Source organism: Pristiophorus japonicus, chromosome 21 (assembly GCF_044704955.1).
Source record: "Pristiophorus japonicus isolate sPriJap1 chromosome 21, sPriJap1.hap1, whole genome shotgun sequence".
In the NCBI taxonomy this organism is placed as follows: domain Eukaryota; kingdom Metazoa; phylum Chordata; class Chondrichthyes; family Pristiophoridae; genus Pristiophorus; species Pristiophorus japonicus.
Window position 1 is genome coordinate 14,974,375 of NC_091997.1, and position 72,089 is coordinate 15,046,463.

General features: G+C 45.7%; 1 protein-coding gene across 1 annotated transcript; it reads right to left on the reverse strand.

Moving 5' to 3' along the window:
* Nucleotides 1-4,930: 4,930 nt before the first annotated feature.
* Nucleotides 4,931-57,795, reverse strand: LOC139234103 (beta-1,4 N-acetylgalactosaminyltransferase 2-like). Its single transcript, XM_070865041.1, has 11 exons — nt 57,782-57,795; nt 53,900-54,085; nt 52,593-52,721; nt 38,381-38,487; nt 38,254-38,291; nt 36,380-36,560; nt 34,923-35,009; nt 34,631-34,818; nt 33,524-33,664; nt 25,883-26,108; nt 4,931-5,142 (listed from the first exon to the last, which is right to left on the reverse strand). The coding sequence occupies exons 1-11, from the start codon at nt 57,793-57,795 to the stop codon at nt 4,931-4,933; spliced, it is 1,509 nt and encodes a 502-aa protein (XP_070721142.1).
* Nucleotides 57,796-72,089: the final 14,294 nt, after the last annotated feature.

The window sequence follows — 72,089 nt, forward strand, 5'->3', positions numbered from 1 at the left end:
TGATGCGAAGAGGTCCAGAGGAGATGAGCTCAGTGATGGTCTTGGAAATAATGGCTGGGTGTTCGGTGATAGGGTTGTGGAGGCAGGAGGAGGTGTAGGAGAGTTGGTGTTCGGCCTCTGCAGGGTAGCGGTCTGTTTGCCAAACAACAGCAGTGCCAACCTTGTCAGCAGGTTTAATGACAATGTCAGAGTTGGATCCGAGAGAACGAAGTGCTGCAAGTTCAGAGAGAGGTCGGTTAGAATGAGTGAGGAGAGAGGTGAAATTGATGGTCGATGTCACGTGGGCACTTCCCAATGAAAAGATCTAGAGGTGGTAAGAGACCAGCGGTAAGGGTCCAGATGGAATGAGAATTCTGACGTTGGGAGAAAGGGTTTGCTGTCCGGGGGGGAAGTTTCCTGTCCAAAAAAGTAGGTGTGGTGGCGATGGCAACGGAAGAAGAACTCAGCAGCGTGCGGAGCTCGAAATTAAGGGGATGAAGCTTGTTCTATATGCACGCCTGTTTACTGTGTGATGTCTGTAACACTGTTATGCAACACTGAATGTATCCTTACACTGTACACACCTTACTGTACCCCAGAGGGTGCTGCTGTAGAGACCCAAGGGTTACCTGCACACTGCAGGTAACCCAGTATAAAAAGGAACTCACAGCTTGTTGTCCTCACTCAGGAGCTGCAAATAAAGGACTACAGGTCTACACAGTTTAAGTATCATACCCTGCCTCATGGAGTCATTATTAAAGGTGCCTTCATACACTACAACTGGTGACGGGAATACGAGGTCACGAACCTCACACTCAGCATGTCGAATCTCAGCATCTTTCAGCAATTTACCGATGGGGAAGATTGGGATGCTTTTGTAGAAAGATTGGAACACTTAAGGAGACTGGCTGCACCGTGCGACTTTGGCAACCACCTAAATGAAGCACTAAGGGACTCTAAACTGACGAGAGCAGTGCACCGCATTGATACTTCTAAGGGCAGAAACGCTGCCCCGAGTCCCGCAACCCTAAGTCCGCCACATGCGGCAAACTGGCTAGCCCCGTGCTGGTGCTGTGGAGGAAACCACAGGGCCCACCAGTTCCGCTACAAAGACTATGCCTGCAAAGAGAAAAGGCACCTTCAAAGGATGTGCAGAGAAAGCTTTACTCACCGTGTCTCTGCTGAGTTGGCTGATCACCGGGGCTCCAACACAGAGGAAGGTAAAGTTGCTCAACCCCTGGAAAAAGAGTATGGAACTCATACCTGCTCCACTGAAAGTTCTCCGTGGGCGATAAAAGTAGACGTCGACGCGGTCCCAGTTTCTATGGAGATCGACACAGGGATGAGCCAGTCTGCGATGAGCCAAGCGACCTTTGAAGAACTGTGGATGAATTCCGCCAGTCGACCACAACGACATCCTGTCCAAGCGAAGCTGCTCCCAGGCCTCTGGGCTCCGGCAATCGACCTCGAACATGGATACATCGCTGCATCCGGAGGTTCCACTGTCCAGCTCGATGGCGCGGCGACGATTCCACAGCACCACGGTGAAATCTCCAGGACCGAAGATCCAAACTCCACTTTCCGGGCCGAGGCAGGACTCCAAGAGGTGAACATTGATGAAAGAAATGGATTCCCAACATCCAGGATTGAACCTGTGGAAGAAAAGACCACCTTAACCTACCTGTAGCAGGGCCAAAAAATGGCTGCCGCATCACAAGCATCAGAACCTAATATCAAAATGGCCACGACCATACCACGAGGAGCATTGCAGGAGCATCACGTGACACCGAGCGGCCAATCGAATTTGAAGGCTCCCTTAAAGGAGACCGGTAACCAAAAAAATTTAAAGGGGAAGTTCCAACTATTTGAGTACACAGACTTTAAAGCTAAAGATGCAATTAAAGGGTGCAAGTACGAAAATGTATGCAATGTAACCATGAATTGTGATGCTGGTTTAACTAATGTGACTAATGAGATGAATGCAGGTGTCAGTATGGTTAAGAACAAGTTTATGATGCTTAACAATAATGATAGAGAATGTGAAATGCCTAATGTAACCATGTCTGTTGAAACCAGCACACCCAAAAGTGATGCAAATGCTAGAATGTATAATGCAGGCTCGACTATGTGTGATCAGAGCCAAGGTGTCATATATACTGGTAGGACATTGCCAAAGGACATTGGGTCCTACAGGGACCCATGCTGATGCCAATAGAATCCCCCTGTGGGAGACCCCCAGGTCCAGCAGGCTACCTGACCATGTAGCCTGGACCTTTGGAACGAATGTGATGCGCTTGCAGGACACATACACAGCCAGTGGGAGCAGACCCATTACAGGGACAGTGGTCAATGGGCAGCCCAGCCACCACCAATGGCAACCTGCACCAGACCAACTCTACAGCCCCTGGCCACCAGGGCCAACACCAGGAGCATGAGGCCAATACCCTCCAGCTTCCCTGGCAAACCGTGGGTATCTGAATGTTGTTGACTCTTGCAGTCCCTGACACCTGAAAGGAAGAAAATAAATTTGGTTTAACGCCGGATGAGGTGACGGTTGAAATGGAACTGCAGACCAGGTCAATTCTGACCGAAAGTGCGTCACTGCTCCTGAAGAGAAGAAAGAAACATAAGAAATGAAGCAGAAAGCAATGAAAGTGAACAAGGTGAAAGAGACAAATGGAAATCCTGTCCGAGAGAACTTCTTCAAGGTGGGCATTCCTGGAAGGTAAAATACCGTGGATGCTGGAAATCTGAGGTTTAAACAGAAAATAAAAATACTCAGCAGGGCAGGCAATATTTGTGCAGAGGGGAACAGAGTTAACGTTTCAGGTCAGTGACTGAGTGTTACATGGTATGTGTGTGGATTATATTTGATTTTGCCATCAAATCTCCATCTCCCCATCCCCAATGGCCAGGGACGCCAAGATGCCACTGATCTCCAGTGCTTCCTTCCCGTCAGTTGTGAGTTATAAGATTTGTGGAGGACCATCTCTGGTTCTCTCCCTTTCCCTAGTTTTCTCTTTTCTCCTGCAGCTGCTGAAAGAATGGACCTATGAATGTCTGTAATGGCATATGTTCATCCAATGGGTGCAGTGCTTTTGGTGTGGGTGACTATCAGGGAGAAGCAAGAACTTGCTCAGAGATGAAGGTGAGTGGGACTGGTGGATGGATAAATGGGGATGTGAGGAAGTGCATAGAGAGTAAAGGATGGGTAAGTGGGTGTGAAGAGTGATGTGATGGAGTAGGCTTAACAAGGCAGAGTGAGGGGGCGCAGTGATGTGACCAGCAGGATGTAGGTGAATGTGCAACTACATTCCCCTTTCCAGACCTAGTTAGGACATTAAAGCACTTCGTGCACTGAATCAATGAGCATGGCACGACGCTGCTGCTGCTCACCTCCTGATCCATCTCCAGCCACATCTTATTGGTTTCACCAGCTGGTTTCCTCCTTCCATTTCTGGGGAAGGGTATCTCTCGGCGGATCCTCAAAGCCCCAAGCAGCACATCAAGGGAGGCATCATTGCAATATGACACATGCTTTGCCTGTCTCAAATCTTTCATTGAACATCCTCTGCTCTTCTTCCTGCCTCCAACTCCTCCAAATTGCATCTTCAGATTGACCCTTTAAATACTGACGTTGAGATCGTGTCATGTGGGTCATCATCACACCCGCTGCCGCGCATTAGGCGCCAAACCTATAAGTAAAATCCTAATAGGCTGTCTCAGTTAAAAAGCCACTAGCAGACACCCTGAATTTACTTCTGGGTTTCTCGCACAATATCGGACTCCCTCCACCCACTGCTCTCAACGAATAAATATCAGGGCCAATATGTTGAAGATATTTTTTATTAATTTTAGAATTTAATGTACAAAAAATAAACTAAGTACATTCAAATTTTTAGCAGTAGCTCATCATTCTCTTTAAGATTAAAATGTTCAATCCATGTAATTTTAAATCTACAAAAACATAAAGTACATTCAAGTGTCACCAAATGCAAAGACAATCCAATACAACAGCAATTTGCATTTGTATAATGGCTTTAGCAGAGTGAAACATCCCTAAGGAGCTTCGCAGGAGTGTGATAAAACAAATATTGACACCATGCCAAAGTACGAGACATTTGGACAGATGACAAAAAGATTGTTCAAAGAGGTGGCTTTTAAGGAGTGAAAGAGAGAGATTTAGGGAGAGAATTTCAGAGCTCATGGCCTAGATAACTGAAGGCTCGGCTGCTGGTGAACGCCAAAGGATGTGGGGAATGCGCAAGAGGACAGAGTTGGAGAAATCCAGAGTCCAAGGAGGGTTGTGGAGCTGGTGGAGATTACAGAGGTAGGGAGAGGTGAGGTCATGGGGGGATTTGAAAAGGATCAGAATTTTTAAAATGAGGCATTGGTATACTGGGAGCCAATGTAGAGTAGCAAGCACAAGGGTGATGGGTAAACAGGACTTGGTGCAAGTTAGGATAGCAGAGTTTTGAATAAGCTTAGATTTATAAAGGGTGGAAGATGGGAAGCCGGCTAGGTGAGCATTGGAATAGGTGAACTGGCGGTAAAAAAGGCATGGATAAGGGTTTCAGCAGCAGACGGGCCAAGGCAGAGGTGGAGGTGGAAGTAGGTGACCTTGATGATGGAAAGGATACGTGGTCGGAAGCTAAGCTCATGGTTAAGTATGTCACCAAGGTTGCGAACAGTTTGGTAGAGCCTGAGACAGTGGCCGGGGAGGGAAAAGAACTGGTCACTAGGGGATGGAATTTGTGGCAGGGGCCAAAGACAATTGTTTCAGTCTTCCCAATGTTTAATTGGAGGAAATTTCAGTTCATTCAGGATTGGATGTCAGATAAGCAGTCCGACAATACAGAGGCAGTGAAGAGGTTGAGCGAGGTTGTGGTGAGATAGAGCTTTGTGCTTTCAGTGTACATGGAGAATCTGAGATTGTGTTCAACCATAGCCACTAAATTTTGGTATAACATTTTAAGTTGTTTTTGAAATAATGTAGAGCAAGTTTGTTATCCCATCCAGCTTTATTAGGCTGTCTAAATGGTGCATATTTTTTTTCAACTGCTTTCAGTGAATCGTCTCTTGGGTTACCACTCCTCTGATGACTAATGGTGACATCATTGCATGATCCCACAAGCAGTCTGCCAAGACCATCAATGAAAAACTCTAGGAATGATGCAAATTCAATATTGTTGGTGAAATTATTATTGTTATAGAAAAACTAAACTTAGTAATAAAATAACACAGAATGAAAAAGGCCATTCAGTCCGTCAAGCCCACTTCTTCCACACACCATATACAATCTACATTATCATAAAATCTACTCCATCCATTTAATGTCCTGTGGGAAAGCTGTGTTTAATACTACCCCATTCTCCAAAATTAAATCAAGCCAAGTTCATCCATCTTTGCAAATTTCAATCATATCCCCAACTAAAGATTTATTATTACAAAAGCAAAATATTGTGGTTGCTGGAAATCTTTTTCCAGTTATGACAAAAGGTCATCGGCCTGAAATGTTAACTTTCTCTCCACAGATGCAGCCTGACCTGCTGAGTATTTCCAGCATTTTCTGTTTGTATATGAAAGATTTATTATTCCTGTTTTGAAGGAGTTATTCAACACAGTGTCAAATAATTTTGCCAGCAACAATTTTCTTCTTCAATGAATGTGACAGGAAACCTATTTTCTGAGTTGGGCCTCATTTGGCATGTGGGCTGGGCTCCCGGCAGGATCCAGGCTACCACGAGGGAGCCTGGTGCTGTGAGAGAGCAAAGAGTCGGCAATGCTACAGCACCTGAAGGAAGGGAGGCACAATTAAAGGGGCAAAAAAACTCTGAAGATTTTTTTTCTTCATTTAAAGGTGTCTTCAGGAGCAGATAAGTACGCTAAAGAAAGGAAGAGATGCCCACTACTAGGCCCTCTCCCTCCAATAGTGGCAAAAGAGGGCTATGCACCACTGCCCCAGGGCTACCATCGGCCTCTCCTGTTGATCCCTGGGTCAACTACAGTAGAAGCCGGAAACTCAGCGAAGTTCCTTGGCCTTGCCCCTTGCCTTCATTTAAATGTAGTGAGGTGGGCAAGGGTTGAGAGGCAGAGATCCCTGTGGCATGGGAAGGAGGCAAATGAATTGTGGCACTGGTGTGGGTGGAGATGTCTGCACACCCAATTTCCCTTCATTTGCTGCCACTGCCCCACCTAGTTACGGGTGGTAAAGCAGAAGATCATCCAACTCATTGTCTGCTTACATCTGCAACATCTCTGCCTTTCTGCACTTCATAAACCGAATCATGGCAGGCCTCAAACTTTTTCCCTGGGATGAAAACAAATTCACACCAGCAAACATAGAAACATAGAAACATAGAAAATAGGTGCAGGAGTAGGCCATTCAGCCCTTCTAGCCTGCACCGCCATTCAATGAGTTCATGGCTGAACATTCAACTTCAGTACCCCATTCCTGCTTTCTCGCCATACCCCTTGATCCCCCTAGTAGTAAGGACCTCATCTAACATCTCGCCATAACTTGCAGAACCAAGTCCTGGAGTCACCTTTATTACTTTTCTCCAATGAATAAGTGTCCTTTTGAAAATGCAAAAAAATAGCAGAAGATATTCCAAATATTGTCCAATCAGTACATGGTTAAAATAACAGGCTTTGACTAATATTCAAATAACCTGGTGATGAGTTCTTTCATTTGATGAGCATTATAAAAATAAAAAAGAGACTTGGATTCACAACCATCGGACGTCTCAAAGTGCTTTACAGCCAATGAAGTACTTTTAGAGTGTTGTCAATGTTGTAATATAGGAAACGCGGCAGCCAATTTGGGCACAAACAAACTCCCACAAACCGCAATGTGATAATGACCAGATAATCTTTTTATGTTGATTGAGAGATAATATAGGCCAGGACACTGGGGATAACTCCCTTACTCTTCTTCGAAATAGTGTCATGAGATCTTTTACATCCTCTTGAGAGACCAGACGGGGCCTCGGTTTAACATCTCATCCGAAAGAAGGCACCTCCGACAGTGCAGTGCTTCCTCAGTACTGGACTGGAGTGTTAGCCTTGACTTTTTTTGTGCCCAATACCCGGAGTGGGACTTGAATCCACAAACTTCTGACTCAGGCGAGAGTGCTACACACTGAGCCACAGCTGACACTAAGGGAGAAACTAGAAGAACATTTAGAAACCAGAAATATAATGAATAGTCAGCATGGGTTTCAAAAGGGAAAGTCTTGCTTGACCAACCTCACTGAATTCTTTGAAGAGGTAACAGAAAGAGTAGACAAGGGTAATGTTGTAGACATAATTTATCTAGATTTGCAAAAGACCTTAAATAAGATACCACATAATAGACTAATGAACAAGGTCAGAGAATGTGGAGTCAGGGGACAATTTGCAGAATGGATAGCTAGCTGGCTTCAAGACAGAAAGCAGAGAGTAGGGGTAAAGGGCAGCTATTCACAGTGACAGATGGTGGAAAGTGGGATCCCATAACAATCAGTGCTGGGACCAATGTTGTTCCCAATTTATATTAACGATTTAGACTTTGGAATCAAAAATACAATTGCTAAATTTGTGGATGACACCAAATGGGGGGATAGTTAATACCAATGTTCCCTCCAATAAGTGCAGATGCATGTACCCGAGTTCGCGCGCAGTTGATTTGAAATGCTGCACAGAGAACTGGACATTGGCTATTAGTTTACAATTGTAGTAAAACTGATCGGTAGTCTGTCTGGTTTGGTTTCTCTTTTGTATATGTGCATCGCATTTGCCTGTTTCTATTCTACTGTTGCCTCCCCATTGTTTAAACTCCATGATTATTGTCAATGCCTCTCAAATCTTTTTCCTATAAATTGTCAGACTGCTTGTCTGACATCCAGTACTGGATGAGCAGAAATTTTCGCCAATTAAATATTGGCAAGATCAAAGCCTTTGTCTTCGGTCCCTGTCACAAACTCCGTTCCCTAGCCACTGACTCCATCCCTCTCCCTAGCATCTGTCTGAGGCTGAATCATATTGTTCGCAACTTTGGTGCCATAGTTGACCCTTGAATGAGCTTCCGACCACATATCCACGGCACAACTAAGACCACCTATTTCCACCTCCGTAACATCGTCCATCTCTGCCCTTGCCTCAGCTCATCTGCTGCTGAAACCCTCATCCATGCCTTTGTTACCTCTACACTTGACTACTCCAACACACTCCTGGCTGGCCTCCCACATTCTACCCTACGTAAACTTGTGGTCTTCCAAAACTCGGCTGCCTGTGCCCTACCTCGCATCAAAGAACCAGAGGTGACATGAGGAAAACTTTTTTATGCAACGAGTGGTTAAGATTTTGAATGCACTGAACTGATTCAATCGTGGCTTTCAAAGGGAATTGGATTAATACTTGAAGGAGAAAAAAATGCAGGGATAAGAGGAAAGAGCGGAGAAGTGGTACTAACTGGATAGCTCTTCGAAAAGTCTGGCGCAATTGATGGGCCAAATGGCCTCCTTCTGTGCTGTACAATTCTATGATTCTATGAGAGAGAGAGACTGGGAGAGGGAGAGAGAGACTGGGAGAGGGAGAGAGAGAGAAACTGGGGAGAGAGACAAACTGGAGAGGGTGAGAGAGACTGGGGAGAGAGAGAGATTGGGGAGGGAGGGAGAGAGAGAGGCAGACAGATGGACTGATGGAGAGAGAGAGAGAGAGAGGGGGACAGGGACGGATGGAGAGAGCCCAGCCGCCTGTAGTCCGTTCCTGGGGACTGAGCGGCGGCCGCACTATGGAATAACACAGGTGGAGGCACAGCACATGTACAATGGCCGCTGGAAGGAGGCTAATGCAAACATGTTTTAGGCCCTGGTGAAACAAAAATGAGAATTTTAAAGAAATTCAGAAAGTTGTTCAAAGCTGGAATAAAATATGGGAAAGTGATGTTGAATGTCCCACGGTAAGTTCCAGTTAAATTTGGCCAGGTGTTGTCCCCTATCAGGGCCCAGAGGCAGCACAGGCCAGCCCACACTGCGATATGTGTGTGCGCGCTAGGTCTGTGCAGCAGAGCAGGTCTTCAGTCGTCTTGGTTAATCCTTGTCACTGGACCAAGACCTAGCTCTGTCAATTCTGTGTGGTGACTGGTGTGCAACGGTCACCACACGTTAAAAAAAATCCACGCACAGACATCTTACACCCCCTCAATTGGAGTTCAGGACTGGAACATCGGGTCCTTCATCGAAACACCTGTGAACTCATGGAAGCAAGTCAACCTCGTTCGAGGGACCGCCTATGAGATGTATGAGATTTAAATCATGTTATGAGAGAGGGGGGGAAGTTTGTGCTCCTGTTTGTTCCTCAGAGTCTGTGAGAGACGAAGGGAACGGCAGCAGAAAAAGAGGAAACAGCTTCTTCAAAACTAATCCCAACTTATATCCAAGGCTGGAGATAGATAACCTCACTGTCTTCTTTGGAAGTTTAACCACTTTATTCACTTTCTTTTTTGAGCTCCATTTGGAATTAAAGTTTATTTTATTTTTTGTTGCATGTTGGTAATAGCATTGAAGAGGGAGAGAGAAACTTTGAGCAACTTCTTCTGTCGGCACGGACACGGTGATTCTATGATTCTCTTAAAGCTGTAATGAGACTTGAAAGAATTTGAAGATTTTTAATGAACTTTTCACAAAAAATGAGTGTTAAAAACAGTTTATTCCCCCCAAAGTTTTGAATGTGATTTTGGAAGAAACAGAAACAAAAATCAATTTTCCCCTCATCTAAACAAGTTTCAACCAGATCTTGAAGTCTAAATGCTTTTAAAGAGGGACTGAAATGCTTAAAGCATTTTAAAATAGAAATTTCTCAATATTTGATTTTGAACGATCAACTGAAGTGAGTAGCATTACACAAACATGCAACCATGCTGTTGAGGAGATGGGGGGTGGGAGGGGGGGGGGGGCGGGGGGGTGGTGGGGAGGATTTGTAGGAGTTACATATTAAAATGGACTGAAAATTGCGGACTTGCTGGGTGCGTATGATGGTCGCACGAAGGACATCCGCAGGGCAGAGATTGGGCTATTTGCCCAACTCTTGCCCAGCAAATATCCTTAAAACTCTTATGCCTGGTAAAAGTAGACGCATAAGAGTTTTAAAATATAGAAAAATTAAATGTAATCACTCATTTTTATATTAAAAATCCTGTCAATTAAAGTAAGTTTATTTTTAACTCTATTAAAACACCTTGGGCTAGAATTTCCAGTGCTTCACCGGCCGGTTTCTCGGCGGTATTGGCCGTTTTGGACGTGATCCGGGTCAGCGAAAACTTCCCCAGATGAGTTCTGCCGGCGGTTTCGAAGTACCGCTGGGGAGCGGACCGCCTGCGTGCACCGTCCACAGATCGCCATGGTGTGATTTTTTGGCTCAGCGGTGACCCGTCGGTAAGTTGAAAAAAAAACACCCACGCGAATCAACGGAGCTGGGCGGTAGGTGAGTAGCCCTGCAAGAAAAAGTTAAGTAATTGTTTTTTTACTAATTATTTTTAAATTCTCTTGTAGTGATTTAAGTGAAAAGGGTCCTGAGAATGATTTTATGATTTTTTTTAATTTTATGTTTTCTGAAATAATATTTTTTTTGTGTTTTTCTCCTCCTAGGCCCAACCCGCAGCCTCAGTGTAGATTTTTAGTAAATTTATTAATTATCGCCCATTTTCTTTAAGAACTGCCCAATCGACCCAAGATTCCATTTTTTCACCGAGAATCGGGTGCAACAGCCATTTTTTTCACTGGACAGATTTTTTTTCTTTTTGGGGGGGGAATTTTTCACCGGCGATAATTTTGGGGATCTTAGCAGTCTTTTGGTGGCAATCGGATGCTGGAGGATTGTTTGGAAATTCTAACCCCTTTAAAAAAAATTCTAAATGTTTTTTTTCTAAAACATTTAAGTACATTCAATTTCAATTCATCTGAAATATGTGAGGTGTTTTTCAAATTTATTGTTTTGTGTTTCTTGTTTTGGGGGGTATTCTCATTGATAGTAATGGGAGCTCGTACAAACGGAGTTCCCATTATTATCAATGAGAATTCTAAATGTTCATTGGTGGTCCAGGCCCATGTGACCCCAGGATCCGAATAGGCACCTGGAAGACATGTTCCTGTACACTGGACTGTGAATGAAGGCCTCCGACCTTCGGGACCTCCGGAACTACCCCAGGTATTTTTATTAAAAAATTTCCGGTCGGAGGCCGGTGAACGCAATTTTCCCCCCATTACTTTTTATTGACTGAAAAAAATATATCATTGAGATGTTTAGGAAGAGAACCAAAAAAGGGGAAAAACACAAACCATTTTATTTTGTTCTATAGACTTAATTACTCCCAGGAGTACTGTAATTATAGATTTCCTCTTAAACATTTAGTGGAGTGTTAATAGAAACACGAGTTATGTAATGATGTATAAACATTGCAGGAAGCTACTTTAGAAGAAACTGCTATTTGTTTATAGAGAAAGACACAGAAAATATTTTGACTAAACTGATAATGTACAATTTTGATTTGGTATAAATGTTTGAAATAGGAGATTATAAGTTGACAGTACAATCAAGTTTGTTTCCCACTATTTAATTGGGAAATACCTAAAATAATTCAGCACTTTCCGTGATAAAAACAGGGTTTAATATTGTGGAGAATGTTTGAGAGAAATACATTAGAAGCAAAATTCTTATATTAATATCTTTATGTCAACATATTCGTAAACATTTCCAAGTCTGTCTGATTGGATCTCCTGTCCAGGAAGAAAGATGAATGTTTATTTCTGTTAAATCGTAGCTTTTCCTGCTTTTTGTTTTTAATTCAGTGATGCAAATTGTGTTTTTCTGCACTTATGAATAAGTGCTGTATTTCTGATGTGTTACATAGGGAGTGTGCTGGTTCAAGAAGACAACGTTTATTAATGGAAGTGATTGAAGTTGAAAATACGGCTAAACATTTTTGTTCAATTCTTTTTAAAACTGTGAACTAAAGAACTACAGCACTTTATATTTGTTGGTTGTCTGGTTACATTGTGATTACTATTTGAATTACTTATGTGGACGAACAGCACGTCAGTGGCATAGGAAAGCCGTAGGAAAGCCATTGGTCCTGCTCCTTTTGCAGCCATTGCTATAGTGACATGAGGGATGGGTAAAATTAATATAAATTGCACAAATAGATATGTCTCTTTAGCTCACCTTGGGCGTAAGGCCTGCTTTTATCAGCGGAAGACTTCTAAAGGACAGAAAAATTAATTTTTTTCAATAATTTAAAGATTAAAAACCTGTGAAATAAGGTAAGTTTATTCTTAGACCTCAGGCCAGGCCTCGCCTCACCGCCCCTCGCCTCACCGCCACCGCTGCCCTTACCTCAGGGTCTCATCGCCGGCCCGCCCGAACACCTCCTCCACGACGGGGCCACCCGACCAGCTGCTCTTCGGCGGTGTCCCACCTGAACACTCCCTCAGTGCCGGGGCCCCACTCGATCAGCTCCTCGGCGGTGGGGCCCCACCCGAACACTCCCTCAGCGCCGGGGCCCCACTCGATCAGCTCCTCGGCGGTGGGGCCCCACTCGATCAGCTCCTCGGCGGTGGGGCCCCACTCGATCAGCTCCTCGGCGGTGGGGCCCCACCCGAACACTCCCTCAGTGCCGGGGCCCCACTCGATCAGCTCCTCGGCGGTGGGGCCCCACCCGAACACTCCCTCAGTGCCGGGGCCCCACTCGATCAGCTCCTCGGCGGTGTCCCACCCGAACACTCCCTCAGCGCCGGGGCCCCACTCGATCAGCTCCTCGGCGGTGGGGCCCCACTCGATCAGCTCCTCAGCGCCGGGGCCCCACTCGATCAGCTCCTCAGCGCCGGGGCCCCACTCGATCAGCTCCTCGGCGGTGGGGCCCCACTCGATCAGCTCCTCAGCGCCGGGGCCCCACTCGATCAGCTCCTCGGCGGTGGGGCCCCACTCGATCAGCTCCTCGGCGGTGGGGCCCCACCCGATCAGCTCCTCGGCGGTGGGGCCCCACCCGAACACTCCCTCAGTGCCGGGGCCCCACCCGAACACTCCCTCAGTGCCGGGGCCCCACCCGAACACTCCCTCAGTGCCGGGGCCCCACTCGATCAGCTCCTCGGCGGTGGGGCCCCACTCGATCAGCTCCTCAATGTTTGAATCCCTTCAATCTGGCTTTCGCCCCTGCCACAGTACTGAAACTGCTCTCATCAAAGTCATAAATGACATACTTTGTGATTGTGACAAATGTAAACTATCCCTCCTCATCCTTCTGGACCTGTCTGCAACCTTTGACCCAGTTGACCACTCCATCCTCCTCCAACGCCTCTCCACCAATGTCCAGCTAGATGGGACTGCACTCGCCTGGTTCCACTCTTATCTATCTAATCGTAGCCAGAAAATCTCCAGCAATGGCTTCTCTTCCCACTCCCGCATCGTTACCTCTGGTGTCCCCCAAGGATCTGTTTTTGGTTCCCTCTTATTTCTCATCTATATGCTGCCCCTTGACGATATCATCCGAAAACACAGAGTCAGTTTCCACATGTATGCAGACGACACCCAGCTCTACCTCTCCACCGCTTCTGTTGACCCCTGCTTGGTATCTAAATTGTCAGATTGCTTGTCCGACATCCAGTACTGGATGAGCAGAAATTTTCTCCAATTAAATATTGGGAAGACCGAAGCCATTATCTTTGGTCACCACCACAAACTGCGTTCCCTAACCACTGACTCCACCCGTCTCTGTAGCATCAATCTGAGTGTGAACAAGACTGTTTGCAACCTAGGTGTCATATTTGACCCTGAAATAAGTTTCCAACCACATATCCGTGACATAACTAAAACCGCCTTTTTCCACCTCTGTAACATTGCCCGCCTCCGCCACTGTCTCAAACATTCTGCTGCTGAAACCCTCATTCGTGCCTTTGTTACCTCTAGATTTGACTGCTCCAACTCACTCCTGGCCAGCCTTCCACATTCCACACTACAGGAACTTAAAGTCATCCAAAACTCAGCAGCCCGTGTTCTAACTCGCACCAAGTCACGATCACCCATCACCCCTATGCTTTCTGACCTACATTGGCTCCCAGTTAAACAATGCCTTGATTTCAAAATTCTCATCCTTGTTTACAAATCACTCCATGGACTATAATTCATGTTCCAATATACTTTGTCTAACATTTATCTACATTGAAGTGTATCTGCTGCTTTTTACCCATATGCATAAGAACCATTACAACTTTATTATTCCGGTGTCCGACAAAGGTTACCACCATAATTTGAATAAATAAAATCACCCCAAGCTTTGCACAACGGCCACTTGATCTCTGAAAAATAAATGATAGGATCTTTCTGAAAGTATCTTTCAGGTCACATCACTAAGCTGAGGCGAATTGGGGCAAAGTAGATTTAACATATAAACATCTGGGCAAATCTTGTGCTGATAAAGGTGAGAGACATTAGTACATTAGTGCTGGTGAATGAAATATTTTGTTAGGATTTTGCATTCAGTGTCTGTATCAAACGCTGCACCCTCCAATTATTATAAGGCAGATAATTGTGAGGTAACGTATGATCAATGAGTATCATCAATTAGATTTTCAAACATTTATATTCTATGAGGGAATGTCCATTAGAAAAGTTAAAAAGGGCGAAGGAATTGAATAGTCTGAATGATTATCATATAGAATCATAGAATGGTTACAGCATAGTAGGAGCCATTCAGCTATCTTGCCCATGCTGGCTCTCTGCAAATGCAGTTTAGCTAGTCCCACTCCCCAGCCCTTTCCCCGTAGCCCTGCAAATTTGTTTCCTTCAGGTACTTATCTAATTCCCTTTTTAAAGCCATGATTGAATCTGCCTCCTCCACCCTTTCAGGCTGTGCATTCCAGATTATAACCACTTGCTGCGTAAAAAATGTTTTCCCTCATGTTGCCTTTGGATCTTCTGCCAATTACCTTAAATCTGTGTCCTCTAGTTCTCAACCCTTCCATCAGTGGGAACAGTTCCTCTCTATCTACTCTGTGTAGACCCCTCATGATTTTGAACACGTCTATCAAATCTCCTCTCAATCTTCTCTGCTCGAAAGAGAACAACCCCAGCTTCTCCAGTCTATTCATGTAACTGAAGTCCCTCATCCCTGGAATCATTCTTGTAAATCTTTTCTGCACTTCTCTAAAGCCTTCATATCCTTCCTAAAGTGCGGTGCCCAAAATTGGACACAATACTTCAGTTGTGCCTGAACCAGTGTTATATAAAAGTTCATCATAACTTGCATTTGTACTCTATACCTCTATCTGTAAAGTCCAGGATCCTGTTTGTTTTATTACCCACTTTCTCAACCTGCCCTGCTACCTTCAACGATTTGTGCATATATACTCCCAGGTCTCTCTGTTCCTGCACTCGAATTGTACACTTTAGTTTATATTGCCTCTCCTTGTTCTTCCTACCAAAATGTATCACTTCGCACTTCTCTGCATAATTTCATCTGCCATAGAATCTTATTCCCACTCCCTTGCTCTTTCCCCATAATCCTTTTCAAGTATATATCCAGTTCCCTTTTGAAAGTTACTACTGAATCTGCTTCCACCACCCTTTAATTCCAGATCATAACAACTCACTGTATAAAAAATAATTTTCTCATTTCCCCCATGGTTATTTTGCCAATTATCTTAAATCTGTGTCTTCTGCCTATCGACCCTCTTGCCAGTGGAAACAATTTCTCTGTATGAAATCACTTTAACATTTTGAACACCTATATTAAATCTCCCTTTAACCTTTTTTACTAAGGAGAACAATCCCAGCTGCTCTAAGGACCCTCATCTCTGGTACCATTCTAGTAAATCTCCTCTGCCTTCTGTCCTTAAATCTGTCCCCTTGGGTTACCAACCCTTCTACCACTAGATACCGTTTCTCCTTATTTACTCTATCAAAACCAATCATGGTTTTGAACAACTCTATCAAATCACTTCTTAAGCATCTCTGCTCTAAGGAAAACAACCCCAGCTTCTCCAGTCTCGCCACATAACTGAAATCTCTCAGCCCTGGTACCATTCTAGTAAATCTCTTCTGTACCTTCTCTAAAGCCTTGACATTCTATCTGAAGTGCAGAGCTCAGAATTGGACACAATACTCCAGCTGAGGCCTAACCAGTGATTTATAAAGGTTATGAGGTCGAATTTGGTGGTCGCCCATTTCTTGGCGGCCCCCGGGCGGCGCCTATCTTTTTGCCGCTCGCTGCCGCTGGGTCCCGTCGGGAGCCACTTTCAGCTCTGTTGTGTGGATGACAGCGGCAGTCACCGGGTGGGAGCGGGAGTGAGCGGCTGGCGACATCGGTGTGTGGCAGTTGGAGGCCTCTCCGCTCGGGGATTTTTGGAGGGCCTCCAATGCGCATGTGCGGGTCTTCACGATTTTTTTTGTCGTTTTTGTATTCTGACCTGTCATCATTTTGGGACCGTTTGAGGCTGATTGCTGTACTGCGCATGTGCATAAAGGCACACCACGTTATTCCACCTGTGAGTGTGAGAGGGGAGAGGAGAGAATTGGCATTTTAAAGGAGAAAGTTGGAGGTTGGAGAGAGTTGGAGGCTGGAGTGAGTTGGAGATTGGAGAGGAGAGAGTTGGAGATTGTAGAGGGGGTAGTCGGAGAAATTGAGATACACAAACTGTTGAGCACCCATTCATTTCATCATTGATGATGAGTGGCCAGAAATCAGCAATGGAGACTGGCAAAACCAGGCCCAGAGCTCCATGGTTTAATGAGGAGGAATTGGAGGAGCTGGTAATGGAGGTGGAGCCAGGTACAAAGACCTCACCCGGGATGGTCGTGGCAAGCCTCCACCACCCCAATACCGACGCAGTTGGAGGGAGATTACTGATATCGTATCTGCAATGGGCAACGTTGAGCGGGATGGGGGCCAATGCCGGAAACATTGGAACGATTTGGTGCGGCAACAAGAGTGAGTAAAAATTTATTCGGCTCCTCCTGTCCAACATCAAAAGGTATGTGCGCCAGATGTGTGTGTGTGGGGGGAGTGTGTGTGGGGGGCATCAGCAAAGGGGCTAAAGGCTGCAACATTTCTTTGTGCAGAAGAAAATGCATCCAAGGCAGCAAGCCTGCCTGGGGCGGGAGGGGGACCAGCAGAGGTGGTCAAATTGAGCAGGCTGGAGGAGCGTGCGTTGGTATTGGTGGGTGACTGCCGCCGTGCAACCACAAAGGTTGATGCAGATCTGGTGCTCCAGCATGGTAAGATTATACTAATGTATGGTCTGAGCCATGCTCATGGCATGAAAGGTCATGCAATATTAAGGTACTCGTGGTTTACCACACACTTTGTTGCCCAGTATTGATGTGCCCATGTAGAGATGCAATTCCTTGCTGGCAGAATGTGAGATGGCATGGCTCACATCGCAGCTTGACCAACACCAACCTCCCCCTGCCCCACCCCCTTCAGACTGAAATGTCATCCTCTACTTGCAGATAATCACTCGGACAGCACGGATCAAGGCACAACATCGACCTCTGGCCTTCAGAGAAGCCTCAATGTCTTCCACGCCGATGTCGCCCCCAGCCTAAGACAGTGGATCCCTCCTCCACCCACACCCCCCCGAGATCACTCATTCCCACCGCTCCCACCTCCGCCACCCTGAGCCATGAAGAAGAGGAGAGAGAGAGGATGGAGAAGGGCCCATCTTTGAGCCCCTTAAGTTCCAGGAGCAGGAACAGGATGACAGCAACCGCCTGCCATGTGAGCCAGGTGTCAGCAGAACCTCAGCGTCGGCTTCCGAGTTCCTGGGGTTTGGAATGGACTCCACACTGGCAAGCTCAACCAAGCACAGAGGCCATGGCACCACTTCGAATAAGCATCCATCACGTCTAAAAACATCTTGCCCAGGAAGGGACCTGCAAAATCTACATGGATCCTCAACCAAGGTTTGGATGACCATGACCACAGACTCAGCGGCGATTCCACTGGTGCTTTGCTGAGCTGCATGCAGGTGTTGCACTGATGCACGCATGCTTCCAGCTCAGAATCAATTCCTGGCCACCATATGTGGGACCTGGCGATGGCCTTCATCATCACTATACCAGGATGTGTGTTGTGTAACTCACGCACAAACTTCTCTCTCCCTTTCTTAGGCATTACAACTCGATTGCCCCACAATATGCAATGAGCTTGAATAGACAGTTCGTCCTTGTGACAAATGTACGGTTTGGCCTCCTCGCACATTTGCTTAGGTATGGCAGACCAATCCCCTTTGAGGATGTAACCCTTTACCACCGATATTATCAGGTCCTGGCTGGTCCAAGTCTTAACTTGTTGAGCCGTGACAGGGGTACCTTCACTCTCAAAAGCATCCTTGATTAGCATTAAATCTGCTGGTTATGGCGTTTCCACCTCCTGTGTGGGCAACAGCAACTGGCTCAAAGCATCGGCACAATTCTCTGTGCCAGGTCTGTGGCGAATGACATAATCATAGGCAGATAATGTCAGCGCCCACCTTTGGATGCGGGATGAAGCGTTGGTATTAATACCTTTGCTCTCGGAAAACAACAAAAGAAGTGGCTTGTGATCGGTCTCTAATTCAAACCTCCGACCGAATAGGTATTGATGCATCTTTTTAACACTGTACACACACGCTAAAGCTTCTTTTTCTACCATACTGTCGGCTTTTTCTGCTTTAGACAAACTTTTGAATGCATACGTGACAGGTTGAAGTTTCCCCGACTCATTGGCTTGTTGTAGCACGCAACCAATTCCATATGACTATGCGTCACAGGAAAAAAAATAACGTTTATATGGGTCACAATGTACCAGCAGCTTGTTCGAGGAAAGCAGATTGGTGGCTTTCTTGAAAGCTCTGTATTGCAATGCGCCCCACACCCAGTTGTTGCCTTTTCTCAATAGCATGTGTAGTGGTTCAAGTAAGGTGCTCAATTTAGGTAGGAAGTTACCAAAATAGTTGAGTAGACCCAGGAACGAATGAGCTCAGTCACCTTCTGTGGCTTGGGTGCATTCTTGATGGCTTTGGTTTTCACGTCTGTAGGTCTGATGCCATCAGTGGCGATTTTCCTCCCGAGGAATTCGACCTCCGGTGCCATAAAAACGCACTTCGAGCGTTTAAATCTGAGTCCCACTCTGTCCAAATGCAGTAGAACCTCTTCCAGGTTGTTCAGATGTTCCTTGGAGTCACAACTGGTGATCAGGATGTCATCTTGGAACACGGCGGTTCTGGGAATGGACTTCAGTAGACTTTCCATATTCCTCTGGAATATTACTGCAGCCGAGCGAATTCCAAACGGGCACCTGTGCGTGTTAATGCACGTAAGTCTCTTCGAAGCCTCGACCAACTCCTGCTTCATATAGGCCAACTTCCCTCCGGCTAGCGTCGCAAACAAGTCATCAGCCTTCGGTAACAGGTACTGATATTGTTTCGAAACCCTGTTAATCATAGTTGTTATGTATGGAGAAAGAGTCAGACTGAACACTGAGCTCAAAGTAAAGTGTGACCTTAGTCTTTCATTGCAGGGACTCCAGGGGATGAGCCCTCTGGTGGCTGTACAGAGTAAATACAAGTTTACATATATAACAACACTCCCCCGCCCCCCGCCCCCAAAGTCAATAGTGTAACTATTTACAATGTGAGTCGATCTGGGACCCTTCTTGCCTTGGTTGATTGTCTCGGTGTGAAAGCTGATATTGTTGGATTGTTTGTTGGGCCCTCGCCGGGCTGCAGTGCAGCTGGCCTTGCTGGGCTGCCTGGTGTGTTAGGTCCTGCTGGGCTGCTGTGGATGATGGTTCTGCTTCGTGGTCAACCGTGGTGCCGGTTGCCACTGGTGTGTATGTTGGGGGATCAAAAAAGGTAAGGTCCAAGGTGGGTTGCTCAGGATAGTCCGTGAATCTGAGTTTGATTTGGTCCAAGTGTTTCCGGTGAATGAGTCCATTTGAAAGTTTGACCCGAAACACCCTGCTCCCATCTTTCGCCACGACAGTGCCGGGAAGCCACTTGGGACCTTGTCCATAATGCAATACAAATACAGGATCATTGATTTCAATCTCGTGTGACACATTTGCGCTATCATGGTATGTACTTTGTTGAAGCCGCCTGCTCTCTATCTGTTCATGTAGATCAGGGTGAACTAACGAGAGCTTTGTCTCAAGTGCTCTTTTCATGAGCAGTTCAGCAGGTGGAATCCCAATGAGTGAGTGGGGTCTCGTGCGATGGCTAAGCAGGACTCTGGATAGGCGAGTCTGCAGTGAGCCTTCAGTTACCGTCTTCAAGCCTTGCTTGATGGTTTGCACTGCTCTCTCTGCCTGACCATTGGACGTTGGTTTAAACGGGGCAGATGTGACATGTTTGATCCCATTATGGGTCATGTATTCTTTGAACTCAGCACTAGTAAAACATCGCCCGTTGTCGCTCACCAGGACATCGGGTAGGCCGCGTGTGGCAAACATGGCCTGCAGGCTCTCAGTAGTGGCAGCCGACGTGCTGGCCGACATTCAATCCACTTGGAATACGAGTCTACAACCATAAGGAACATTTTACCCAAGAACGGGCCTGCATAGTCGACGTGTACCCTAAACCACGGTTTGGAGGGCCAAGACCATAAACTTAGTGGTGCCTCCCTGGGTACATTGCTTAACTGCGAGCATGTATTACATCTGTGAATGCAGGACTCTAAGTCTGCATCGATACCAGGCCACCACACGTGGGATCTGGCTATCGCTTTCATCATTACGATGCCTGGGTGGGTACTGTGGAGGTCATTGATAAAGGTGTCTCTGCCCTTCTTGGGGACCACTACTCGATTGCCCCACAGAAGGCAGTCTGCCTGTATAGACATTTCATCTTTGCGCCACTGGAACGACTTTATCTCTTCCTGCATTTCCACTGGGACACTGGACCAGCTCCCGTGAAGCACACAGCTTTTGACTAGGGATAATAAGGAGTCCTGGCTTGTCCAGGTTTTGATCTGCCGGGCAGTGACAGGTGATTGCTCACTCTCAAATGCTTCCATAACCATGGCTAGATCTGCGGGCTGCACCATTTCCACCCCCGTGGTGGGCAATGGCAGCCTACTGAGAGCAACGGCGCAGTGTTCTGTGCCTGGCCTGTGGCAGATGGCGTAGTTGTATGCGGACAACATGAGCGCCCATCTCTGGATGCGGGCCGATGCATTGGTATTTATCCCTTTACTCTCGGAAAACAGGAATATAAGTGGCTTATGGTCAGTTTCCAATTCGAATTTTAGCCCAAACAGGTATTGATGCATTTTCTTTACCCCACAGACACACGGCTAACGCTTCTTTCTCAATCATGCTGTAGGCTCGCTCAGCCTTAGACAGACTCCTGGATGCATAAGCAAATGGTTGCAGTTTCCAGAAATCATTAGCTTGTTGCAATACACACCCGATGCCATATGACGACACATCGCATGCTAGTACAAAATGCTTATATGGATCATAGAACACAAGCAATTTGTTTGAGCATAACAATTTTCTCGCTTTTACAAAGGCATTTTTTTGGCTTTTGCCCCAAACCCATTCGTCCGCTTTTCTTAGTAAGACATGCAGTGGTTCTAACAGTGTGCTGAGATCCGGTAAGAAGTTACCAAAGTAGTTCATGAGTCCCAGAAACGACCGCAGGTCCGTCACTTTCTGTGGCCTCGGTGCGTTCTCGATTGCCTCTATCTTCGCGTTGGTGGGCCTGATGCCATCTGCCGCAATCCTCCTTCCCAAGAACACCACTTCAGGTGCCAGGAAAACGAGCGTTTTAACCTGAGCCCCATGCGGATGAGTCGACTAAGAAAATCCTCCAGGTTCTGCAGATGCTCGACTGTGTTCTGACCTGTGACCAAGATATCGTCCTGGAAGACCACGGTGTGCGGGACCGACTTCAGTAAACTTTCCATGTGTCTCTGGAATATTGCCGCCGCTGATCGAATTCCAAATGGGCACCTGTTATAAACGAAAAGACCTTTGTGCATGTTGATGCAGGTGAGGCCCTTCGATGATTCCTCCAGTTCCTGCGCCATGTAGGCTGAAGTCAGATCCAGCTTCGTGAACGTTTTTCCTCCCGCCAGCATTGCAAAGAGATCGTTGGCCTTTGGTAGTGGGTATTGGTCCTGCAGGGAGAAACGATTGATAGTTACCTTGTAATTGCCACAGATTCTGACGGTGCCATCTCCCTTGAGGACAGGAACGATTGGGCTGGCCCACTCTCGAACTCGATCGGTGAAATGATGCCCTCTCGTTGCAGCCGGTCTTGCTCAATCTCTACCCTTTCTCTCATCATGTACGGCACTGCTCTCACCTTGTGATGGATGGGTCATGCCCCCGGAATTAGGTGGATCTTCACTTTTGCTCCTTGGAATTTCCCGGATGCCTGGTTTGAACAGCGAAGGGAACTTGTTTAAGACCTGGGCACACGAAGTGTCGTCAGCGGGCGATAGCGCTCGGATGTCGTCCCAGTTCCAGCTAGCTCCTGCCGAGCAACATGGAACCATCGCCCAGTTCCACCCAGAGTGGCAGCTTGTGGTAGCTCCATCGTAGGAGACCTTTACGGTAGCGCTGCCGATTACGGGAATCACTACTGTCGTGTAAGTTCTTAGTTTTGTACGAATTGGAGTTAAGACTGGTCTTGAGGCCTTGTTGCACCACAATATTTCGAAAGTCTTTTTGCCCATGATAGACTGGCTCGCGCCCGTGTCCAGTTCGATTGACACCGGGAATTCGACATTTAGTTCAACATTCAGCATTATCGGGGGACAATTCGTGGTGAATGTGTGCACCCCATGTATCTCTGCCTTCTCGGTCTGAGGCTCTGGTTCATTGTAATCCTCCGTGGATCTGTCCTCCTCTGCGACATGGTGGTTTGCAGGTTTAACAGGATTAGCAGCTCGCCTGCACATATGTTGGAGGTGTCCCATTGTTCCACAGCCCTTGCAAATGTACCCTTTGAATCGGCATGAATGGAAATGATGATCACCCCCGCAGCTTCAACAAGGTGTTAATTGCCTTGCATTCATCACCCTTGATGGTGGACTCTGAGACATCTGCGGACGTGCAGCTGCAGGCATGTGTGACCTGCCCTGTATGTTGCGATTCGAAAACAACATCACTTTGTTCACAGTACTTGTGGCAGTACTTTGTGCTGAGAGATTTGCTTAGTATTGTCACTGGTGGCAATGAACGCTTGGGCTATCGCTGTGGCCTTACTCAAGGTTGGGGTCTCTACAGTCAAAAGTTTGTGAAGTATGGTTTCATGGCCAATGCCAAGTACGAAAAAGTCTCTGAGCATGTGCTCCAAATGTCCTTCAAATTCGTAATGGCCTGCAAGGCGTTTTAGATCGGCGACATAACTCGCCACTTCCTGGCCTTCAGAACTTTTGTAGGTGTAGAACCGATACCTCGCCATCAGAATGCTTTCCTTTGGGTTCAAATGCTCTCGGACCAGTATGCACAAATCATCGTACGATTTCTCTGTGGGTTTCGCTGGAGTGAGCAGATTCTTCATGAGGCCATACGTTGGTGCCCCACAGATGGTGAAGAGGATCACCCTTTATTTGGCAGCATTCTCTTCCCCATCTAGCTTGTTGGCCACAAAGTATTGGTCGAGTCACTCCACAAAAGTTTCCCAATCATCTCCCTCCGAGAATTTCTCCAGAATGCCCACTGTTCTCTGCATCTTTGAGTTCGCTATCTGTATCTCGTCGCCAGTTGTTATGTATGGAGAAAGAGTTAGATTGAACACTGAGCTCAAAGTAAAGTGTGGCCTTAGTCTTTTATTGCAGGTCTCCAGCGTGCCTCTCCAACCTGTGAGGCCGCCTTAAATACCTGCGCTCCCAAGCGATTATGGCATCCCTTGGGACTCCAGGGGATGAGCCCTCTGGTGGCTCTACAGAGTAAATACAAGTTTACATATATAACAGTAGCCTTGTAGTCTCCTTATAGATTCTGACTGTGCCATCACTTTTCAGCACAGGAACAATTGGGCTGGCTCATTCATTAAATTCGACTGGTGATATGATCCCTTCATGCTGGAGTCTGTCCAGTTCAATTTCGACTTTCTCCCTCATCATATATGGCACTGCCCGAGCTTTATGATGGACGGGTCTTGCATCTGAGTCCACGTGGATCTGCACCTTGGCTCCCGTGAAGTTGCCGATACCCGGCTCGAACAGCGAGAGGAACTTGCTCAATACTTGGGCATCCTCTGATGACAACGCCTTTATGTTGTTCCAGTCGCAACTGATTTTCTCCAACCAGCTCCTGCCGAGCAGCATTGGGCCATTGCCTGGAACAATCCACAGTGGTAACTCATGAACTGCACTGTTATACGACACGTTAATTTGTGCACTGCCAATCACCTTTATCAGTTCTTTGGTGTACGTGCACAGCTTGGGCGTTAACAGGGCTCAGCCTGGGCCTCACAGTCTTAGTATCCCACAGTTTATTAAATGCCCACTTGTTCATGATCGATTGACTCGCCCCTGTGGCCAGTTCCATTGATACCGGTATCCCGTTAAACTTCCCATTAATCAAAATTGGTTTACTCTTGGTTATGAAAGAGTACAGTCCATACACTTCCGCCTCTGGCATCTCGTATTGCGTATCCGGATCTGCGCTAGTCTGAATCTCATCCTCCACGTGGTGTGCCGCAGCTCGCTTGCTCATCTGTGGACACTTGTGCTGGAGATGCCCCACTCTCAGACACCCTTTGCAACTATATTGCTTAAATCGGCATTGCTGGTGCTGATGAGTTCCCCTACATCGCCAACATGGAGAAATCAGATACATTCTCGCTGGCGGACTTTGGGCAGTCACAGGTTTCGCGAACGCAGCCGGATAGGTCCTGCCATGTGCCGCTCTGCCAAGCGCCGAATCAATTGCATTTACAGTACTTGCCGAGGTTCGGTTTTTCACCAATATTTGCTTTAAACTCCTGGCCGTCATCATACATGATTGAGTGATCTGGATGGCCCTTTTTAAATCCAACTCTTCCAGCGCCAGGAGTTTGCGCAGGATCACTTTGTGGTTGATACCGCTAACAAAGAAGTCCCGCAGCATGTCTGCCAACACCGTCCTGAACTTGCACAGTCCCGCTAGACATCCCAGGTTGGCAACAAATTCTGCCGCGCTCTGGCCCTCCGATCGAACATGTGTATAAAACCCGTATCTCGAGATGATGATACCGTCACCTGGCTTGCGGTGCTCCCGTACCAATGTACACAACTCCTCGTATGTTTTCTCTGTTGGATCACTAGGCATGAGTAGATTCTTTATCAGACTGTAGATCTTTGAACCGCACACAGTGAGGAACACGGCCTGGCCCCGATCTGCATCGCCGACCCCTTTCATTTTGTTGGCCACGAAGTACTGGTTCAAACGTCTCACAAAGTCTTCCCAGAGGAATCGCCCAGAAAACATACATTTCCAGCGGATCCTCAGCGGCTGCCAGCACAACCTGCACCAAATTTGGCCCATATGATCTGAATGTTTCAGCTAAATGTGAAACCATCATCCACAATGCTAATCAATAGGGTTGATGCAGACATTAATGCTATGATAAAATATGACAAACATTAACAGTTGTACAGATTCCAGAACTAAGCGAATTAATAATTAAAATGTCAGAAAAAAAGTAGCATTAAGTTGCAATATTCAGATTAACAGTTTTCGAAATACCTGGTTTCATTTTAATCTTTTCTTTTTAGTCCAATGATCTACAGATAAAACAAGTCTAATATTTTGTCAGAAGACAGAGACTACTTGAAACCATGTTTATGGTGCATTTTGCTTTCCTATGACAGTTACCTAGGCATGAAGACAAACCTGATTATCATCATCTAGTGCAATTATCAACAGAGAGACAGTATGATTGAATGGTTCATTTACCTGAGTGAGCCACCCTTGCCAATCGAGGATCAAATCCAGCACTCAGTACCTTTCTTGTCTTGGCCAGAAAAAAGTTCACCACACAGCTGGTTACCACGCAGTTTGGAAACCCATCCAGTGCATGAAAACTACCAGACTTGGAAAACAAGCAGTTTCCATCATCACTATTTCCTTCTTCATACCACATCTTAAACTGGTATTGAATACCATCCACAGAGGCACCAACCTATGGAAAATTGTATTTTTTGTTATTTGAGAAATGGTACATTGGAAATGATAAATTGCCTCTGTGTTTTGATATTTAATTTTTCTGTACACACTAGTGTCTATGATTTCCTCTCAGGGGAAGCAGACATGAGTAACGTCTTCCTTCCTTCCTTCCTTCCTTCCTTCCTTGTCAGCTGTGACTCTGTGGGTAGTACACTCACCACTGAGCCAGAAGGGACTTGAGCACAAAGTTCTAGGCTGGCACTCCAGTGAAATGCTGAGGGAACTGTCGGAGGCACTGTCTTTCTGATGAGACGTCAAACCGAGGCCCTGTCTGCTCTCTCGCGTGGACATAAAAGATTTCTAAGACGAGCAGGGGAGGCCACTACTTAATCCTCAATCAACATAACAAAACAATTTAGCTGGTCATTATCACATTGCTACATAGGATATACGGCACAGAAACAGGCCATTCATCCCAAGCAGTCCATTCCGGCGTTTATGGTCCACTCGAGCCTCCTCGTGTCTTTCCTCATCTAAATCTATCTGCATAACCCTCTATTCCCTTCTCCTTCAAATGCTTGTTTAACCTCCTGTTAAATGCATCTATACTATTCGCTCCAACCACTCCCTGTGGTGGTGAGTTCCACATTCTCACCACTCTCTAGGTAAAGAAGTTTCTTCTGAATTCCCTATTGGATTTCTTGGTGACTATCTGATATTGATGGCCTCTAGTTATGTTCTTCCCCACAAGTGGAAACATTCTCTCTGTATCCATTCTATCAAAACCTTTCATAATTTTAAAGACCTCTATTAGGGCACTCCTCAGCCTTTTTACAAGAGAAAAGAGACCCAGCCTGTTCATCCTTTCCTGATATGTATACCCTCGCATTTCTGATATCATCCTTGTAAATTTTCTCTGCATCCTCTTCAATGCCTCTACAGCCTTTTATAATATGGCGACCAAAACTGTATGCAGTACTATAAATCTGGTCTAACCAAGATTCGATACAGGTTTAGCATAACTTCCCTACTTTTCAATTTAATACCTCTCGAAATAAACCTTAGTACTTGATTTGCTTTTTTTATGGTTTTGCTCACTTGTGTCGCAACTTTTTTGTAATTTGTGTATTTGTACTCCGAGATCCCTTTGTTCCTATACCCCATCTAGACTGTCACCCTCCAAGTAGTAAGTGACCTCAGTATTGTTCCTACCAAAATGTAATACCTCACATTTATCTGTTCTAAACTTCATTCGCCAATTATATGCTCATTCTGGAAGTTTATTAATGTCCTCCTGTAATTTGTTGCAGTCCTCCTCAGTATTGACTATCGCCCCCAGTTTGGTGTCATCTGCAAATTTAGAAATTGTGTTTTTGTTTCCAAAGTCTAAATCGTTAATATAAATTGTGAACAACAGTGGTCCCAGCACTGATCCTTGTGGAACACCACTACCCACTTCTGCCTGTTACCCCTACTCTCTGCTTTCTGTCTTGAAGCCAGCTAGCTATCCATTCTACTACTTGTCCCCTGACTCCACATTCTCTGACCATGGTCATCAGTCTATTATGGGGTACCTTATTGAAGGCCTTTTGAAAATCTAGATAAATTACATCTACTGCATTACTATTGTTTACACTGTCTATTACCTCTTCAAAAAATTCAATGAGTTTGGTCAAGCAAGACTTTCCGTTTTGAAATCCATGCTGAGTATTCATTATTATATTTTTGTCTTCTAGATGTTCCTCTATTTTCTCCTTTAGTAGGGATTCCATTATTTTTCCTACCATCAATGTTAAACTGACTGGTCCATAATTCTCTGGGCATGTTCTATCCCCCCTCTTGAATATAGGTATTACGCTAGCTATCTGCCAGTCCTCTGGCACTTCATATTTTTTTTAATGAAAATGTAACATATTTTACTATTTTGTTTTATGTTCCTTGATAATTTAATTTCATAGTTCATCTTTGCTTTCCTAATTGTTTTTTGACTTCTCTCCTAATCTTTTCATATTCTCCCTTATCATGTACCCTCCCGCTGTCTATGGACTGAATGCATGCCTCTTTCCTTACCCTCAATTGTTCCCTTATGGCTTTATTTATCAATGAAGTCTCATTAGTGTTTAGTTTGTTCTTTCCTGTTAGCGGAATATATTGTTCCTGCACTCTGTTGAACACTGTTTTGAATGTTTCCCATTGCTGCTCTACATCACTGTTTGCCAATATTGTTGCCCATTTTATTTTCCCAAGTCTAATCTCAGTCCTTCAAAATCAGCTTTTCTCCAAACCATTACCCTAGTTTTCATCATACTTCTGTCCATCCCTATTATCATTTTAAAGCCTATTATATTGTGGTTACTATTGCCTAGATGTTCCCCTACTTTTACTTCTCATGTCGGCTGTGGTTCATTCCACATTACTAGATCCAATAGTGAATTCTCCCTTGTTGTGATTTTTACATATTGGTTCAGAAAGGAGGCCTGTACACATTGTAGGAATTACATTCCCTTATCCCCTGTACCTAACTCTTCTATCCAACTAACATCAGGGTAGTTGAAATCCCACATGATTATTATTCTATGTTTTTACTCATTTCCCTAATTTGTCTGCATATTTGTTCCTCCACCTCCCTTCCACTATTAGGTGGTCTGTAGATTACACTTATTAGTGTGATTGATCCTTTATTATCTTTTTATCTCTATCCATAGGAATTCTATTTTTGTCGCTGATAGCTGCATCATTTTTTTCTACTGCCATTATGTTATCCCTAATAAGTACAGCTACTCCACCTCCCCTTTTTCTCTCTCTATCTTTTCTAAATATATTATACCCTGCAATGTTTAATTCCTAGTCGTGATTTTTCTTTAGTTATGTCTCAGTAATCCCTTTATATATCTGGTTCCTCGCAACGCATGATTTGTCTTCAGCTCCCCTTTTTTATTACAGACACTCTGTACATTGCTGTACAGACAGTTTAACTCGTTTTTAATAGGATTTCCTCTCATTTTATGTTTAACCATCTTTTTAGACTCCTGTTCTATAACTCTATTTATTCCCTTGCCATCAATGTCCTCCCTTACTTTATTCTTTCCTATGTTCTCATTTCCTGTTTTGTTTATTTGGGCTGGTTACGTTTCTTGTAGATCCCTCCCCCCCACCTTATTAGTTTAAAGCCTTTACCACCTTCTTCTTTACCCTTTCCACTCAGACACGGGTCCCATCCCAGCTCAGGGGGAGCCCATCCCATCGGTACAGCTCCTTCCTGCCCCAGAAGTGGTGCCAGTGTCCCAAGAAAAGGAACCCCTCTTTCCCACACCAACCCTTTAACCACGTGTTAAATCTCCTGATGTCTGCTTCTACGCCAATTTGCATGTGGCTCGGGCAATAATCCAGTGATTATTACCCTCGAGGTCCTGCTTTTTAATTTAGAGCCTGACTCCTGATACTCTTTCAGGAGGACCTCCTCCCTGTTCCTATCTATATAATTTGTTCCAGCATGGACCATGACAACTGGATTTACACCCTCCCTTTCCAAGTTCCTCTCCAGCCGCCATGAGACATTGCTGGTTGTGGGAGCTTGCTGTGCATAAATTGGTTGTCGTGTTTCCCACATTACAACAGTGATTACACTATAAAAGTGCTTCATTGGCTGTAAAGAACTTTGAGACATCTGGTGATCGTGAAAGGCACTATATAAAGTCTGTCTGTCCCTCCCTCCCAGTATTTGGCTGCGCCCGTTCAAAGTGGTGCAGGCAGGATGCAAAACTCATGCTGGCTGCTCATTTACATGATTGCAGTGCTGATCTCAGTGCTAACTGCACTGCTTGTTGGCTTAGCTCTTAACAGGTGAGCCAATATAGAGTGCAGCCTAATGGCCAGTAATTTTTGGCCAAGTGTCTCTCCACAACTTAAAGAGGAGGTGCTTTGATACAGCAACATCCCATTGCCATTGGAGTCTGAAGACATGGCTCAGCTGCAACATAGCGAACGAGCCAGAAGGTTCTCAGATGTGGCTTTTGATAGTGGCAGTGGAGAAAAGGTGGGTTGTCCTGGTCCTGCAGAGTGCTGGGAAGCCATCAAAGCTCATTTGCTGTAGGCTCTGGCAAGAGAGAGCTGCGTACAGCACAGCTAACAGTTTCATACCGTGGACCTGGATCCAGTGCCGAAAGAAGTTCAATGACCTCACACAGCAGATCAAGGTAAGAAAGGCTTCAGCAGATGCCATATTCCACTATCTGCACAAGCCTCACACACTGCTCAATGCACCACACCACTAGCCCTCACCTATCAACAATCTCTACCTATCACCACTCATATCTCACACAATCAAAGCTTCACTTCACCCTCACACCCTTACCACTGCTGCAACATTCACATCCACATCTTACACTTTGCACTCCCTGACAGCTATTCAACTATGGCAGGCAAATCACCCAAACACATTGCATCACACTCACTGACACTTCCCTTTCTCTTGCAGGCCAAGGGGGCTCATAAATTCACAAGCAGTGGCCAACGGTGGAGAAGGTGCTCAAATCATTGGAGGGGAAGTCATCGAGGCTCTGGTAACGGGAGAAGTTGAAGCTCTTGGGTCAATAATGGCCATTCAAGAATGGTCATTCCTAATCCTTCTCACATCCTACTTACTCCTCATCCCAGAATCTCTTCCTACTTACAAGCTGCTGATGGTGTATGCATGGATATCTTGCTTTTCACCACTCCAATAGATTGCTAAGAATGCTGAGGCGCCGCCCTGGGGGATTAACAGTGGGTCTGTGGAGCAGGAACCTGCTGTCCTCTTTCAGATTGACCTACTTCCACAACTGCCACATTACTCTTGCTGCTGCCTGTCATTCAGCCAGCCCAGACTTCTGCCGTCCATGATGTGATGGTGCAGTTTACAGCTGGGCCTTCTAGGTCCACAGCTGGTCGATGGTGTCCTGCATGGCCATCTTCAGTCTTCCCCATGGAAACTCCGCAGCCTTCCACCACCCATGCTGCAGCCACTGGGGGAGCAGGAAAGGGCGCTGAAGGACAGTCACTAAGGGACTGTACTGTAAATTGAATGTAAATTTATTCAGTTTGTTTGAAATGTTTGTTTTGTGGAGGCTCTCCTTTCAGCTTTGTGCCCAGGAGGATGCTATGATGCTCCGAAACAGAGGGCTGGTATAATGGGGATGTGGTGAGCAATTGGGATCCGGTGTTCCATTCATTGAGGTGTTCACGGACAGCTGCCCGTCTCCACCCTTCCTCCTCGTCCTCCTCATCTTCCTCTTGCTCCTCCTCCTCCTGAGGTGGCCCTGCAATCCCTGCTGTGCCCTCATGAAAGCCAAGTTGTGAATCATGCAGCAGATCACCATGAAATGGGACGCCGGCTCCCGCAAGTACTGGAGGGCTCCTCCCGAGTGGTCAAGGCAGCAGAACCATTGCTTCAGCAGCCCAGTGGTCTGCATGATAATGTTCCTGGTGGCAGCATGGCTCTGATTTTAAGATTGCTGGGTATGAGTGATGGGGCTGCAGAGGGGATTCTTCAGCCAGGTGTAGAGCAGATAGCCCTTGTCTCCGAGCAGCCACCCACTGGTTGATATGGTGACTGTAAGATTTCAGCCACACTAGATTATCACAGGATGAAGGCATCATGATTGCAGCCGGGATAGCTAGCATTGATCATCAGCATGTGCTGGATGTGGTCGCACAACAACTACACATTAAGTGAGTGGTGGCCTTTGCAGTTACGGAAGATCTCAGGATTGGCATACGGAGCCCGCAAAGCCACGCGGGTGCAGTCGATAGCGTCCTGCACCATGGGGAAGACCGCTATCCTGGCAAAGCCACATGCACGCTTATCCTGCTTCTCTTTGTTCAGAGAAGACAATATAGTCCCTTCTCCAGGTGTAGAGAGCCTCTGTGACCTCCCAGATGCAGTGATCGATGGCGAACTGGGCGATGTTAGCTATATCTCCTGCTTTAGACTGGATGGATCAGCTGGTGAAGAAATTGAAGGCCACTGAAAGAGCCGTGATCACCCTACTCTGCGGCTGCAGGTCTGGTTGCAGAAGGTGGCAGATTTCTGTGACCACCTCCTTGGTGAAGCAGAACTTCTAAATACACTGCTCCTCGCTTCAGTGAGATAAGAGAAGTGCTCTCTGAAAACCTTGGGTGGGTAAGGCCTCCTGTTGAGAGCTCTCCTGGCCCTCCTCCTTCTCCTTCTGTGCGCTTCTTCTCCTCTTTGCTGCCTCCGTTCCGTCTTCTGAAGATACTCGAACGCGAGGGGGACTGCAAGTAGAGCCCCCATGACTGCGCACAAGTGGTGTAAGCAGCTGCATTTAAAGAAGAATGAAGGCATTCTCCACTTGCACCAACACGCCCTGTCACCTTAGGAACTTGAAACAAGTTTAGAAAGCTGCAAGATTTATAGAAAGTTCTACAAAGCCAGTCAAGTTGGAAAAGCATGCTAGCTGCAAGTTGTTGCTGATGATCACTTTAAATCATGCTCTTGCAGACTCTTTGCTGCTTGTGAACGCTTGATCAACTGTTTGTAATTAACACAGGCTGACAATTGGAGCGGCAAACACGAAAATGGTAGATCGGGCATCAGGCAAGCATTGCACACCCAGGCTGGGATTTTGCCAGCGCTCAGAGGGTGGGTTTGGAGGTGGGTCCGCTATCAAAATATAAAGATTGACAGCGGGTTGAGATCTCGCTGTGAACCCGCCTCTGTGTCAGTTTCCCAAGTGCCAGGTTTGCCTGCGCTTCACAGACCCGACACCAAGCGGTAGGCGAGCCAATTGACATAGTTAAGAGCTAGTTAAAAGGTAGTTACCCTACTCTGAGGCTGCAGGTCTTGGTAGCGTTGCCGACCTGCTGAAAATGGCGGCCACTGTGGAACCCGCCAGAAGAGAGGCGGCCGCCATTTATTTAACCAAAATGGGCCATAACGGCCAGTGCTAACACCTCCAATTTTCGAGGCAAATCTGAGGAGCTGAGTGCTGTCCACCCCGTTAATCTGTTTAACATACTGCATGAACAGCTGATCGAAGCTGCCTAAAGTCTCCACTTTTCGACTGCCGGAGTTGTTAACAGTGCGAACAGCTGATGGAGAATTCAGGCAGCTTCAGTCAGCTGTTTTCTAAATAGAGATGATGAGTTGGTTCCATTGAAATGAATCATAATCCGACTTTGAATTGATTTAGCATCATGCAATAGACACCACGCTATAAAATTCTTTTCACAGATTATTCTAGGAATGACTTCGCACTACAAGTTAATAGCTGCAAATCATTTTTTTTGCTTCTCCATTAGTTGAACATAACATCAATAGCTGTATCTTCAATGCAAGTGAAGATTCATTTAGGGAATGTTTCAAACTGGAATATTCAACAGATTGAAGTATCTGAAACAAACGTCTCCACTTTTCTTCAGTTCCATACTTACCACATCCAAGTTTGTGTTTTCCAATACATCTACCAACTTTTCCAATTTTGTTTCTTTTGTGAATAAAAAATCGTCATCCACCCAAAGCATGTATTTAGTTGTGACCTGAGAAGCTGCCAAGTTTCTTCCAGCAAACCATCCCTGAGAAGAAAAAAATTCCAAGATGTTCAAGATCAGTAAGTGTGGACAATTTGGTTTCTTTGAAATTGGTTTGGTCTCAATAATGTTACACCAATGATCATGCCTATTTAAAGTCACATGAGAGCAATGGCAGAAAGATTACTTTGTTTCCTAGTGTTTTCTTCCTCCCTCGTTCCCTCCCGTTCCTTTGATTCAACTAAAAGGCTTGTACATCTCTCAATCTTTACTTCTAAAGGACGCTGTCCAAAATGTGGACTGGAAGGGAAACCTGACATATGAGTTAACAGAGAACAAAGTAGAAAGACTACAATTCACCTGAAGGAGCTTCGACAGTAAGGAGACAATAAATAATAGAGAAAATACACAATGCACCTTAATGCCACAGGAATATGAACTCTTCTTAAATCAAAACCAGGCAAACATATTTTTCTAAAATTACATTAGCCCGGATTTTGTTTTTGCATAATATTTTCAGACTACATTGGAACTGTCAACATTGAGATTGACAGTACGTGGGTTACAAAGGCTAGAAAGCAGTAATGATACCATATCAATCCAATTTACCTAATTGTGCTTTGGAATCTAAAAAGAACATAGAGCATAAGAAATAGGAGTAGGTCATTTGGCCCATCGAGCCTGCTCTGCCATTCAATAAGACCATGGCTGATCTGATCCTGGCCTCAACTCCACTTCCCTGCCCACTCCCCATAACCCTTGACACCCCTATCGTTCAAAAAGCTGTCTATCTCCACCTTAAATATATTCAGTGACCCAGCCTCCACAGCTCTCTGGGGTAGAGAATTTCAAAGATTCACGACTCTCTGAGAGAGGAAATTCCTCCTCATTTCCGTTTTAAATGGGCGACCCCTTATTCTGAAACAATGCCCCCTAGTTCTAGAATTCCCCACGAATGTTGGTTTAAAGCCTGTATAGTACATAAATTGAGTACGGGAATCTTTACTGTACTTTTGCGAATGGCATTGTGTAATGCTCGATATGTGGTCCTTCAATTTTTTCAATAATGTCACTGTCGTCTGCAATGATTATTGTCATGTTTGGGTAAAATCTCCGAACGCTATCTATCATGATTCGAAGCTTATGATATCTTAAGAACGTCTTTGTTGTTATGGTAACCAAGGAATTGATGTTACTGTCTGGAATAAGGAAAATAAAAATCTCAGTTAGTTGAAGAAACAAATTTTATTCAAGTGTACTGATCAAATCTCTGATTTGTAACCCAAATTCCAATTGAAGTTACCTGGCCCGGGATCAAATAAGCGTGGCGTTGGGGACTGCCTGATAATGATTGGAAATACAGCAGTATGTTCTTCAAACTGAAAAGACACTTTATAAAAAGAACAATTTGTAAAGTACAACACATTTCCTGTCCAGCAAATTTATGAAATTTCACTGACTGATTATTTCCAAAAATAGCTGAAGCCATTTATGGGATAGACGCAATATTTAATTCTGGATGTGAAAAGCAGTGAGGAATCTTATTGTTAAACCCATTATTACAACCATCCTGCTGGTTCCGGTCAATCCCCCCATTAGATCATTCGTAGAGGAGCTCAAAGAAAAGGCTGTAATAAGAATGACTTTGCTGGTCCCAGTTGATGTGAACTGTCTTTTAAATCAGATTTTCCAACTTGATGGATTAGAGTAGTAGGGTATGTGGGATTGCACCCATGATTCCCCACTGGAGGGGGACATTCAGTGTTGCGCCAAGGGTGTGGAGTGAAAACAAAAAGAATGCTGAGAAAGTGCAACCTCACAGCGCTCATGAATCTCTAGTTTTATGGTCATAATGTATCACAACAACAACTTGCATTTATATAGCGTTGTTAACATAGTAAAAGGTCCCAAGGTGCTTCGCAGGAGCGTTAACAAACAAAATATGACACCGAGGCACATAAGGAGATTATAAGACTGGTGACCAAAAACGTGGCCAAACAAGTAGGTTTAAAGGAGCGCCTTCAAGAAGGAGAGAGAGTTGGAAAAGTTTAGGGAGTAGAATCGAGAGCTTAGGGCCCAGAGAGGTGAAAGCAAAGTCACTAATAGTGGAGCAATTAAAATCAGGTTGCGCAAGAGGCCAAAGTTGGAGGAGTGCAGAGATCACGGAGAATTGTAGAGCTGGAGGGGGTTACAGAGATAGGGAAAGGCCAGGCCATGGAGAGATTTAAAAACTAGGATGAGAATTTTAAAATCGAGGCATTGACAGACTGGGAGTCAATGTAGGTCAGCTCATGGAAGAAGGGCACTTAGTGCAACTTAGGATATGGGCAGCAGTATTTTGAATGAGCTCAAGTTTATGGAGGGTGGAAGATGAGAATCTGGCCAGAAGAGCTTTTGGAGTAGTCAAGTCTAGTAACAATGGCTTGGTAAGGGTTTCCAGCAGTAGTTAAGCTGAGGCAGGTGTGGAGACGGGCAATCTCATGGAGCTGGAATAAAACAGTCTTGGTGGAGCAGACATGGGGTTGGAATAGGGACACCAAGTTTGCGTTCTGGGAAGTGCTCTCATTTTATTCGATGGGAATGTCTCCTGGCGTAGGGAGCCAAAAACTAAATTTAAGAATCTTTTTCTTTTTAATGTCTACATCATGAAGGAAGATCTTGAATAAGCTGCCAAGAAAGGGGATTTATTTCATGGTCAGGTTGAGTTGAAAGGTAATTCAAAACGACATTAAAAAATAAAACATGGCATGCTGTACTTACCTATATCAGCTGTATTAATATGATACCTTTTGCTTGTGTAAGTAACATATTTGAGTATCGCATTGATGAGTTCCAAACTTGAGCTTGCCACTGTCAATTCTTTCTCGCCTAATCCTTTTAACACACCCTCAGGGACTGTAGCAATTGTATTAAATACACCTTGCGTAGCTTTCAGTTTGATCTATGTAAGAAGAAAATAGATCATTTACCTCATACAAATGTCATAAAATATTGTGTAGAATTGTGTAAGAATCTGCAGTATAGATAAAGGTAGGCGCAGATGTAATTACAGGCCCACTAATTGTATTATGAGAACTGGTGGCGAACAACTTCACACCGGGCTTATCTAACTTGGAGAAATGACTCATCCCAGCTTATCCTGTAATAGGGTTAAAGGATTCAATAACCCAAAAGATATATAAAGAAGTCCAAAAGAGCTGACCAGCCCAGCAGAACTCAACACAGCAGAAGAACTGAAGAGAGGACTGGGAACGAACTGCGGTGCTGTCCGGAGCTCCGGACAGGGGATATTGGGCCTGAACTTGCGCTCCCCATGGGCACGTATGAAGTGCGCATGTGCCCGTGGGGTACCCGCAAGTTGCGGGTTTAGGCACATGCGAAGCGCATGCAGCTAAACCTGGCACTCTTTTGACAGACCGCACGCTTGCGAAGGAAAAAAGCCACCGCAGGCCGAATGAATGTCCTTCAAATTCTTATGCTGGTAAAAGCAGGCATAAGATCTGCTTTGACCAGCGTAAGAGTTTAAAAAAATAGAAAAGTAAAATGTTACCACTCATTTATAAATTAAAAACCCTGTCCATTAAGGTAAGTTTATTTTTAGCCCTGTTAAAACATTTAAAATTATAAAAAAACATTTTTGTATAAATGATTTAATAAAATAGTATTTTAATTAATTTTAAATATGTAATGTGTTTTTAAAATGTAATTTCAGTGTTTGTGTTTTTGGGGGTATTCCCATTCATACTTATGGCAGCTCCGTACATATGGAATTACTACAAGTATGAATGAGGATCCCTCACTCTGATGGATTGGGCCAGCCCACATGATCCCAGAGATCCGTATGAAACCTGTACAATCCTGAGATACGTGGGCCTCTACACTGGCCTTCGCGTAGAGCCCCAGGACCGCAAGGCGCCGAACCTCTGGGATCACCGGGTACTTTCATAGAAATTATTGCGGTCGGAGGCATCTGCCCCCGGCAAGCCTCCGACCGCAATTTCTGGACCAATGTTTTGACTGTAATTTACGTACTGAATGTATTGAGGTTTCTCATCTTGTCTCACTAAAGCTCTCTGCACCCACATTGGGATTATGAAGCCGAATCATTGAGGATAAACTGGGATCACCTATTAATCCAACAATTTAGCCTGCTCAGTCAGCAATACAAAAGTGAATAGTGCTGGTGACACTTCGAATATAGTGTACTTTAAATTCTTTAGCACTAAATTCCCACTTCTTACTCTTTATGATGAATTCAAATTATTGAATAATTCAATTTTCTTTTACTGCAAAATGACTGGCTTAACAGGACTAGAATCTCATCTCATCCAAAAGGCAGTGCCTCCGACCAATCAGCACAGCACTGAAGCATTAACCTAGATTATCTACTCAGATTCCGGAATGGGGCTGGAACCCACGACCTCCTGACTCCGAGGTAAGAGTGCAACCACAGAGCCAAGCTGACACTCAATATCCTGCTGGCAATCATCATCTGGACTCGCATGTACAGAATGGCACCTTCAATAAGGTGCAGGAGGGCTACCAGTAGCTGCGGAACAGTAGCCCGGTAGGAGTCAGCGCCCACAGGAGAGGAAAAACTTGGAGGAAAAGGAGAAATGTAAGATTTTACATACCATATAGTTGTGTCTTTTGGATGCATGCAAACCTAAACCTGGAGAAAGAGATTATGTTTTATATGAAATGAAACAATAAAATGAATAATGTTCATTGCGTTACTGAAAATTAAATTGATAATCTAACCTGGGATGATGATCGAATGTAGAGGCAGTACTTCAACTCCTTGGATAGGATAGCTTAGAGGAGAATTGGGTTGGGCTATGATTATATTCTTCAAGGGTGATTCATTTCTGTATAGAAATAGGTCATCATAATAAAAGAAGTTTGTACATGCATTCTACTTTTATTTTCATCTACAATCAAATAGCTGCTGATTAAACTGAACCCCCAGTTAAAATTGCACTGACTCCAAAATGTTATTGAGCAGCTGAAAAGCTACAGCAAGACCTATTAAGAATAATCCAGAGCCCCGATCACAGTGGAGAAGCATTCCTCCGTTAAACCCTTGTGAAAAGAATAGACCTTTGTGCTCATTTTCAAATCCCAGCCCTGTCCCTCAGAGAGGTATGTTTGTCTTATCTTCATTCCCTTCCCTTGATGAATAGACCTCTGTTGAGATGGCTATTGGGCTGCCAGTTCCCTACAGAGCTCCTTTGCTGTGCAACTCTATCCTTGGCTATCCTTTGCCCGTTCTCCTCCAATCTTCTCTCTGCCATTGTTTATGTTACCCTGGCTCTAATAATGGGTACATTTTAGCCCTAGTTATGAATTGACTGCTAGTTTAAAGTTACCTGGGCCCACTGCCCATACCCTGACCATGCTTGCTCTTTAATTTCTTCAGTGAGAACTGGATTTTTGCTCAAGTGTGCCGTCCAAATTTCTGGACTTCTCTGGATGTCAAGACTACGCTTCGCCACTGGACTACATTGTAACACTCAGCTGCTGTGTCTATGATCTGCTATTCATTTGCTTATGTTTTACAGTAACTATGTCTCGCTTACAGCCCACCCTCACCACTGTTGTTATCTGCTGAGTTTATGATTGTCCTAAGTCCAGGGGACGCAGATTTGAATGCTTATACTAGACAACTAGTTTAGCCATTCATCACCAGACCTGGCTGGACCACATACAGCACAACCGGGACCTGCTCTCCTCTGCCAAATCTGCTCACTATTCCAGAATCATCCTGGAATGCAAAGCTAACCCTTGGTGGCTTCTCTTCTCCACTACAAACTGTTTTCTGAAACAGATCTTCCCTGCACCCTCACCTCCAACAACAAGTGCGAGAACTAAGATTGAGGTCATCTGTTCAGCTACCTCTGCTGCTTCCCTTCCTTGCCTTAGCCCACTGGGTCAAAATTCCTCTAAGGTTCCCCCTTGCCCTAGCCCTGACCTCACATCTATCTGTAGTTTCTCTCCGATCTCCCCTTATGCCCTTTCCGAGCTCATCTTGACCATGAGACCCACCTCCTGCTCCCTTGACCCAATTCCCAGCAAACTGCTGACCATAAAACTTGTGTTCTTGACCCCCATGTTAGCTGATATTGTTAACAGTTATCCCTCTTCGGGTACTATCCCCCTGCCCTTCAAATCTGCCCTCATTACCCCTCTCCTCAAAAAAAACCCTTGACCTCTCTGCCCTTGTAAACCAGTACCCTATCTCCAACCTCCCTTTTCTCTCCAAAATCTTTGAACATGCTGTAGCCAACCAAATCCGTACCCATCTTTCCCGCAACTCCATGTTTGAATCCTTCCGATTGGGTTTTTGGGCCGTTGCAGTACTAAAACTGTCCTTACCAATGTCACAAATGACATCCTATGAGACTAGGACAATGCTAAACTATCCCTTCTCATCCTTCTTGACATGTCAGCAGCGTTTGACACGGTTAAGCACATCAACCTCCTCCAATGCCTCTCCTCCGTCGTCCAGCTGGGTGGGACTCCACTCACCTGATTCCATTCTTATCTATCCAGTCCTAGCCAGAGGATCACCCTCAATGGCTTCTCTTCCCACTCCTCTACCATCACCTCTGGAGTTGTTTCACTACGTTAAAGGCGCTATATAACTACAAGTTGTTGTTGAGTTCCCCAAGAATCTATCCTTGTCCCCCTCCTATTTCTCATCTACCTGCTGCCCTTAGGCGACATCATTCTAAAGCACAACATCAGGTTTCACATGTATGCTGACGAAACTGAGCTCTACCACACCACCACCTCTCTTAACCCCTCTACTGTCTTTAATTTTTCACACTGCTTGTCTGATATCCAGTACTGGATGAGCAGAAAATTAGTCCAACTAAGTATTGGGAAGACCAAAGCCACTGGGGGAGAAATTGGCCGCCTTTGCACCTCCCGTTAGTGCCTCCGGGAAGTGATAACAGAACGTAATGTTGGGGAAGTCCAGAACCAGGGGTCACAGTCCAAGGATAAGGGGTAAGCCATTTAGGACCGAGATGAGGAGAAACTTCTTCACCCAGAGAATGGTGAACCTGTGGAATTCTCTACCACAGAAAGTTGTTGAGGCCAATTCACTAAATATATTCAAAAAGGAGTTAGATTAAGTCCTTACTACTAGGGGGATCAAGGAGTATGGCGAGAAAGCAGGAATGAGGTACTAAAGTTGCATGTTCAGCCATGAACTCATTGAATGGCAGTGCAGGCTCGAAGGGCCGAATGGCCTACTCCTGCACCTATTTTCTATGTTTCTATGTTTCTATGATTTCCTTCCGCAACCCCAACACATGCCCAGCACTCATATAATGAGAGCCATGCTGCCACCAGGAACATCATTGAGCAGACCGTCGGAATGCTCAAGCAACGGTTCCGCTACCTTGACCGGTCGGGAGGAGCCCTCCAGTACTCAGCTAATGTGAGTCCCTTTTCGTCGCCTTCTGCTGCATGCTGCACAACTTGGCCCTCATGAGGGCGCGGCCATTGCCACCAGGCATTGCTGCAGCACCTCAAGAGGAGGACGAGGGAAAGGAGAAGGACAAGGATGAGGAAGAGAAGGTGGAACAGGAGCCAGAACAGCAAGGGCGGAGGAGACAGACACTCAGTCGGGCTTGTGCAAGGGCGCTCCGTGACCACGTCATCAGACTTCAGTTCCAATGAATTCGAGGCCACTTCCAGGTTGCTTAACATACCTCCATTATTCCATCAACTTCTCATTCCATATCACACCCCAAAGCTGAAATGAGACACAGCAGCAAATCTGCTAATCTGCAACATTCCAATAATAAATGTATCCAAAATCAGTAACCACATATATACAACAACAATATTAACCCTTGCGCAAACCCTTACTTTTCCTCTTAATGTTGCCTTTTACTAATCTACTGCTCCTATGTATGGTCTCCCCAGTGGCTGTAACAGGGCTGGAGGAAGGCTGCTGAGTGTCGATGCAAGAGAATACAGATGACCAGTGACCCACTGCCACTCCCCCAGGGAAGCACCTCAGCTTCCCTACGAATCTGCTGGAGTGCGGATTGGTGACGTGCTGCAACTCGTGAGATCCCCGGTGGACTGTAGTGGACCCAGCAACGATGGCAGCCATCAGAGCTTGCGTGGCATCCAGTAGAGACTGTATGAGAACAGTCTGAGATTCGATGCCACCAACTATTAAGTGCATGACAGCAGTAAGACATTGCGTGGCATCCAGCTGCGACTGCAATGGAAGTTACCACATCGCCCATGACACGCATCATGAGGTCTGGATCCGCACGGTCACTCTGGGAGTCCACCATCCTCTGCAGGAAATTATGGACTCAATGGTGTGCGCAGAACTCTCTGCAATGTTGTATATGGACTCCTCCATGCTCCTTTCCATTGCTGAGAGGCTCTCGGAGTGCATGGCCATCACCCATCTTGTGAACTCTCCTCATCGAGGTCCTCATCTGAGTCCTGCAGCAGAACTCACACGTGAACTTACCCTCCATAGAGCTGTCTCCTGAGCTACCCTTTCCCAATGGCCTTGCTGCAACCCGTTCATCCCCAGTGTATCACCCAGTGTAGACCCCTATACTAAACTTACCTCTAAAGATCACGTAGTGCCAGTATCTGAGGCGATGCCTGTGCGCGAGAGATGCAGTGACGTAGAGTTTTGCTCCTCTTCTTCTTCCTCACTCTCAGTGGGAGGCTCAGGGACAGGCTGGTCATCTGCTAGCTGATTATTTGAAAGCATAAAGGCACAAGACTCGTGTTAAGGAGAGGGCACGGGGACAGAATGGAGCAAGGAATGCAGACATTATCAGGAGCTGGAAAATGAGAAAGGCTTGTGGTGTGAGGGGTAAGTGGGATGAGAAAAGGAGAGGGGTTGAGGATACCGTTGTTGCCCCCAATGGGGTTGATGTTGCCGACGGCCACGCCGCCCACCACCTGTGGCCCAATGAGTTGCACCACTCGCTCCTCAAGGTCTGTAAGCTGCTGGAGCTGTGCATCACCCACCCCCGCCTCTTTTCTGCTGTTCCCTCCTAATGTGGGCCATCTTGGACTGCAAGAGAAATGAATGCGTTTGAGTCAGAGTCCAGCTAGGTGTTTGGGAGATATGCATGCCACAGTTGAAGAGTTGTAATTGTAGGCAAGGCGTGAGATGTGGATGTGAGTTTGAGTAGGTGCAGATGCTTGGTGGGTGACAGAGGTTCAGATGCTGGTATGAAGGACCTCTTGAAGCAGGTACTCAGCTTGACCACCCGACTGAGGTTGTTGAATTTTTTCCGGCAATGTGTCAGGCTGCATTGCACCACACTATTGACCGAGACCTCCTGAGCCGCTTTGCTGCACATTGCCCTGAAGACCTGGGAAAATGGCCTCCTTCCAGTGGCCGGGAACAGCACTGCCCTCCTTCGCTTCACTCCCACCACCAATGCCTCCAATACCACGTCCGTGAAATGATGAGCTGTCTCCCTGGGAGTAGGAACAGCCATTATGATCAGGGGATTGAGTTGGTTGCAGGTCGACTTCACAGCCAGCTGTGCTGATAATGAGGATCTGCACAATGATGGAACCTCCCCTTTAAGAGCTGGATGGAGCCAGTGTAAAGGATCATTGCCGATTGCATTGCACCTGAAATAGATTATCGTTCTGCTAGTAGCGCTCCTGTAGCGCCCTACAGAGGGCATTAGCACTTGATTTAGTGCTCCAATTCTTTCCTGGAGTGCTAACAGCCAATTTACAGGAAGCTGAGAATCAATAGTACTTGGTGCTAATTTTTAAAGATTTCAAAAGTTAATCGCCGAATTTCTAGCAATTGTTTTTGATCCTGGCCACAACCTGTTCCCGAGCAGCTGACTCCGTGCCTCTCCCTGGCAACTGTCTGAGGCTTAAATGGATCATTCACAACTTTCATGCCATATTTGATCTTTAGATGAGCTTCTGAACACATATCCGCTCTGTTATGTCTGTAATGTATTTATGAATGACTCCACAAGGCAGTGTGTTGTACTCAAACTGTAGTGACCTTGATCCTTTATTTGTAACTCCAGAGTGAAGCACAAGCATGGTGGGCAGCCTTTTACACCTATGCAGGTAACCCTCAGGTCTTCCACCGCAGTGCCCTTTGGTGGACAGTCTCTGCCACAGGGACAGGAAACCCCGGTCTCCACCAGTTGCACCCTCTAGTGATGCCAGCATAGTTTATACACAGTGTAAACCTTATTGATAGCACATCAGGTAACAAGTCTCCATCTTATGCAACTATACAGTGACTACACAGAGAGTATAACTTTAGTCTGCATATATAACATCACTCTTCCCCCAAGTCCTTTGTGCCGATTACCTTTGCACTATGTGCTCTGGCTTAGCTCTCCCCAGACTTAAGTGCCAATAGCCCTTGCATCTTGGCTGTGCTTTGGCTTGGCTCTCTCCCTGTTAACCCCCAAGTCCTTTTTGCCACAACATTGGGTAGTGGTTAACTGTTTGGATGGTTTGATGATGCAGTGGAGGTTCCAGTGGGTTCTGGATGTGATCTGTGTGTGTGTCTATGGCTACATACATCCATTTCCACCCCCCCACCCCCCGCCAGCGAGATCATGCAGCAGGCACATTAACATATAGGATCAGACACAATGCAAATATAAAGAAAGGAAGTTACAGTTTGTATCGTGACACCTTGGTTCAGTGACTTACATTCGTTACGTTTTGCGGACGTGCGCCAGGATTAGGTAGATTGCATTCAGTCATGGTAAGTACTGAGGTAGCAGTACAGGTATGTGAGGACGCAGGTTCCAGAGCAAGCAGACGGGGTCCTAGTCATCTGATAGCGGCGCTGCGCCCCCTGCTAGAGGGGTGGGCTTGGTTCGCTCACCGAGCCAGGACTCAGGGCCTTTGCCGTTGCCTAGTGGTGGGTAGAGCCACAGATGTGTGTGGCCTCCCTGTCCTCCTTTGAGGGCTGCAGAATCTTCTGCCTGCTCTTTAACGGTGTTGTGAACCTGGCTGTTTCAGGTCCTGTTTGGGGAACTCGTTGGTTCTGACCTTTCGCTCCCGGACATGGCCGAGGTAGCGACTGGGTCTGGGGCTGCACCGTCTCCACCCAGGTGGGGGGTAACGGCGGCCGACTACGTGTATTGGCGCTGTTTTCGTTTCCAGGTCCGTGGCGAATAGTGCCATCGGGTGCCTGCAGCGTTGGATAGACCTGGGGCAGGGTATCAGGATCAGTGCCTTCACCCTCCTGAGGTTGCTGGCCGATAACTTGTGGGGACACCTAGGGCAGGGCATCAGGATCGGCGCCTTTACCCTCCCGAATTCGCTACTTTTGGGGACACTCTAGTACCAACATCTCGCAAGAACATTTTGTTCATAATCTTAATCGGTTCTTTACATTGATTGCCATGCATACAATGTCTCTTTAAGTTCAGTTGGTTGCAGGTCTCCTTTAAGAGAACCCTGCTGGCTTTACCCCAATCAAATCCTTTGTTAGACTTTGTTAAACTCTCTCTCCTGTGACAGTGGGAACTGGTGCTCTCCACTCTCCCGTCCTGTGACAGTTTGAACTGGTGCTCTCCACTCTCCCGTCCTGTGACAGTTGGAACTGGTGCTCTCCACTCTCCCACCCTGTGACAGTTTGAACTGGTGCTCTCCACTCTCCCGTCCTGCGACAGTTGGAACTGGGCTCTCCACTCTCTCTCCTGTGACAGTTTGAACTGGTGCTCTCCACTCTCCCGTCCTGCGACAGTTTGAACTGGTGCTCTCCACTCTCCCGTCCTGCGACAGTTTGAACTGGTGCTCTCCACTCTCTCTCCTGTGACAGTTTGAACTGGTGCTCTCCACTCTCTGTCCTGCGACAGTTTGAACTGGTGCTCTCCACTCTCTGTCCTGCGACAGTTGGAACTGGTGCTCTCCACTCTCTGTCCTGCGACAGTTGGAACTGGTGCTCTCCACTCTCCCGTCCTGCGACAGTTTGAACTGGTGCTCTCCACTCTCCCGTCCTGTGACAGTTTGAACTGGTGCTCTCCACTCTCTGTCCTGCGACAGTTGGAACTGGTGCTCTCCACTCTCCCGTTGGGGTAGGAGGGAGGGCTTTAGTTTCCTGAACAATTGGGACCGCTTCTGGGGAAGGTGGGACCTGTACAAGTCGCTCAGGTTACACCCCAACAGAGACGGGGCCAATGTTCTCGCGGGTGATTTTGATAGTACGGTTGGGAGGGCTTTAAACTAGCTTGGCAGGGGGATGGGAACCCAGGAGAGGGCTCTGAGCTAGTTAGGGTGGGTGAGAGCTCAGATGAACAGAACCCCAAGAAAGAATGCAAAAGGCAGGAGGCAACAGAGCAGAGTAGCACTGGGGTAAGTGTAAACCACAAGGTGATAGGAAGGGACAATATGTATGAATATAAAGGGGCTGTAGGAGGGTCAAAACTAAAAATCATGGTTTAAAAACTAGTATTAAAACACTTTACCTAAACGCACGCAGCATTCGAAACAAAGTAAATGAGTTGATGGCACAAATCATTACAAATGGGTATGATTTGGTGGCCATTACTGAAACTGGTAATTCAATGAGTTCATGGCTGAATATGCAACTTCAATACTCCATTCCTGCTTTCTTGCCATACCCCTTGATCCCCCTAGTAGTAAGGACTACATCTAAATCCTTTTTGAATATATTTATGAATTGGCCTCAACAACTTTCTGTGGTAGAGAATTTCACAGGTTCACCACTCTCTGGGTGAAGAAGTTTCTCCTCATCTCGGTCCTAAATGGCTTACCCCTTATCCTTAGACTGTGACCCCTGGTTCTGGACTTCCCCAACATTGAGAACATTCTTCCTGCATCCAACCTGTCTAAACCCGTCAGAATTTTAAACGTTTCTATGAGATCCCCTCTCATTCTTCTGAACTCCAGTGAATACAAGCCCAGTTCATCCAGTCTTTCTTGATATGTCAGTCCCGCCAGCCCGGGAATCAGTCTGGTGAACCTTCGCTGCACTCCCTCAATAGCAAGAATGTCCTTCCTCAAGTTAGGAGACCAAAACTGTACACAATACTCTAGGTGTGGCCTCACCAAGGCCCTGTACAATTGTACTCAAATCCCCTCGCTGTGAAGGCCAACATGCCATTTGCTTTCTTAACCGCCTGCTGTACCTGCATGCCAACCTTCAATGACTGATGTACCATGACACCCAGGTCTCATTGCACTCCATACACTTCTTCGTGGGGATGAGCTGCCTCTCTGGCCAAATCATCATACTCCCCGCTGGATTCAAAGGCATCGACCGACTCCTCTGCTAGACGGTGAGTCATATTTCTTTTACACATACGCTGGAGGTGGCCCTTCATGTTACAAGCTTTGCATACGTAGTCAGCAAACTGACACTGGTGAGCCCTATGGTTTCCTTCGCAACGCCAGCATGGTGTTACTCGATTAGCACCCCTCAGCGGACTCTGAGTTCTGGAACCCTGAGGTTTGTGCTCTCTGCCCTGGGCAGAACCACGTTCTACAGTCTTGCCTGTGAAAGGCACCATTCTGTGTACAGTACTTGCCGGATTTGAGTCCACAGGATGAATAATTTGCTTGGTGCTGCAGGTCGAGGTCATGAATGCCTGACTGATGCTGATGGCCTTCTGCAGGTTGACTGTGGTGTCGGCAGATAATAGTTTGTAAAGGAGGACCTCATGACCAATTCCCAGAATGCAAATGTCTCACAATGCTTCGCTGAGGTGCGTGCCGAAATCACACAGTGCCGCAAATCTCTTTAAGGTCAGCAGCATATTTTGCAATCTCCTGGCCCTCAGGTCTGCGATGAGTGTAGAATCTGTGCCTGGCCGTGAGGATGCTCTGTTTTGGTTTTAGTTGGTCACGAATTAGTTCAGTCAGCTCATCGTATGTCTTATCCTTGGCCTTCGTGGGTACCAGCAAGTCCCTGACGAGGCGGTAGACCTCGGGCCCACAACTGGTCAGCAGTATAACCTTGCGCTTCTCTGCCAATGTGTCCGTCTCCCCTGCCAGGTGTTTGCCACAAAATATTGCTCAAGCTTTTCCGTGAAGGCATCCCAATCATCACCCTCTGTGAAGTCCAAAGATAGCCATAATCGTGTGAAAGTCCGTATTCTCGTCGCTAGTTGTTACGTCTGTAATGTACTTATGAATGACTCCACGAGGCAATGTGTTGTACTCAAACTGTAGTGACCTTGATCCTTTATTTGTAACTCCAAAGTGAGGCACAAGCTTGGTGGGCAGCCTTTTATACTGGGCCCTGCACACCTATGCAGGTGACCCTCAGGTCTCCCACTGCAGTGCCCTCTGGTGGACAGCCTCTGCCACAGGGGCAGGAAATCCCGGTCTCCACCAGTTGCACCCTGAAATTGTGCCAGCATAGTTTATACACAGTGTAAACCTTATTGATAATACATCAGGTAACAAGTCTCCATCTTGTGCAACTATACAGTGACTACACAGAGAGTGTAACTATAGTCTGCATATATAACACGCTCGATCACCAAGATAGCCTACTTCCAACTCATCCATGCCATTGTTACCTATAAACCTCTCATGGCCACCCTCCATAAACTTGAGCACATCCAAAATTCTGCTGCCCGTATCCGAAGTTGCACGAAGTTCCATTCACCCATCACCCCTTTGCTCGCTGACCTACGTTAGCTCCCAGTGCGGTAACGCCTTAAATTAAAAATTCTCATCCTTGTTATCAAATCTCTCCATGGCCTCGCCCATCCCTAGTTCTGAAACCCCCAGTCCTACAACTCTCCAAGATCCACGTGCTCCTCCAATTCTGGTCTTTTGCGCATTACCGATTTTAATCGCTGCACCACTGGCGTCCGTGCCTACAGCTGCCTCGGCACTAGCTCTGGAACTCCCTGTCTAAACTTCTCCACCTATCTACTTCTCCCTGCTCCCTTGAAATTACCACTTTGATAAGCTTTTGTTCATCTCTCCTAATATCTCAGTGTGTGGCTCGATGTAAAATTTTGTTTGGATAACGCTTCTGTGAAGTGCTTTGGGACCTTTTGCTACGTTAAAACCGCTACAGAAATGCAAGCTTTTGTTGTAATGGAGGGTTTTATGGACTCCCACAATCCACCAGAAGCAAGTTTTCTGCTGAGTCAACCCGGAATTCAGAGCGGCAATCACTCACTGGAGCCCCACTTGCCAGGACTGTCTGGTGCAGGGTTTAAATGCTGCACCTTCTGACTCAGAAATAGGAATCCCACCAGGCTCACTCCCCACACAGAGTTAAATGTGGTGAACTTTTCTCATTTCCTAAAACCTCTGAAATAAATAGTTTAATTCCACTCCAAAATGTGGGCGATGCCCCTGATTACAATACAAAATGCGAGAGGATTTCATAGTGATAGATAGGGCTAGAAGTTTGGCCTTAGTGCCACTCCATAGTGCCATTACATGGCTCTACAATGGCGGCTGCTGCTCTTTCGCCAGCTGCTGGTGGTACTTGCAGCAGTCACTGTTTTCGTGCTTACCTTTGCGCTGCTGGTAACTAGCAGCGCCATGCTGGAGTAAATGACAGCGTTGTGATGTTAACTTCAATCCTCATGCTGAATTCAGTGCTGGGTCCTAAGTATGTTAGCTTAATCTGGCATGGAAACAGGCTGACAGTGGCGATGTTTGCACCTCTTAAAGGGACAGACGCATTGTTCAGATAAGTTTGGATTTTTATTACATTTTATTGAACTGGTGGCTTCCTGCAATAGATGTTAAATGTGTTCTTTTTAGTGTGTAGGGCGTGCTGCTAGATGCTTGCAAGGGCTTGGATGGTAAATGAAGGGCTTTGAGAAGACAGAACATGCTGCAAATACTCAGCAGGACAGGCAACATCCGTGGAGCATTCACGTCTCAGGTTGCGATGCTGCCTGGCCAGCTGAGTATTTTCAAGATTTTATACTGTCATTTCACATTTACAGCTTCTGCTTGCAGAGGGAAGAGGAAGATACAGACGAGGAAGCTGAAGAGGAGGAAGCAGAAGAGGAGGAATCAGATGAAAGGATGCATTGCAGACAACCCCTCTGTGGCCGGGATATGTAGGATGGAATTATCTGCCTGTGGTAGCAATGACCACAACCCTTGAAGTGCATGTCCACAGATCCCTGAAGGTAGCAGGACAGGTAGATAAGGTGGTTAAGAAGGCATATGGAATACTTGCCTTTATTAGCCGAGGCATAGAATACAAGAGCAGGGAGGTTATTCTTGAACTGTATAAAACACTAGTTAGGCCACAGCTAGGGAACTGTGTGCAGTTCTGGTCACCACATTACAAGAAAGATGTGATTGCATTTGAGAGGGTACAGAGGAGATTTATGAGGACGTTGCCTGAACTGGAGAATTTTAGCTATGAGGACAGATTGGATAGGCTGGGGTTGTTTTCTTTGGAACAGGGGAGGCTGAAGGGAGACCTGATTGAGGAGTATAAAATTATGATGGGCCTAGATAGGCTGGATAGGAAGGACCTATTTCCCTTAGCAGAGAAGTCAACAACTGGGGTGCATAGATTTAAAGTAATTGGTAGGAGGGTTAGGGGAGATTTGAAGGGAGTTTTTTTCACCCAGAGGGTGGTGGGGGTCTGGAACTCACTGCCTGAAAGGGTGGTAGAAGCAGAAACCCTCACCACATTTAAAAGGTACCTGGATATGTACTTGAAGTGCCATAATCTACAGGGCTACGGAGCAAGAGCTGGAAAGTGGGATTCGGCTGCATTGGTCTTTGTCGGCCGGCACGGACACAATGGGCTGAAATAGCCTCCTTCAGTGCTGTAAATTTCTATGATTGAATGAACGCCAATTCCCCTTTCAACATTAGTCCTTGCACCTTTCCATCTGTTACTGACCATCATGAAATCCCCTTGGTCATGATACTGAAATAAAAGCCACCACAAAGCAAACTTTCCAATCCACCTATGTACGCCTATCAATCCAATGTGACATACAGAAATTAATTCTTCACCCATTTGCATTCCCTTAGTGAGTGTCTTGTGTGTGCCTTTGCCGACTGATGTCACGCAGTGCTATCCCAGTGGCTGCAGCCTGGTTGGTGGATGGCTGCTGACTTTCAGTTGAAGGCACTGCAAATGTCCTTTCTAGTTGACCTTGAGGAGCTGGTGCTGGGAGTGTCAAAATCAATCTTCTTCTTCTTGTTCTTCACTCTCCTCTCCCTCTTCTTGTCACCCACTGGCTGTGCAGGCTGCATTTCTTGGGCGTGTGAAATGAGAAAGGTACAAGGGTGGAGTTGTAATGGGAAGGCAGGAAAGCTTGAGGTACATGCCAAAAAGAGGATAATGTATGAGGATACCAGCATCTTTTATCCTTTCAGCTCTGCCACTGGCCAAGGGCTCAGCCATGCCCCTGCCAAAAATAGCCTGCTCTCTTTCCTCCAAGAGAGTGAGGTGAGGCTAGGAATGGGAGATGTGCCTCGGGATTGGTAAGTGAGTGATTGGGCTGGGGGCCATGCATTGGGCAGTGTGTGAGGCTAGTGGTGCAGTTGGTAGGAGACGGCTTTTGAAGATGCATTCACTGACCTTGACCACTGGTCTGAGATCATGAAGCTTCTTTGGAGTCACGTGATGAGGCAACACCGCTGACAGTGACGGCCTTGGTGATGTGGTCCCACATCGGTCTTTTTGGTGGGCCTCCTTGCTCCTGTGGGTAAAAGATCTCTCTTGCAGTGTTGAGCCACTGCACAAAGCTGGAGTTCTGCGAGTGAGACCCTGGGTGCCCCTTCCCTGGCTTGTGGAGCCATTTTTGTTAGTGCTCAGGTACTTTTCCCATTTTTTAAGGTTAGGAAAGGAATTCAGCTTTAAGAGCTGAACATTCACATTTGGGATTGCTTTTTCATGTTAAATATTTTTAAAAAGGCAGAATGGGTTGCAAATTGCAGTGTTTCACTTCATTTTAATTTGTATTGCTTCAGTGAGCATGGCCCCTGTAATTCTCAGACCTCTTCATAATGCAAAATTCCTTGTGAACTCCACAGCCTTGCTTCCAGAGACTGTGCGAAACTCGAATGGCGCACCTGAACACAAACTTCGCTTCGGATGCCTCCAGCAACGCGATCAGGACGGCATTGCATGGAAAGTAAGCGCTGTGCCAACAATCTCCATCACCCAGATCAATTTTGCTCCATTAGCGTTGTGGCCATTTTCAGCGGGTGTTAACTCTAGTTGCCATTGATACCAGCATTTTTGCTGGCTGAAATGAATTTCTCCCCCAGAGAGTTTACAGTACAGAAACACGCCATTCAGCTGTACTGATCTATGCTGGCATTTTTTGCTCCACAGGAACCTCCTCCCACACCTCTTAATCTAACCCTATCAACATATCCTTCTATTCCTTCCTCCCTCATGTGCTTATCTAGCTTCCCCTTAAATGCATCTATGATTTTTGCTTAAACTACTCCTTGTGGTAGTGAGTTCCACATCTTACCAATCTTTGGGTAAAGAAGATTCTCCTGAATTTCCTATTGGATTTATTAGTGACTATTTTATATTTTATCTAATTTGGACTCACCCACAAGTGGAAACATTTTCTCTACATCTACCCTAACAAACTCTTTCATTATCTTGAAGACCTCTATTACATCACCCCCCCAAACATTAAATGGGTATGGGTTATATTCTGGCCTCTGATCAATGGGACCTGGATTCAAATCCAGTTCACACTGAAATTCTCCTGTGTCTGTATTGGTCCAGTGTGAAATTAGTTTAGGCAGTGCCAATCCAGGGCATGTGCTTACAGCATAAGACTGTTGTTAAATTAGCATTAACAACAGGTCAAGGAATGGGGGCCTTCTGTGTTTGGGGCTGAGGAAGAACAGAGGGAGCTTTAATCTGCATCCTAATCTAGGATTACTTTGGGTAGATTTTCGACTATTGGGAGACCGACTGTGCGCTTTGTGACAGTTACTAATTGCTCAAAAGAACAGAATTTTCAAAATTAGATACCTCTTTCTGTGTTGTTCATACTGTAGTTTTCTCCTTTCTTTGACTGATAAAATATCTTTCTGATCATAAGATTGTTCTAAAGGCCATAGTCTCCCAATGTTACAGCTGCAATTATTTTTGATATATGACCTGTAGAGGATTTGAAGTTGACATTAACCAAAGTGACAAATAAAAGAAAAGGAGTTTCATATATCTGCTCATTATAATCACATTCAATATACGTATCGCTACATTGATTCATAAGACAAATCTACTTAACCGTTGATACTGCCCTTGCCAACATGGTTTGGAAATGTTTTAACCATTCAATAATAATTGTCGAGAACCCCAAGTGAACAGTTAAGAGCTTTGGGTTGCTTCACAGTGATGAAACTTTCTCAACTATTCCAGGAATGTGTGAGTATTTAGTCACAGGTTGAGTACCTAATTACTTAGCAGAGCACTTACAAATGGAAAGATTTTACTGTTCACCTTTAGCTGAAGCATTGATAGCTCCATTAAGAGGGTTTATCTTGTCAGCCTTATCCAAGTGGTGTTTGTTGCCTCAAATTAAATAGATTTAAGCATCATTCTATGACCTTGTGGCTCTAGCAGTGAATGAGCCAGCATGTTCCATAAAGTATTCATCATTTATGTACATCTTTATCCTTTAGGCTTTCAATCCTGTTCTAAAACAGCTCCTTATCAATTGTATGTCTTGACTGCTGATTGATGCCGTCTCCTGGCCCAATCCATTCACCATTAGGTTCCTGCTCTTCAGAACTCTCTTCCTAACTATCTTTCCTTGCTATCTCTCATCCTGCCTTCAACATTTTCACTAATGGTACGCATAATGTCGCTTCCCAAAGTTTAGCCATTCTGCGTTTAGGCATGATGTTCATTTGGAGCAGATGTACAGTCCTCCTGGAGAAGGGCTCAGCATCAGCAGGGTAAGGCAGGGCTAGTACTGAGAACAGCTTTGCTCTGCAGTTGAACTGTGTCCATGGATTGGCTGCTACTAGGCTCGCACTGCCATTGGCCCTGGTACCTTGGAGGATGCTCCACTCATTCATGTACTAGCCAGGCAAAGTGCATGGGATTTCCAAGAGCCGACCTCTGATCAGAGTGGGGGTATCTCCACCAATTTTAAAAGCGCTGTTCAGCAATAGACAGTGCTGACAATTGTCTGATTTAAATAAAGGGAACTGGCAACAGGGGGACACAAAACAAAATTCCTTAGATATTTCAAGGATAGAATTCAGAATATATTTAAAAATTTCTAAAATGGGATTAATTTTACATAATACATATTATACAACAAGGCTTACCAGCTTCCTCCATACGGAGACAGAGAGGTTAGTTTTTCCCATGGTGTGATTTTTAAGTGCAAGTTAGTAATGGGGTTCTGATGTTTCATGATGGGAGTTGAATTCCATGATCTAATAAATGTTCTGGCAATTGCCATCATGAACAATAATGCCGGTATAAATATATAACAAAATTTGATTTTCATGCTGAAAAAGATACAAGAAAAATGAAGAATTAAATATTTCAGCTCGACAATATATGCAACATCATTTCAGAGCCTTTAGAAAAAATTGTACTTTATTGTTATGAAACTCATTAATCAGGATTTTGCTTTTCATAGTCTTTTTATTTATCAAAATTAATGGGGATTTTAGCAAATATGATATACATGATGATATACATATTACAGGTTTTGGAGGACTATTATAATTCATGCTCCTTACTATATGGTCAGTCCCATTACCTGTCTAACTAGGTGAGATTTTGGTATTTGGTCAAATATGCTGTTGTATTGTTGTACATGCCTGCTTAAGATGGAGACGACTGAATGTTTGAACTAAAGACAACTTTTTTTTACTACAGGCACAGGCACCAAGCAGTTTTACTTAGCTTATGCTTTGTGTGAGCTAATTAAAGAACTCAGGATATGATCTACTTGTTTGGGCATGAGCATTGCTATTTGGGCATTGATAGTCTAAACTAATTGGGTTGTGAAACAGTTACAGGTTGAACCTCTCAAATCCGGCACTCTTTCATCCAGCAACATCCCTGGTCCGCCTTCATTCCCGGCCGGGGTGGGGGGGGGGGGGAGGCGTGGGGGGCGTGGTGGCGCTTGCGCAGAACACAGCCTGGACGTTGACAGCAGTGTTGTCAGCAGGACCCAGTAAGGTACTGGTAAATTTAGATTTTTTAATTTAGTTACTTATCGTGAGAATACAAGGCTGTGAGGTGAGCGTAATAATACAGGAACAAGGAAGGGGATTTCAGTATGTCAATAAATTGACTACCTGATACTGTGAAATGTGCACAGTAATAGTATTCAGAAGACTGTCGGATGAATGCATTATGCTATCATCTGCTAGTCTCATGAGTGATTTTGGACTAAATGCTGCGCAGCACATGTGGAAATCCAGCTTCAGAGTCGGGACGCCATCTTGTCAGACAACGTTCAACAAAGCAGCGCGGAGAAGGAGCGTGGCGGGACTTTTGGGGCTGGAGCATGGCGGAGGTAGTCAGGGGCATGAGCGCTGTCATCAGGACCCGGTAAGTCGAGGGTCGGCGTGACCTCCCGTGGTCCGGAAAATTCTCTGGTCCGGCAAAGGCCAGGTTCCAAGGTTGCCAGAGTAGAGATGTTCAACCTGCATTCTTTGTGGGAACATTGACCTGGATTTTGCATTCGGAATAAGGGTAAGGTTATTAGCATTTACCATTATTAAGGAGCAAATCGGAAAGCAACTTCCGGCATCTGCTCATGTGCAGTTAAATGTAGAAATCAGGAAGTTGCTGTCCGCGTTGCCCTGCTCCTGCACAAGCTTCGCTACACTGATACCTCGCCGAGAGACTCGGCATTAAACCACATGAAGGGCTTGAATTCATGGTACTTACTAATTATATTCTTACTGAACACGCCAGAAATAGTTATGGCTTGTTCATGGAAGTGTAAGTGAATATTTACCAGCGTGTAAAGTCTTAATTACTACCAAACAAACTCTCTTACCACTGAAAATGTACTTTTACAAGTGTGGAGTCTCTTCCATCAGATTTTAATTATTGTTGGAGAATTAGAAAAATAAAAAATTACTATAATTTATTTTAAACTTTTTCTTCTGTCTCTTTTATCTCTCTCTCTTAATCACGTCTTTTTACCCTCTATTTATTTTGCTTTCTATGCATGTTTTTACATTTAATTAAATATTCTAACTTACATTTCCTGGTTTCAACTCTGCGTGCCTCAGTAAGGCTTCTTCAGTCTGATTGGTTGAAGAAACACGCTGTTGCTTTCACTGCTCACACAGATCCCAGATCCCCTGCAGAGGTCGTTGTACTGAACCAATTTTAAACTAGATTAGGAATCCTTGATTCTTACCTTTTCAAAATCTTAGGCACTCGGGAGTCCGATGAGAAGAGAGGGAGAGGGAGAGGGAGAGGGACAGCACGAAGCTCTCCACACCCATCTTCCTAACTAGCAGCTCAGGGGTGATGGTGATTGGCCTCAAATTACCCAAACTGCTCGCCTCCTTCCCCCTGGGCTAAGCCAGTCTATCAGCGTCATAAAGAATTTTTAAAACCACACACGTTGCAATCGGAAGCTGGAGCCATGGTGCGGCTACTTTTATCTCAACTTTCACCTGCAGCCCCCAATTCACCGCTCCTTCCAGGCGGGTTTCAGATGGATTTAGTGTCCACCACAAGAAGCGGGCAAATCACCTTTGCACTAATACACAAGCTCTCTGCAGTGGTGACTGTATATATCCAATTCCCTTTTGAAAGTTGTTATTCAATTCAGGCAGTGCTTTCCAGATCATAACTAATCACTGCATACAAAAAATTCTCCTCATCTCCTCTATGGTTCTTTTGCCAATTACCCCAAGTCTGTCAGTGGAAACAATTTCTCCTTATTTACTCTATCAAAACCCCTCATAATTTTGAACATCTCTTTTAAAATCTCCTCTTAACCTTCTCTACTGGTAGGGCGGGTAGGGTTACAATCACCCCCATTGTTGTGCTGTTGCTCTGCTTGACAACCTTGTGCTGGCTAGAAGGTATCTAAACCCACCGTGTACTCAAAAAAATACATTATCGCCCCCTCCCTCATCCATAAACCAACAATAGAAAAAACATCAAAACTGACCTGGAGAACAAATTTCATCGAATCATAGAATGACACAGCACAGAAGGAAGCTATTCGAATCATCGTACCTGTGCTGGCTGGCTCTTTGAAAGAGCTATATAATTATTGCTGCTCCCCTGCATCCACCCGCATGAAGCCTCCGACTGCAATTTATGGGCCAGAACTGGATTTTTAGCTAAGATGTATCTGAGAGATGTACCTAAGATTGTTAAGGTAATAGATAATGTAAATCTGGAATATTACTTCAAATTATTCAGTAAAAGATAATTTTAGGGCTGATGTCACAAAACTCTACACAGACAGGTGTCGAAACTCGGTTGCTAACGCCTACTGATAATGTCGGTTTAGGTGTTAATTGGGAGTTAGGCGGTTCGGAGTGGCATTGGGTGCTGTTTACACCTTCTGCAAAATTCGGTGGTAATTTTCTAAGGGCTTTAAAATATCGTCCTGCCGGCCAACGCCATGGAAATCATGACGTCAGTACGCGTGCAATGCCTCCTTGGCGCCCTTCTCGCCGCATTTACTTTTGCCACCTCCCTTAATGGCTAGCCGCGATGACGCCTGAATAAGTTGGACTGCACAAGGTGGAGAAACAAATCTGGGTCGTTATTTAAAGGGAGTTGCAGCCGGGCCTCAGAGGTCTCAGTCAGTGCTGTGTTTGATGCTCGCACAGAGAGTAGGGTGTTGGCATCGTACTGCTGTTGACTCGTCAGATTGAGTACTAGTATCTCGGACACATTGTTGGGTTCGATATCGGAAAAATGTGGAAGTTGCATTTTGCTGTGACCTCTGCAAAGTTTTGGGGGCAGTGATCGCACACCATGCCGTCCTGTGACGATGACTTGAAAGGAGCCGGCTGCAGAGATAGCTTAGGGTAAATGTGGATCCTCCCCAGAGGAGTCATCCCAAATGGCAGGATAGGAGGCCGTACAGATGCAGGCTTTGCTGTGCGCATTACTTTTATCTTAAGATGTCTGAGGAGCACTGCTTAAGAAGGCTGATGCTCCAGAAGAAGGTGATCCCTGAGCTTTGCAACCTTCTGCAGACATACCTGGCAGCTGACATCGTCACCAGGACCTCACTGTCAGTGGCAGTGAAAGTGACAGCAGTACTTAACTTCGATACTACCAGCTTCTTTGGCTCAGCGGTGAGCCATATTCTGCGCGGAAAAAAAAACGCTCAGGAGAAACCTGCATTGCAGCCCTTGGAACGGGTATGTAGGTATGAAGAACTGCAAAAAAGGTAAGTTAAAGTTTTAATTTTTTTATTCTTTTGCAGTGATTCGATAATTAAGTGTCTTGTGAATGTCTTGTGATGTTTTATTTTTTGTTTTTTAACATTTTTTGGGGGTGTTTTTCCCCCTCCCAAGGCCTCTCTCGCAGTGGTTATCGGCCTCGGACTAAAGTTGGCGAGGATCACGTTTCCTGATTTTTACTGCTGGGTGCATTTTTACCCCAAAACTTAGGCCTTAAAAACTAGCGTAGTGACAGCAGTATTTTTGACGAAAAAATCCCGCTATTGCCAAAAAACGAATTTCTAGCCCCATGGATGCAAATAAAAATTTGGGGCTTTCAAACAGTATAATTACTTTGGCTGCACTAAACAGAACTAAAGACAAAAAGACCTACAATCCTGTTGAGAATTGAACTGCAGGTAAAAGAAAAGATATGTATTCCTTATGTCTATCAAACTAAAAATGATCAACGCAGAAGAATAAAATAGAAGCTTAAAATGATTTCTAGCTTCGAGATAAAACTTCTATTACAGTCTTTACTTAGGCAGATGGAGCACGATTAAAGCATTGCGTTACAACCTTTGTACCCAGACACGATGTTTATGAAACTGTTGCTTCCTGTTTCTGGAGCCTCGGTTTGCTTATGGTTCACTGCAATAGCTATTTGCCACATTTAACCAATGGGCAGGCCCAAGAGTTGAATAATGACTCCGATATTAACCCTTCACAGGAATGGAGCTGGAAGGTGGGGCGATAGGGGGCGACAAACGTGCAACATCGTGGGACAGGGAGGTCTGATTTCAACAGTCAAGCTTCATTATCATTTTACTTCTGGGTTTCGTGACTCCATTGCACGTGAGCGGGTGCTACATGGATCCACATGATGTGATTCCCCGTTGACTACTTAAAGTTAAGAGGTTAAACGGAGGAGAAGGTTTCGAGGCAAGGAGATTCTGCAATAAAAGGAGAAGATAGAGATGGCTGCAAGGCGACCAAAGGCTGCCCCTGGGTTCATGGACGCGTCCCTGGATGTTCTACATGATGCAGTAAGGCTGATGAAGGAGGCCCTCTTTCCCCGCAGCAATTGAAAGAAAAAACCTGCTCACAACACAAAGAAGGCATGGCTGGAGGTGGTACAGGAGGTCAGTAGCAGGAGCTTCACCATTAGATTGTGGATACAGTGCTGCAAATGCTTCAATGGCCTGACTAGGTCAGGAAAGATCAGCAAACGTAAAGCTGCACCTACACCCTGCAGTGTACTCCCTCTCACTCTGTCTGGTCAATCATACTTCATTCACAGCACTCCTCACACCCATCAGCACCTAATGTTCCATTTATATGCACAAACGCTCAACCTCACTCCCCATACATCTGCTGCCTTCCTCCACCACTGCCAGTCACCCAATCCTCATATAATCTGATACTATCTTATTCTGCTCCCCTGAAACTCAGCACTTGTCCTGAAATGGCATCGACAACACGTCCTGCAAGGGGAACAGTAGCATAGTGGTTATGTTACTGGATTAGTAATCTAGAAGCCTGGTCTTGTAATCTCGAAACATGAGTTGAAGTCCCACCATGACAGCTGGGGAATTTACTTCAGTTAATTAAATAGATCTGGATCGGTAATGGTAACCCTGAAACTACCAGATTGTCGTAAAACACATCTAGTTCAATAATATCCTTGAGGGAAGAAAATCTACCATCCTTACCCGATCTGATCTATATGTGACTCCAGACCCACAGCAATGTGGTTGTCTCTTAACTGCCCTTTGAAATGGCCTAGAAAGCTATTCAGTTGTCAAGAAGGCGGCTCACCACCACTCTCGCAAGGACAATTAAGAATGGACAATAAATGCTGGCCTTGCCAGTGACGGCCACATCCCATGAATGAATTAAAAAAAATTGCCAGTCGCACTCATGATGCATCAGCCTGATTGTAATCCTCACCATATGCACTGTATGCATCGGATGCACAAATGCCTCAGATTCACACATGTGTCTGTTGTGCCACCCTTGCAGGAGAAAATAATGCAGAATGCCAGGAAGAAGGCAAGGACCAGTGGCAGAAAGCCCTCCCCTACTCCCAGATCAAGGGGTTTTATCCTGCACAGGAGGAGGCTCTTGAAAGAAGCACAATCTCTGCTTCCTCAGCATCAAAATGGCAAGATTGGTGGTGCATTGGAGCAGGGCAGCAGCATTAATCTCTCAGACCTCCATCTCCCACAATACAAAGATATCTTCAGCTGATTTCAGAACATTATCAAATATAATTATGTGCATTTCAACATGTGTAAAGTTTCAGTACTAAATCTTGACCTTGTCTTCTGTCCTCCAGGGCCATCACGTGAAGAACATGAGCCCCTGCCCGGAGAGGACGAAGACTTCTCAGAGGAGCTAATTGCTGCAGAGGGCCCACGGTCAGAGCAGACATGCGTTGTAGGCACCAGCACAGATACAAGCACATTGCTAGGGCCTGTAAGATGGGATGTCACCTGGTGATTGGCACGGCACAAGTGACAATGAGCAGTGGTGGCAGGAACAGCTATGACGAGTCTGTGTCTGAGGGCGCTGTCTTCTCCAAGCTGTGCTCAGTTTGACAGAGAAGCTGAACCTTGGATGCAATCAATTAAGATGAGAATGCTAGAGGCTGAGCAGCTACCATGTGAGTTATTGGCAGTCCTGCCAGGCACACTTTCCACAATGGCATAGAGGGTGGAGGAGTTTACCTCGACCATTTGTGGAGTGATGTCACAGGGCTTCTCGCCATACAATCTTCCATTGAATGTTTGGCTGCCTCTATTGAAGTTGTATAAAGGTGCACAAATGAATCCCTCAGGCCCAGATGGAGACCTAGCATACTCTGGCTGCCAATGTTTCTTCGACAAGCTGGCAGATATATTAGATGCGAGCTTATAAGGCATCACTGATCTCCTCCCGGGTGCTTGCCCACATAGAGGCAGGTGTGATCTGGCACTGATGTTCTTATACCCTGGCTCTGCATTATCGACCTTATTCATTCGTCTTATTGAAGACCTTTTGAAAATCTAGACAGATTACATCGTTACCTTATCTATTCTCTCTGGCCAAGCAAGACTTTCCCTTTTGAAATCCATGCTGACTATTCATTATTATATTTTTGATTTATAGATATTCTTCTATTTTCTTCTTTAGTTGGAATTTCATTATTTTTCCTATCACCGATGTTAAGCTGACTGGTCGAAAGTTCCCTGGACAAGTTCTATTTCCCTTCTTAAATATAGGTATTCTGTTAGGTATCCGCTGGTCCTATGGTACTACACCTTCTAATGAATTATTAAATATGTGTAGTAATGCTTCTGTTATCTCTTCCCTAGTTTCTTTAAAATGCGCAGATGGAATCCGTCCTGTGGTTTTATCCTCTTTGAGTTTGATTAGTTTATTTTATATATCTCCTCTTTTTATTTTTGCAATTATCTCATTACTCGTCTAATCATCCAATGTCATGTTCACGTGTTCAATCTATTGGTAACTCCAGAAACAAAGTAGTTATTTAATATTTCTGCCATTTCTCTATCGCTGCCTGTGGTATTATTCTGTCTATCCCTTAGTGGTTCTGTTCTCACCCCGCCCTTCCTTTTTTTATTTATGTGCCCATAAAATATTTTACTATTTTGTTTTATGTTCCTTGACAATTCACTTTCATAGTTCCTCTTCGCCTTCCTAATAGTTTTTTTTACTTCATTCCTAATCTCTTTGTATTCTTGCTTATCCTGCTCTCCTGATGCTGTCCATGTACTTAATGTATGCCTCTTTCCTTATCCTCAATTTTTCCCTGAGTACTTTATTGATCCATGGTGTATCATTAGTGTTTAGCTTGTTCTTGTCTTTTAGCGGAATATATTTTTCCTGGACTCTGTTGAATACCGTTTCAACAGGGAAAATTTTTTCCGTTGCGCTCTGTTTGGGGGCGGCAACGTTCACAAGGCACGAAACTTTGTGCCAGGCGCAGGAATCTCATCTCTCGCTAGAAATTGGGGTTACCGCCCTCAAAAGGAAGTGGAATGCAAAATAACGTGCCCCGTTTCCTTTCTGGGGCACTAGCAGTGTGAATGCATCGCGAGTGGGGCAGAGAGCTACACACCGTGCCACGTAAGGCTGCTGCGTAGGAGGGGCTCTTTGCTTAATTAAAGGAAAAGCCCAAGCTGCAAACTCTGCATTATAAAAATGGGCCAACCTGGACCACCGAGGAGCAAGGGTGTTGTGCCAACAGCATGGCACTCAAGCAGAGTGCGGGTTGACTGATCGCGGCATTGACCCTGTATCCAAACCACCCAGGGGTGCACCAAAACATCAGCCAATTGTTTGAAAATCCAATGCACCTCCCCTTTAACTATCACTCCAAGTTATTAACTATGAGTTACCGCACTGCTAAACTCCCACGGAATTTAGCGGGAGTCAGTAGTGGCGTCGTGCGTGGGCAAAAAGTCATTTTCGCCCCGATAACGCCCCTGGAGGCCCTAACAGGAGGTGAAAATGACACAAATTTCTTGGCCGAAATGTTTCCCAATGATATTCTACGTCATTGTTTTCCAATATTGTTGTCCATTTTATTTTCCGAAATAATATTCTCAGCCCCTCAAAATCAGCCTTTCTCCAATCTATTACCCTGGTCTTTGTCATACCTATTTCCTTCTCAATTATTATCTTAAAAGCATACTATTTTATGGTCACTATTGCCGAGATGTTCCCCTACTTTTACTTCTCCCATCTGTTCTGGATCATTCCCCATTGCTAGATCCAACAGCGAATCCTCTCTTGTTGGGCTTTTTACATATTGGATTAGAAGGGAACCCTGCACACATTATAGGAACTCCATTCCCTTATCCCCTTTACCTACCTCTTGTCCAATTAATATTGGGGTAGTTGAATTCCCATATGATGCCGCTAATAGGGCATTAGAGCATTATCACCTGGGTGAGGCGAATCCCGCACTGCACACCAAATTCCGCCCCCGCCCCACCACAGCTAACTGTTATCGCGGGAGCCTCAACGCCATGACGTCAGTGAGTGTGCAACTCCCACTGACCACCCGATTTGCGAAATTGATTGTTGCCACCTACCTTAGCGCCTGGCATGAAGCACCAGGAAGCCGGCTCCAGGGTCATTATTTAAATGGATCATCATTAATAAGTCGCAGATGTAATCTGTCTGAACGAGTGGTTTTGTCCTCTTTTAGTTTGATTATTTTATTTAATATATCTCCTCTTTATTTTAAATGCAGTTATCTCATTACTAATCCAATCATCCGATGTCATGTCCATCTATTCTATCTCCTGGTAAATACAGAAGCAAAGTAATTAGTTAATATTTCTACCGGCTTCCGCTACCTTTGGTATTATTCTATTATCCCTTAGTGGTCCTATTCCCTACCTTTCTTTTTTTATCCATGTGCCTTTAAAATATATTACTATTTTGCTTTATTTCCCTTGATAATTCACTTTCATTGTTCCTCTTTGCCTTCCTAATTCATTTTTGACTTTTCTCCTAATCTCCGAAGAGTGAGAGGAGGAGAAGTAGGATGAGGAAGAGGAAGACAAGGAGGACGAGGAACAGAAGTGAGAGAGGAGGTAGCCAATCAATCAGCTTTTGGGACGAGCGGTCCGTGACCGCCTTATCAGATTGCGTTTTGAATTAATTAAACCCCAGATCCCCGTAGCTCACCATATTCCCATCATTAAGTCCCCGTCGAAGGCCATATGAATTGAGAGGCGAGATAAAAGAATCCAAACTGAATTAATAAATTGATCAATAATCAGTGAACACATATTTACAACAAAATTATTAACTATTCACTCTTCTGCAACCCCTTGTTGCCTCTTGTTACCTGTTACTGTGCCTTTGCCTACTCTGGTGCTTCTACAACATGTTCCCCAGTGGCTGGTGCAGGGCTGGTGGAAGGCTGCTGAGTGTCCATGTGGGATACCTCAGATGGCGTTGTCGGATGCCTTCAACCAGCTCTGCGCCTGGAAGGCCCGGCTGCACACTGTGCCACTGGGTGGCAGCAGTCTGGGCTAGCTGCATGGCAATGCTGGAGTGGCAGTGGTGGGAGCTGGAATATTTTTGTAAAATGTATGTTAATAAGGTCTGCCCACTAACAGGGGGCACTACCGTCGGAGGTCCTAGGGTCATAGGTACACTTGTGCTGTGCCCAGTATATAACCTGAACTTCACCTTTGTATCTTCACTTCTTGAAGCCATTAAAGATTGACCAGGGTACACCTAGTCACTGGCTCACAGTAAGGTGTTCATTGTATCATTTCATACACCACAACTGGCGACGAGGCAAATACAAACCCACGCAAAAGTATGGCGAGTACTGTTGGATTCCTCGAGAGATTCAATGAGAGAAACAATTGGGGAGATTTCACGGATAGTCTTGACCAGTATTTCGTGGCAAATGACCTAAACAAAGACGAGGATGCAGAGAAGCGCAGGGCAGTTCTTCTCACCGTCTGTGGCCCCACGATCTATGCACTCATCAAGAATCTGCTCTCACCCACTCTTTCTACAGAAAAGGATTACAAAGAACTGTGTGCTCTAGTTCGGGAATACCTTAAACCTATGGAAGGAATCCTCATATCCAGATATCGCTTCTATAACCAAGTTCGTCCAGAAGGCCAGGACATAGCGGCATTTGTTGCCAACCTGAGACGTCTTGCAGGGCCTTGCAAATTTGGGCCTGTGTTGGAAGACATGCTGCGTGACTTTTTCGTGATCGGGGTCAACCACGAGGCGATCGTAAGTAAGCTGCTGGCTGCGGGGACGCCGGACCTCAGCAAGGTCATCACCATCACCCAGGCTTGCATGTCCACGCAGAAAAGCACGAAGCAGATATCGCGACAAAACAGGAACTCCACGGCAAGTACTGTGCACAAAATTGTATCGACGGCCAGGAAGGCTGCTCATGGCAGGGCCTACTCGACTGCATCTGCAAGACTGGGAAGCGCTCAAAGTTCGCCATCGAGGGCCTACTCGATTGCGTATGCGAGAACGGGGGCTGCTGAAAGCCCGCCATCGGATGCAAATCCGAGCTCAATGTATTGGCGTTGCGGGGCCAATCACCGACTCCATCAGTGCCGCTTCAGGCAGTATGTATGCAGAGGGTGTGCGAAGACGGGGCATCTTCAGCGGACGTGCCACAGCAGAGCAAGCGAGCTGTGACACACCACGTGGATGATGATCAATTCAGCGTGGATCTGGCGATGCGACCAGAGGCATTTGAGAGCTCTTGAGGAGGAAGTGTATAGCGTACGTACGTTCCTAACCAAGAGCCAACCGATAATGATGGAGGTAAAATTAAACGGCGTGCTGGTATCCATGGATTTAGACACGGCTGCGAGTCAGTCGATAATGAGCCAGGGGACTTTTGAAAAGCTGTGGAAGACCAAGGCAGGGAGACCCAAGCTGAGTCCGATAAATGCAAAGTTGCATACCTACACCAAAGAGCTCATACCAGTGATTGGTAGTGCAGCAATAAGAGTGTCGTATGAGGGAGCAGTTCATGATCTACCATTATGGATTATTCCGGGCAACGGCCCATCGTTATTCAGCAGGAGTTGGCTCGAGAAAATAAAATGGAAATTATATAATAAACTCCGTACTGGAAGCCAGTGACTAGATGTAACCTGGTCAGTCTTCAATGGCTTCCAGAAGTGAAGATACAAAGGTGAAGTTCAAGTTATAAAGCCGGCCCAGCACGAATGTACCTATGACCCTAGGACCTCCGACGGTAGTGTCTCCTATTGGTGGGCAGACCTTATGTACATACGTTACATCATTTCCCCCCAGTTCTTCGCACAAGTCCATATTACAAGTTCAGACGGTCCAGAGCCCTTCGCTCCCTGGTTGACCGTCTCACTACAATCCCAGTGCTTTCCGAGTCTCTCACGACTTGGGGCTGGGCGTTGACCACAGTGGGTTCTTCTGATGGCTGGACGTGAGTTAGTTGGTTGTCTAAGCTTGGGGTGTCTTCTTCCAACTGTTCGGTTCATCAGTGTGTCTTAGCTTGATTTGATCAATGTGTTTTCTACACATCTGCCCCTTCTCGAGCTTAACCATATACACCGGTTACCCTCCTTATCCGTAACATTGCCCGGGAGCCACTTGGGCCCTTGACCATGGTTAAGTACATACACTGGGTCATTTACAACTATGTTGCGTGACACTGTGGTGCGGTTGTGATACCACTGCTGGTGTTGACATCGGGTTTCGACATGATCTTTAAGGTCAGGATGGACTAGAGAGAGCCTGGTTTTGTGGCCTCTCTTCATCAATAGTTCCACAGGTGGGACCCCGGTGAGCGTGTGTGGCCTTGTCCTGTAAGTGAGCAGTATGCGTGACAGGCATGTCTGCAAGGAACCATGAGTTATGCGTTTCAGGCTCTGCTTGAAGGTTTGAACTACCCGCTCTGCTTGACCATTGAATGCGGGTTTGAACGGGGCTGACCTCACATGTTTTATGCCGTTGCATTTCATGAACTCTTGAAACTCCAGGCTTGTGAAACATGATCCGTTGTCGATGATAATGATGTCTGGCAGACCATGTGTGGCAAACATTGCTCTCAGGTTCTCAATGGTGGCAGTGGAAGTGCTGGATGACATGATCACACGTTCTATCCATTTGGAGTATGCATCCACCACCACAAGAAGGTGCCCACAAAGTCGATGTGGATTCTAGACCACGGTTTGGATGGCCGTGACCACAGACTGAGCGGAGCTTCCTTTGGGGCATTGCTTAACTGCATGCAAGTGCTGCACTGATGCACGTATGACTCTAAGTCCGAGTCAAAGCCAGGCCAACAAACATGGGACCTGGCGATGGCCTTCATCATGACAATACCGGGATGCGTACTATGTAACTCCCGTACAAATCTCGCCCTGCCTTTCTTGGACATTACAGTATGATTACCACACAGTAAACAGTCGGACTGGATGGAAAGCTCAACTTTGCGATGGCTGTACGGTTTGGTTTCATCACCCATTTCCTTGGGGATGGTCAACCAGTCCTCGTTAAGAACAGAACGTTTTGCAACTTATAGGGTCGGACCCTGGCTGTCCTAGGTCTTAACTTGTTGAGCAGTGGCAGGCGACCTTTCACTCGCAAAGACATCCATGACCATGAGTAGCTCTGCGGGCATTGGCGTTTCCACCTCCGGTGTGGGCAACGGTAACCGGCTCAATGTATCAGTGCAGTTGTCGGTGCCTGGTCTATGGTGAATGACATAATCATAGGCAGATAATGTCAGCGTCCACCTCTGGATGTGGGACGACGCGTTGGTATTGATACCTTTATGTTCCAAGATCAACGATATAAGCGGCTTGTGATCGGTTTCCAGCTCGAAGCGAAGCCCAAAGGAGGGTAACTGGTGTATATGGTTAAGCTCAAGAATGGGCAGATGTGCAGGAAACATATTGATCAAATCAAACTACGACGAACCGGAACAGCTGGAAGAAGACACCGCGAGCTTAGACGACCAACCAACTCACGTCCAGCCATCAGAAGAACCCACTGTGGGCAACGCCCAGCCCCAAGTCGTGAGAGACTCGGAAAGCACTGGGATTGTACTGAGATAGTCAACCAGGGAGCGAAGGGCTCCGGGCCGTCTGAAATTGTGATATGGACTTGTGCGAAGAACTACGGGGGGAATGATGTAATGTATGTACATAAGGTCTGCCCACCACAGGGGGCACTACCGTCGGAGGTCCTAGAGTCATAGGTACACTCGTGCTGGGCCCGGTATATAACCTGAACTTCACCTTTGTATCTTCACTTCTGGAAGCCATTAAATAATGACCAGGTTACACCTAGTCACTGGCTCACAGTACAGAGTTCATTATATCAATTCATACACCACAGTTGTCATCCTTCCTTAAATACAGAGACCAAAACTGTATGCAGTACACTAGGTGTGGCCTTACCAATACCTTGTACAGTTGTAGCAGGACTTCTCTGTTTTTATACTCTATCCCCCTTGCAATAAAGGCGAACATTCCATTTGCAGTTTTGAGATAAAATTTCGATTACAGTCTTTACTTCGGCAGATGGAGCACGATTAAAGCATTGCGTTACAACCTTTGCATCCAAATACGATGTTTCTGGCACTGTAGCTTCAAATTTCTGGAGCCTCAGTTTGCATATGGTTTATTGCAATAGTTATTTGCCACATTTAACCAATGGGCAGGCCCAGGAGTTGCACAATGTCTCATACATCAAACCTTGACAGGAATGGAGTGGGTGGGTGGGGCGCTAGGAGCGACGAACGCGCAACATCATGGGACGGGGTGGTGTCATTTCAACGGTCATGCTTCATTATCATTTTACTTCTGGGTTTCGTGACTCCATTGCACATGAGCGAGCCCTACATCGACCCACATGATGTGATTCCCCAATAACTACTTAAAGTTAAGAAGTTAAACGCAGGAGAATGTTTCGAGGCAAGGAGATTCTGCAATAAAAGGAAAAGATAGAGATGGCTGCAAGGTGGCTGAAGGCTGCCCCTGGGTTCATGGATGCTTCCCTGGATGTGCTACTGGATGTAGTAAGGGTCATGAGGGAAGTCCTCTTTCCCCGCAGCAATAGAAAAAAAAAACCTGCTCCCAATACAAAGAAGACATGGCTGGAGGTGGTACAGGAGATTAGTAGTAGGAGCTTCACCATTAGGTCGTGGATACAGTGCTGCAAATGCTTCAATGGTCAGGAAAGGTCAGCAAATGTAAAGCTGCACCTACACCCTGCAGTGTATTCCCTCTCACTCTGTCTGGTCAATCATACTTCATTCACAGCACTCCTCACACCCATTTCTCTTTCATCGACACCTATTGCTTTGTTTACATGCACAAACGCTCAACCTCACACCCCATACATCCTCACCTCCCGCTTCCTCCTTCCACCACTGCCAGTCACCCCAATCCTCATATAATCTGATACCATCTTATTCACCTCCCCTGATTTGCAGCACACGTCCTGAAATGGCATCGTCAACACGTTCCTCAAATGCATGCCGGCAGCTGCCTGATTGTTTTCCTCATCACATGCACTGTATGCATTGTGTGCACACATGCCTCAGGGTCACAGATGGGTCAGTCGTGCCACCCTTGCAGGAGAAGAGAGCACAGACGGCCAGGAAGAGGGCAAGGACCGGTGGCAGACTCGGCCCAAATCATGGAATTTTGCCCTGCAGAGGAGGAGGCTCTTGAAATAAGTGTCATGTCTGCCTCCTTCAGCATCAAAGATAGCACGATTGGTGCTCTATTGGAGCACGGCAACAGCATTAATCTCTCAGACCGCCATCTCCCACAAAACAAAAGCATCTTCGGTTCACTTCAGTACATTAGCTAATATTTGTAAAGTTCCATTAGTAAATCTTATCCTTGTTTTCTCGCCTTTAGGGCCATCACATGAAGAACACGATCCCCTGTCCAGAGAGGAGCTAAATGCTGCAGAGGGCCCACCACCACAGCAGACATGCGTTGCTGATACCAGCGCATTCCTGTCCAATCTTGTCCCCAGCTGCACAAATGCATTTTTTTTACTCTTCAATGTCAAAATGTCAGTTCGGCAACTGTGATGGCCCAGAATTTGCAGTCAATGGTGAAGCAAATGCATTCGCTGCTGACCCTGAAGTAAACTTCCCACAAATATCTTGCGATCTCTGTGGCGAGTACTTTGGCTTTTCCGACGTGCAGTTGAGATCAGTGTCGTGCAGTGGGAATCCCACAGCGTGAGCTGCTGTGACATCATCAAGCTATCCAAGCAGCCAATCACAGTGCAGAATTCTCACAGGTGGAGACCCAGGAAATGAGTGAGCTCCTTTGATTCTAGCATTTTTTAAATGCTATAGAGAGCAAAACAAAGATTGGGGCTCTCACATAAGGAAAAAGTAAACCTGAAATAAAGATGAACAAGCCTTTTAAAATAATAACATTTTTAAAAAAGTTTCTCAAAAATGTTAAGTTTTATTAAAATGTTTAAATTTGACACTGCACAAAATAAAAATTCATTTTTCAGCGCCCTAACATTTGTTTAGCGGTAGTTATTACTCAGATCAGCATTTAATAACCAGTTACACCTCATTTGAATGGGTCTAACTTTTTGGGGGTTTCTAACAGAGATATTTGTTGGGAAAAGGGAAAGTTTTCTTCAGATCAGTGAATTCACTGATTGCCGGCTCTGAGGGGAGGGGGTGGTGGGTCCACACGCAGCCTGCGGAGGAGCTGTGAACAACAGACCAACAACTTCAGGATTTCCGCATTAGGCTGCACATGCGCTAAATCCTGAAGTTGCGTCAGTTTCAGACCCAGCCACTTCGCCGTTATCGGGACTCAAATTCCGGGCCATTATTTTTCTTAAGTGTAAAGTTGATTACTGATGTTCTAGCCTTTATCCCCAGCAGTGAGTGAATGTTATCTCTTTAAGCAAATCGATGACTAAGTTTAGACTAGCGTTTGATGAGGTTTCTCCTTGGTTACCCTGATCAAATCATGTAATGATTTTGAACACCTCGATCAAATCTCCCCTCAACTTTCCCTGCTGCACGGGCACGGCGCGGCAGGATTTCAAGGCTTACATTTTCAACTATCTCCGAGATATCTGCTCCATTACATTGGGCTAGACTTTCCACCTTTGTGAGGATCACCCAAAAATGGGCGTTATTTCCAGCGTGGGCGCTAAATATGGGTTTTGAGATCGTCAGGTTATTGCCCATTTTCAAAACCCTAACTGCATTTTTTTAAATCGGCGACACTGCGATCGATCTGAAATGGATGTTAGCATTAAATTTTTTTGACCTTCTGCCGTAAAGTGTCGCCGTCCATAGCAATGGCATGGCAATGCTCGTTTCCCGCATTGCAGGAGGTCAGGGGTCATCATTACTTGCACAGGAGACAGAGCGCGAGGGAGCAGAGAGGAAGTGAGCGCATGTGTGGGCGTGGTGTGTGTGCTTGTTTGGCTGTTTCGGGAGGCAGGAGGCAGATTCACCAGCAGCAAAAAGTCTACTGAGCACAAAGAACGTGGTTGGCACTGAGTTTTTGTCTAAAAAATATTTAAAATAGAAGGGACGTAGGAGGCAACACAGCATGCTGTGGAGACTGACGCTGGTGAAAGCAGTGAGCTGGGAGAGAAACAATTGGGAGGACGAAAAAGAGCAAGAAGGTTCTTGGATGAGGCAAATGCCTCCCTCATGCAGGAGGTTGAGTCACGCTGGGGTCAATTGACCCAGGGAGGGTGTGGGAAGCCCACCCCAAAGGCCTACCAGAGGATATGGGTCGACATGGCCGAGGTGGTCTCGTCGGCGAATAATGAGGTGCGTGAGGGCAACCAGTGCCGCAAATGCTGGAACGACCTTGTTGGATCTGCCAGAGCAATTATTACATTTATTTACATGTACTTATATATTTATATAATTTGAATTGTTAGTGTAATGAGTGATTAAAATCAGATGTGATGTCTTGCACTTATACCGGGAATGTGTTACTCAAAGCCTGCGTTCACGGTGTACGTCTTTTGGTAAAGAATGATAAGTTTCATAATAATCATGATTACATCTGTCGGTTATGTGTTGTATCAGTATCTGTGAGAGTACCTAGCAATGATATCATGCAATGATCTCAAGCCATGTCGAGCTGTTGTTACCTTTTACAGAAGAAGCTTTCCAAGAACAGGGCCAAGCAGAGGTGAACGGGTGGCGGGCCACCAGTCAACATCGACCTCACTGACATCGAGGAGCGGGTGCTGGCACGAGTGGAGAGCCACCCCCGGTCGGCCATGCATGCAGCTGCAAAACCTGATTTGATGCCACATGAGTAAAGTATACACCATTGTGTGATGTAAATTCAATAGATGCCACACCCATTCATATCCGACCAATAATATGATAGATGAATGATAAAAGTGTTCTCTAAATAATGATGGCCTCATGAGAATCATTGCAATGCAGAATTTGGTGATGGTCATGAAATATGATGTCTGTGATGGTCTTGACAGCGGTGGTACTTTTGTCATGCATATGCTGTGTGTAGCGCTGGAATCACCTTGTAACCTTAGCACCCCCTTCTCCTCTAATAACATCATTTATGTTTTGCAGCTC

Coding starts and splice junctions, on each gene's coding strand:
- LOC139234103 (XM_070865041.1), bottom strand. Junction 38,488..52,592: donor TATGAACAACACAGAAAGAG/GTATCTAATTTT, acceptor ATTTCTATACAG/AAATGAATCACCCTTGAAGA. Junction 34,819..34,922: donor CTTATTTGATCCCGGGCCAG/GTAACTTCAATT, acceptor TCCTTATTCCAG/ACAGTAACATCAATTCCTTG.